Genomic DNA, 65408 nt, shown 5'->3' on the forward strand with positions numbered 1-65408 from the left:
CCCCTTACCTAGCACCCTCTCCAGACACCCACTACCCATCAGGCCCACCCCCTCCCTGCTCTCTTGTCCCTGCTGACATTGGTCCTCATGGCTCAGCTGGGCAGCAGGAGCCTCATCTAGCACAGGTCTCCCCTTTCTGATCCCTTCTGCTCTTGGGCTCCCCTCTGACCCCTCCTCCCTGTACCACAGCATCAACCAGACCGTCCTGTTTTCACTTCCAGAAAGGTGTCATTTCTTTCACCTCCAGCCCTTCCCTCATCCTCTACCCATTCCCCTCAGGCTGCTCCTCAGCCTGGAAAGTCCTCACCCTTCTTCTGGGGCTCTGCCTACTCATTCACCCCCAAGAACCTTGTTCTGATGTCAGCTTCACCTCATAGCGTTCCTGGACCCTCCTCTCTAGGAAGACTGGTACCCCCTCCTTATATGCTTACTGTTTCACTTAATTATAATGGCATTTCACATAGTAGGTCTCAAGAACAAGATGCTGCCTGCGCTGGGCAGCATCCCCATGGCAAACCCAGCAGAAATGTAGTCTTCTTTACAGTTTAACTATCCTCGCCATGGCATACCTCAACGACTCTGCAGATGGCCTACCTCTGGCTCCCTCTCCATCCTTCACTGCTCCTGGAGGCTGCAGAATGCTCCCGACCACCAACTTTTATCTACTGCCAGTGCCACCAGTTCTTCCCTAAGATGCCCCAGAGCCTAAGAAATCTATCCCCAGAGGCCCAACTCGGGGCTTGAGCTCAGAGAATTTTTCCAAGAGCCTCAACAGATGTCTTGGGCCCCTGGCTCAAGGTGTTTTCATCAAGACAGTTGAAAGCATGTCCCCTGCAGGCTGATGACCCTGCACTTTCCCTCACTAGGATGGTAGGCAGTCTTAACTCATAGACATGTGATGGTCACAGGGGTGGGGGTTGTTTCAGCACATGAGCTTGGAGTCATACAGGGTAGGGTGTCAAGGGCTAGGGCATCACTGCTATGTATGAGACATTGCGGGACCCTGTATAGGGCTCCTTTGTTCTCTAAGCCTCAGTTTTCTCATCCATAAAATGGACATGATACAGATGCACTTCCCACTGGATCCACACAGTGTTCACAGAATACAGGGGGTGGGAAGGAAGGAGAGTTGTGTCGAACCACACTGCTGCACAGATCTGATGTCAGTTCTGCAAAAAATGGATTCTGGGGCTCACTGAGTTTCTCTGCAATGGCAGAATAGCAACAGAGAACAGTGACACAGGAGGGAAGGCAACTTTCTGCTCCACAAGAGGATCAAAGATGCCTCCAGTTTCTTCTGTTCCTCCCCTTCCCAACTGTGGAAGCACATCCACAAGAGCCTCCTCAGACCAGGAAGCAGACTGGAGTCTGACCAGAATGCAGGCAGCTGCTATAGGTTTAATTAAGCTATTGCTGAGCATTTGATTTCACTTAATCCCAGCAACACCCTCACCCATTTGACAGATGAGAAAAACTGAAGATCAGAGAGGTTAAGTATGTTGCCCAAGGTCACCTGGCTAGGAGGTAGTATGGAAACATACATTTTCCTGACATAACTGCTCCCGTGGGAATTGACAGCTTTTCTAAATTTGATGAGCATGGGACCAGAGCTGGGGAAATCTTCCAAGTTCTGTTAACCATTGGAATGGACACAAAGAGAAGCATCAGAGAGCTGGCATTCTTTAGGAGCTCCAGGAGCTAGGGTGACCAGGAAGGCTTCCTGGTGGAGGTGAGGGCTGGTGTCAGGCCTTGAAGGATGGCGAGACTATACTTGCCAGGAAGGTCCAAAGAGGTCTTCCAGGAAGAAGTGAAAGCAAAAATAAACATTTAGAAGCAGAAATGAACCAAGCCAGGCTGGTCAAGACTCCTGGAGAAGCCCAACCTGCTGTAGAAAAAGTTTCTGGGAAAGATGTCTTATCCCCCATGTAATGGTTTGCCCATCTCCAGGGAAGAGAGAGTGTTAAGAAGTGGGGACCTGGTCTCTGCTCTTCACTGAGTCATTCCACTCTCTGTGTGCCCCTTCTCCACTGTACCAATGGAGAAAAGCATGCCATGTCTACAGATTGCCTGCTAAGAGCCTTTCAAGGGTTGGCTTCCCTATTAGGTCTCTATAGAAAAGGGGGGAACTTGTCTCCTGGAATACCTAGAGAGGTAAGAGTTAGGTTGTCCCTGGGGAACTACTGTTTCTGAGGAAAAACAATATTATGAGTTGGAGCACATTCTCTTCTGGCAAGAGCAAGCCTCCTCCCATCCACCATACCCCACCATCTTGCAAAATCAGCTCAGGGCTCAGAACCATTCGGCTGATGAATTCCCCCTTCAAGAAAGGGGTGAACGCAGTGTGGGTGACAGCTGGGCTTGTCTGGGTATTAAACATGACAAGGATAAAGGCGAAATACAGTCATCTGACTGCTCTTTGACTTTTGGAATCCTGAAATTTCCAACTCATTGTGATTCAAATAATTAAAGTTCTGACCTAGAATGGAGATATCCCCTGGCTTGTCAGATCCTAAGACAAGGGTGTAGACTAATTAGTTGGGTCAAAATACAGAGGTCCTTGAATCCATGTTGTTCAAGATGGTGGCAGGATGGAGGGGCTAGAATGTGGAGCAAAGCCAGGAAGGAGACAAGACAGATGTGCTTGGGTAGCAGTGACATGGTCGTGGCTGCAGCATGTATGGGTTGGCAGGAGAAGAGGAAGACATGGGTCTGCAGAAGGAGGTTGGACCAGGGTATCAATCACAGGCTGTGTCTGTTCTTTGTTCCTCTGGTTGTGGGAACAACTGGAGGGGGATTTTGAGCATAGAGATAGACCCTCTGTCTGATAACTCATGGCCTCAGTCTTCACTCCTCTTTCCCTTCCCCTTTCCAGATACATCCAAATGCCCTCATCCACACCATCTTCCCTGTGATGTCTCCCTCTCGGCCCAAAACTGATGAGGCTCTGGATGGAGGTATGGGTCACCCGAGACCAGGGATAGGGGAAGGCTGGGGTGATGAAGGCATCTCTTCTTTCTGCTCCTGCTCCTGGAAGGAAGTAGTTCTGCGGGCTTCAGAAAGCCAGCTGCTGGACTGGGGGCTGTGGGTGGGAGCCTCTGCAGAATGGGTCCAGGCTTTGGGCAGCATCAAGATCCAGAAGCAGCAGCATCTCCCAAAGCAGTCAAGGCAATGCAGCCTCTATTTGTACGGGTTTGTGCCAGTGTTTTCACTGCATTTTTGTTTCCCAAGAAACATACGTCAATGTCTGGAAATGTTCTGGGTGTCACAAGTGGGATGTGGGTGCTCCTGGCATCTAGAAGGTAAATCTCAGGGATGCTGCCAAATACCCTACAACGCACAGGACATCCCCTTACAACAAATAGTTCTCTTGCCCCAAATGTGCATCGAACCATGCAGGAGAAGCCCTCCCCAAAGAATCTATTCTCAGGTAACCTAGAGAGGCAGGGGGCCCCAGACCATCTTCCTGGAGCTGACTGGCCAATCCCCCCACCCACCTCCAGGTCATCACCCGCTTCTATAAAGGCAAGTTATGGTGGAAGGCAAGTCACGGTGAGTGAGTTCCTAAAGATGACACTCCCAGCAGGCAAGTGAGTGTGGGAATGAGAATGCAATGTCTGGTGAGGGGCTTCAGCTCCCTGCCCTCCCCAGCCACCCCCATTCAGGTGCTGTCCAGGAGCTTTTGCTGGGATCTGCACCCTCAAAGGACTTAGCCCCAAGGATGGGGTGACGCTGAATAAACCATAGTTCTTACTTCCCCGGTCATCTGGCTCAGCCAGCCTCCCAGCCGTGTGTGTGTGTGTGTATGTGCGCGCGCATGTGCACATGTGTGTGTGAACATGCACACATACAGACAGGACAGGGAAGGACAGGGTTCCCTGCATAAGGAAACTGCCTTGGGAATCACCACCTTTACTGGCTCCATGCTGAGCCCTCTCCAGCCTCCAGTCAGTACAGCTGGAAGCCAGTGACTGCTCCTTTCATTGGCTGCCCAGCGGGCAAGGGGGCGGCAGTGATGCAATGAGGTGACGGCATTGTGAGCCACAGTCAACAGGGAAAGAGTTGCTGAGTCTGAGGTTCAGCTATGTGACCCCAGCTCTATTACTGACTTGCCACTTCACCTGTCCCTTTCCTCATCCTTAGAATGAGGGAACAATGACAGCTACCACTTGAAGACCACTTAAGATGCATCAGGCACTTCACCCACACATCACTGTCGCAGCAGCCTGGTGAGGGTCTGAACTATGCCCATGGCACAGGTGACCAAATGCAGGGGAAGTGGCTTTTCCAAGGGAACAGGGGCAGCAAGTGTAGAACCCAGGCCTGTGCCATAGGGTCTGCCTCCAAGAGGTGGGGGAGCTTCCAGGGGCCATGGTGCAAGGTGGGGTCACTCAGCTCCACAGCGAAGAGGGTCCCAGAGCAAAGGCCTCCAGCGGCATGGTATTTCTTAATGGTGGAAAGTCAAGTTAGGGTCTGGCCCCAGCCGGGTAGGCCCACAGTGCCAAAGGCTACCAAGCAGATGCGCTGTAAACACTCCTGAGTCCCAGAGCCAAAGGCCGGCGGTGCTACTGGCTGGGCAGGCCTGGCCTCGCTAAAAATAGACGGGCCTTCAGGTCCAGCTCCCTGACCGCGGCCCAAGCAGGCTGCTCCCTGCACCCAGCCTCCTCCTCTCCCCCTCCCCTCTGCCAACAGGGCTAGAGCCAGGCTTCTAGAAGGTACAGAGATGTTAAGACTTTCACTTCAGGCCAGAGAGGACGGTTAGGCTGATGTCCAGTGGGCAAGTTCCAAGTTCTTGTGGGGCCATAATGGGGCAGGGGTCCTGACCTCAACATCCTACACATCTCCCTCTAACGGAGGGAGCTGTCAACCTCCAAGCTCACTCGGGGAAAGAGTGGTGCCAAGGGCAAAACTCGGCCAATTTCGCCACATCTTGCAATGGAATCTGAAGCCCCCTTGCCGTTTCTCTTTTACTGCACTGACTCTCCCCGTTGACAGCACTGTGCGGTTTCTGTAATCTGCCGCGGCTTTCTGAGGTCTTCTGCTGACTGTCTCGGGGAGGCCCCCGGGATCGCGGGATGGGGCAGTGGCCTGCCGGCCGGGCCGGGAGGCAAGGGGCGCGGGGAGGGAGGCTCCGGAGCGCGGACAGTCAGGGATTTCCTTTCAAAGGTGACTTAGAGCCGCTTCATAAGGGTAGCGCCCTCCCGGGAGGGCCCTAATGGCGAGTTTGGCAGAGTCAGCGAAACGCAGCGCCGCGGCCGGGCGGCGGGGAGCGCCCTCTCCCGCGCCCTCGCGGTCTCCCGCGCCGGGCAGCGGCGCGCACGGGCCATTTGCAGCGCAGGCAGGCTCGAGAGCGGCCGCCGCGCACCGGCCGGAGCGGGGGGCACCATGGAGCTGAAGAAGGATAGCAACGCTGTGTCCATCGACATGCTGCTGATCGTGCACTCGGAGAAGCGGCGCGCCGCTCAGAGCGCGCACTCGGACCGGCCGGCGGACCCGGGCGCGCCGCAGCAGCGCAGAGGAGGTAACCGCGCTCGGGCCGGCCCCGGCCCCCGGCCTCTCGACCTCCTCACCCCAGGGCCTGCCCGCCGGGGGGCGCCCCAGGCGCCCCCGGAACGAGGCCATTGAGGCCGAACTGCTCCCCAAAGCTGGCTGCGCCTCAGCGCTGCGGCTCTGGCGTCCTGTGGCAACGCGTAGCCCCGTGATTGCCCCGGGTTGACTCCCCGTGCATGCCTGCGGTGCTTCCGTCACCCCGGGAGCCCGTTTCCTCTTGGTCACTCTTTGAAGGGTGCAGATCAGGTTGGAAGATGCCCTGGAGGAAAAGGACCAGAGCTTCAGGCCTGAATGCTGCGTGCCCGAGGCCTGCTCCCCACGGGCCACATTGCAGGGCACAGGGGACCCCGGGGAGTTCGTGTACTGAGTCAGACTTTGAGATGGGCCCCACCCCCCCTTGGTGTCCTCGCACAAATCATGGCCTCACTTCTTGAGCCCTCTCCCAGCTTCCAACAGTAGAAGGCGTGCACGGTGTGAAAGGCACCCAAGCTGGGGTGGCGTTAGGCTGCTGTCCCCACTTTGGCTTACCTGTGATTCTAATTGTCCTGCAGACTTTCCGGGGAAGGTGATACTGGTAAAACAAAGTGATTGTTCCCAGAGTGGTTGTGGAAAGCAGGACCCTGGCCCCTGTACTCTCCTAGAACAGGAAACAATGTGAGAAGAGTAGAGAAGGATATTGTTAGAGGTTAAATTGGCCCCTCAGGCATCTGGGAGCCCCCAGTCCCTGTCTCTGAAGAAGCCCTCAAGAGCGCTTGAGGAGCCTGGTGTGCGGTGCACCAGACAGACTGTGCCCTGGCTCTTTGGGAGTGAAGTTTCACAGCCCTCAAGGTAAAACTTCTGCCTCCCGTCTCCCTTCCAGCTCCAGTGCTCCTCGAAGTCTGTCCCCAACTCTTCTGTCCCCACAGCCCCTGTGCACATTGAATACGTGCCTTTCACCCACCCTGCGGTAGCAGTGGGGCCATGGATGGCTCTTCCCCCTACCCCCACCCTGGGCCATGCAGGCTGCAGCTGCCCCTTAGCTCCTGGTGATGTCCAGGGGAGGCAGGAAGGGGAGAGAAAAGAGATGGTGGAGAGCTGAGAATGTTGACAGGCACCCAGTCTCCAGAGGGATTTGAGGCCTAGCAGTTGTTTGGGTTCGTTGGTTCTGGTGTTCTCAGAGCTGCCCCTGGGAGAAGGGGACATGGCCTGTCTAGGGTATTTGTATTGAGGAAATTGACAGAGGCCACTGGGCCTTCCTTGACAGAAATGTGGCTGCCCACTACTGCACGGACTGTGGTCCAGAGGGCCAGAGGCCCCCCACAAGGCACAGCTCCATGTCAGCCCATGAGTCCCCACCTCCCTCTTCTGCTCTGATCACATTTCTCCAAATGGTTCTGACACTAGAAAGAGGGTGGAGAACACAGAGAAGGCCCTGAGACGCCAGCGATGCGGACTGCTCAGTGAAGTGTCCAACACCGGGCACAAACCCTCCGTGATGCCAAACCAATGCACTTCACACTCATGATCATGACTCAGAGAAAGAAGACCCCTGTTTCCTGAGCCCTCTCTGCTGATATGTCGCTCCAGATATTTTCCTGACGAAAGTTTCTTCCAGACGTTATAGAAGCAGAGAGACCATGTCATTTATTGACAATCAGACAGTTGTGAGCTGGAGCAGAAGGAGAGCACACGGTCTCCAAGACCCGCTGGACAGCAGTGATATCCAGGAGACCCCTAGCTAAGCCAGCACATGGGCCCACTCCTCGGGACAAGCCAAGGAGGAGAAACGCTGAACAAGACCAGCTTGTTCCAAGGCCTCCTGCTGGTGCACAAAAATCTAAAACACACCACTCCCCCTCTTCCAGGTGTGTCTTGTCCTCTAGTCTGCTCCCGCTCCAGGGCCTGCCAGGCAGGGAATCCTCCCGGCTCTACAAAGGAGGGTCTGAGCTCTGTGTCAGGACAGCGAAGCTTGGTTACTTTCATGGGCAGAGGACCGACTGAGGGTGTGAGCAGGTGGCTTTCTGCTGTGTCCTTGTGGCAGAAAAGATTAAGAGGGACCAGTAGGCACGGAGTGTGTGCGCCGGGTATTGGGCTGCAAGGTGGCAGAGATGCCTTTTCCTTTTCTGCAGGGCCCTAGCACTTCCCCAGCTGTTTCCTTAGAGCCATGCTTCTCCAAAACACTCCTGGAAACCCTCAACTCCTGTTGCATATTCGCCATAGAGGAGGTAGCCTAAAGCTACCTGCACTATGTCTGAAAAAGCTTCAGTACCTCAGGATTTCTCCCCAAAGTGCTTTCCACTCCCTGGGTGTCAGTGAGGGTTCCGAGTGGTAGGTCCCAGATGCTGACTATGGAGGGCTCTGCAGAAAAGAAGGATGTCAAGAAAGGATTGGGGGCACTCAGAGTGGTGGAAAGGGCTGGAGATTCATATTGGAAGCTGAGCTTCGAGGAACGTGGCCATAGGCTGCAGAGCAGGACTGGCCTGGTGAGGAGGCCTCTGCTGCCACCAAGGAGCCCTCGATGCTCCTTCCATGCCAGCAACTTGATTTTATCGCAGCTGCTTGCACTGCCAGAATATATGCCAGTTCTGTGCCAGGAACTCGACCTTGCAGCCACCACTTCCAGCTACCGCCAGAAAGAGAGAGAGAGAACCACTTCCATTCCCTTCCCTGTTGCCTCACAGGTCCCAAGATGCAGTGAGACACAGGTGCATCTCAGCCGATGCCTTGGCCACTCAGGGTCCTTGCTCTAGCTGCAAGGGAGGCTGGGAGAGCAGACAACCGTCACTCTCAGTTCCCATAGAGATCTATCACTTTCCGTCTTTGCCCACTCCCCACCCTAGCTTAGGACTCTCAAAGTGGAAGAAGGTTCACCACACACAGAAATAGGCAGGCAAAATGAATGTCATCTAGCAGATGTCTTCACAATAACGCTTCCATACTTATGCAGTGGAAATGTGGGCGTGACAAAGAGGCATCTCCATTGTGAAACTTCTCTCTGAATGATCCTGATAATCAACCACCCCCTGAAAATTACCATGGTAATATTTTTTTAATGTTTTAAATGTAGAGGGTTGTATTCATTCCTCTGAGCTCTTCTCATTGTGGGCAGCCTCTCTCAGATCCCTATAGAGCCACATTCCACCTTTAGCTCAGATCCATTCACAACTGGTGCACTTGGTCTGAGTCTCCTTCCACAGAAGGCCTCATGCTGGTCTTTGTCACTTCACAGGACTTCAAGGCGTCGGGAATGGAATCCGGAGATGGCAGAAACTAGAAGGAAATGACCTACGTGGTAAATTCTCTCATCTTCATTTTATTTTCTTTCCAATCTCTTGAGTTCAACACATTGAAAAATGTCTATGAATGTTGGGTTTCACTTGTTTGATGACTGGCCTAGATGTCTAACCACTCAGACAGTGGCTGCTTGTGACTCAGCCAGGCCTCTGGGGTTACTGTGACCCTGGAAGATTTCTCTTGGCATCAGGTCCCCCAGTTTCCTGGAGGCTGTTGTGGGGGGCAATGCTATCAACTTGAGCACCCACTTGTTCACTGGCTGAGCTATAAAGAAAACCTTGGCATCGTTTGGGATAGTGGATTTGGGTGTGTCCCCAGGGGAGGGGCTTCCCAGGTTATGCTGGGCATCTATCTTTTAAAAATATTTCTAAACAGGGAAGACAGTGGCCTGCCTTGGGTGGTGTTACTCAAGGCCTGGGAAGATGCCAGTCCAGGGTTCTGTGGCTCCTGGCCTGGAACCCAGAATACAATAAGATCTGAGAGAAATCCCAGCTTCCAAAGCCACCTCTTTATGGTGCCAGGCGTCAGTCACCCTGCAAGCCCAGGATTTCTCTGGCAGTGCCATGCATGGACCATTATACTGGGCCTTATTCTGGCCCTCCTGGACTCATAAGCCCAGCCTCCATGGACAAATACTGTGGAACTTCACTGTGGGCCTGTGAGAATTCTAGCAAGAATAAGACCTCCACTCCCAGAGCCCCAGTAGGGGACTCAGTCAGACCCTGACTATCTGAGCCCAGGGTCAGATGACTGACTCATCAAATGCCAGTGGGAAGGACCCACCCCCCCATGACCCTCCACAAATGGAGAAACAAGACCCCAAATGAACAGGACTGAGCACCTATGTTCTGCCATCCTTCTGACAGTAACAGAGGGAGAGGACGAACTTCTAAAAGTGAATTCATTCATTCATTCCCTCAGTAAAGGTGTACAGTGATTGCTTGGTTCTGGGAAGTGTTCCAGTTGGAGATGAAACTAAATGGAATAGTCAGGAATGCCTGCCCTCCTGGGGCCATGTTAGAATGACTGCATCATAATGCCGTTCACCACAGCCAAGTCTCAGCACCCTGGAGGTGAAGAGCTTGCCTGTGTCCCCTGTGCTATGCATGAAGATAACTTATCCTCAAGACACCCTCCCCCAACCAGGGACCATCTTCGGAGTCCTGGCTGATGGGCTTGCATGCATGGGATGTCTTCCTTATCCTTGGGGTGGGACCATCAGATGGGAGACACACCAGTTCTAGCTCTACCTAAACGGACAGCTAAGTTAGCAAAACTGTGCTGTGGGTTCATGAGAATTAGAAAAAGAATCAGACCTCCAAGAGACCCGACAGCCTCAGAAGCACATAGCAGCCCATGCAAGCGGGCATGCCCAGCCAGTGTGCAGGTGGATGGAGGGCAAGTGGGTCATGTAGGAGGAAAAACACACCCCGTCTTTGTTTGTTACATCTCCTACTTCACCTGAGTTGTTGGAAATTCATCTTATGGCTTCTTGGGCATGTTGTTACATTAGGAGAGGATTGAAGTATACTGAATTCATCCCCTTTTTACCATCTTCAGGGGTCCTGGTTTGGGGGAAGATTAGTGGAAAAACATAACAAAACACAAAAAGATATGGTAACTATTACAAGACTCTTCTTAAAGATGTGAAGTGGGAAAAAAAAAAAAAGATGTGAAGTGGGTACTAGGTGCTAGCTAAGAAAGAGAATGCTTAAAGTAGTTCTTGCAAAATCACCCAAGAATTAAGAGTTTTAGGTAAATGCAGGGCTGGGGAGAGACCACATAGAGGCCTTGAGCTTGGGAAAGAGGATTCCACAACTCTGCTAACATATGTAATTTAAAATTAACTTGAAGTAAAATTTTATTTATTTTTTTCAAGTGGCATGCTTGCATGCAAGCAGAAGTTAAATCTACAGCTTCTTTCTGCGTTTTCTGATGGTGAGGTCCGGGGTACATACTTGCCTGGCTGGTGCCCAGGTCACCCAGCCCTGGTGACCAGCATGGTGCCCAGCCTTGGAAACTGGAGGGCTTTCACCTGAGAAGGAAGCAGCTGCTGGCTTGTACTTGGTGGAGGGTGCACAAATGTGGATGAACATGCTGTTGGTCCCCCCTCTTGCTACCCATGCACTCCTCTGGCTGGGGTGCTGGCAGGGTGGGGGGAGCCCAAGTGCTCCACACTTTTCTGAGCAGCAGGTGTTTGGGCTGAGCCATCAGCTTGCCCAGCAACGGGCTTCCCCTGCTGTGATTGGCTGCTTTCCTTGGTCCTGGCTGAAGTCTGCCTAGCAGCACAGGGACTAATGCCCCACAGCCACAGGGAAACCAGTTGTGCAGCCATGACTATAAATACCCTTACAGCAGCTATGCCAGCCAATCATCCTCCTTGAGGATTCCCTTCCCAGATCCTGTTTCCTCCACCCTCCAGCCTCGCGAAGATTACAGCCAGCTGTGCCCACAGGAGGTGGCCTCTTTGTCCTCGCCTGGGTCTGGCCTGGAGCTCTAGCCTAGCACATACTGCTTCACCCTGAGTTGGCACACTCAGGCACCCTGACCCTTGCCCAACTGACCAACCTCAGCCTTCATGGGGCTAACTGACCTGGTTGGGCCTGCTACAGAGAAGCCTAGAGAGAGTGAGCTTCCCCGGGCAAGACCCACCCCCTACAAGGAGGATAGCAATCCAGTTCAGCTCAGTGAGCTGCCCACCCACCGTGACCGGCTTCTGCCTGGCCAAAGGCGTGGAAATGCTGAGTGGCAGCCCTGGTTGGGTATACACGCGATGACATATGAACAGAGCCAAATCGCGCCAGTGCTCCCGAGGCATGCTTGCACCTGTGCCAGTGGTCACTTCCAGGGACAGGCCCAACAGCCTTTTTGCAGCTCAGCAGGAGGCCAGCAGAGAAGACGGCAGGCCGGGGTAGTAGTGGCCCTTCCCTAGCCTCATCCCTGCCCCTCTGAAGCAGAGGTTCAAGGGCAAGACCAGACGACCACAGCAGCCATATATGTGCAGCAGAGATGGAGGGGAGGCAGTGCTTCCCACAGGAGGGGCAGGGGGCACCCTGCCATGGTCTATGGCAGGAGCTGGGCATGTCTCCATAGCAGCCTGACTCCACTAGGCTCTGAGCATGGCTCTGTGTCCCAGGGACACGAATATCACCAATGCATGGCAGGTGCCCTGCAAATGTTGGTGAACCTGAACCAAACTGCAAGCACCCCAACTCTGAGGCTAGAGAAGGAGCAGGGTACCCTCCATTCCTCTCAGAGAGAGGCAGGAGGCTGAGTTCGGACTCAGGAGACTTAGGTTCAAGCCCGGGGTCTCACCTGGCCATGGGGTCTTTGGCAAAACGTTAACCAGTCAAAGCCATGGGCCCATGATTGAGGTAAGAGCCTTCCAGGCTGCTCCGTAGAAAGGTGTGGAGATCAGGGAGGCTTCACACTGTGCTATGGAAACTGGTCTGGCTGCACCAAAGTCAGGAGCGGTGGTCACTTAGCCCGTGGGAGGCATGCCCAGCTTTTAGAAGAGAAACTAACCTCTGCTGGCCCCCACTGGGAGTGAGAGGCTGTGTGTACGCGGGCTCCTAGGCGCTTGCCTCTGTGCTCAGATATAAGATTCTACTGATTCACACGTGTTGATACCCAGCCTGGCAACTCTCTGCTCTGCCCAGGGAAAATTCCATCCTACTCTGGACCCCATGGTCACTGCAGGCCCCTCTTGTCTTCCCTCAACAGGAAACCTGGTGGAGAAGCAGCATGCCCAGCAGACCCAGGTCATCACTTCCTATGACAACCAAGGTAAGGTTCCGCCACTACCTGTCCCCTCTCCCCCAGCTCCTGTGTGCCCAGATCTGCTGTCCTGGCCAGAGAGAATGGGGTCAGAGCACAGACTGTGGAGAGCAGGGCCCTATCTGCCCCGGAGATGCTGGAGCACCCTTCCCTCCCCACATCCCATGGGAAACAGTGAGAGGCTGGCCGTGTCCTGGGATAGAGCAAGGAAGTCCTTGGGCCACAGAATCCGCTGCTGTCATCATCATCACCCTGGTTGTCATCACTTTCGCTGAGTGCTAACCTCACGTCAGGCACCCCGCCAGGCCACGTACATGGTCATTCTCATGTGGGTTATGCTTCACAGCAGTCATGTTTGATCGGTACTCTTACTGTCCTCATTTTACAGATGAGTAAACCAAGGCTTAGCAAGGTGGTCTTCTGTCCAAGATTGCAAGGCCAGCAAGAGTCAGAGCTGGAGTAGTCTGTTCCCAGCACCATCCCCGTCCCCCACCACCCCAACCACCATCAAGACCTCAGCTGTCGCTCCTCTTACAGCTCTGCTTCTACAGCCACCCTGGGACCCGGCTCCCCCAGCCAGGCCCTCCCTCCTTCCGAGTCACGGCGGTTCCCTGGCCTCTCCCCCAGAGATGGAGCCCTCCCGGACAGGGCCCTCCACCCTGGGACAAGTTTAACTCAGCAGTGGGGATTCAGAGGGCCCTTCCTTAGGAATCCTCACTTTGCTGGACGGATCCTCCCAGAGGGGAAGACAGGCAAGGGCGTCCGCTGCTAACTCTGCAGGGGACTAGATCTGAGAGCACCTCAGGGTGGAGGCAGGGTGGCTCACAGCTACAACTGGAGGATAAGCCAGGTTAGAGCCCCACCCAACGTCCACTCCCCCACTCACTCACCTCCCCTCCCTGCAGCCGTGGCTTTCTGCTCTGGATTGACGGGCCTGGGGCCTGAGAGCTCTCATAGACTTGGACCTAAGATGTCACTGCCGGTGCCCTCAGCGCTCATGTTCTAACTTGTAAGGCTATGCCCAGAAGGCGGGGAGGAGGAAGCCCTGGAGGACTCAGAGGTTCTCGGGGAATTGCTCTGTAACACCAGCTAACTCAACATCCCCAAGGAAAGATGCTGGCAGATAGTGAAGAAAGGCCTGCCAGCTCGAGTTCCCAGCAGGAAGTAGCTAGTTCTTCTTGCAGTCTAGGTCAGCATCCATTTAGGGCAGGATTCCTGGGACGATGGCTCCAGGACAAACCCAAGGTCACTCAGCGGGCCCACCTCAACCTGTTACCCCTCTGAGCACTACAGAGACAATCCTGGGCCCCCACTTCTCTGAAATGGACTAGCAGCAAGCAGCTCACCCCAAATAAGAGTGAGTGACATAAGAGTAAGTGACATCTCACTGAAATGAGTGTGGATTCAGTTCAGTTCAGTCGCTCAGTCGTGTCCGACTCTTTGCCACCTGATGGACTGCAGCACTGAGTGTGAATTAGCAACTATTTATCTTACTTAGTTCTGGCCATACCCCCTTGTGGGGTCATGATATTATCCCTGTTTACAGAGGAGGAAGCTGAGGCTGAGGATGCTGTGGTCCCCAAGCAGGGTGCTCCTGCCAGACCTGTAGGATAGGACTAGTGAAATGGGGCCTTCCAGTTACCTTGCCTGTACACCATACCCTGGCTCTTGTGGGCCACTCACATGCCTCCTCCCAGGATCTGAGGCTTTCAGAGGTGGCCTTGGACAAGGTCCACTGAAGATCGGGATGGAATGGGCCCTCCAGGTCTTATGGAAGCCTGGACCACAGTGAGGGAGAGGCTGCCCTGCTCTGGGGCTGCGGCAAAGTCCCCACTCATGCTGATCCATTCATTTCACAAAAAGCACCTCTGGATGATGGCACTGGGGATCCATCAGAGAACACAACAGACAAGGTTCCCTCCCTGTGAAGCTGACACCTGGTGAAAGAAACTGATGAACCTGACTAGAAAAATGCAAGGTGTCAGATAAGGTTGGCGGAGAAAATAAAGCAGGAAGGGGCATGTAGGGGGAAGTCACACAGCTGAGTATTCATTTCTGGTGGCTGCTGTAACACATAATCTCAAACTCGGTGGCTCAACACAAATGTATTTATTCTCTTCAATGGGCTTCTCAGGTGGCTCAGTGGTAAAGAATCCACATGTAATGCAGGAGACCTGGGTTCAATTCCTGGTTCTGGAAGATCCCCTGGAGAAGGAAATGGCAATCCATTCCAGTATTCTTGCCTGGGAAATCCCACAGACAGAGGAGGCTGGCAGGCCACAGTCCATGGGGTCACAAAGAGTCGGACATGACTTAGCAACTACAACGATATTCTCTTCAACAATTCTGAGACTACAAATCCCATAACAGTCTCACTGGGCCAATCAGTCTCTTGGTCAGCATCAGGTTCCTTTTGGAGGTTCTGGGCGATAATCTTTTCCTTGACTCTGCTGGCTTCTAGAGGCTGCTGGCACTTGTGGACTTGTGGCTGCATCACGCCAGTCTCTGCTTCCATCGTCACATTGCATTCTCTCTGTAAAGTAGTTCTATCCCGCTCTGTTTTATAATAATCCTGGTGGTGGCATTGGGCCCACCCAGATGATCAGGATCACCTTTCTATCACGAGATCCTTAACTGAACCACATCTACAGACTCCCCTTTGCCGTAGAAGGTAACATTCACAGGTTCCCGAATTAGGACATGGATATCTTTGAGGGCCATCATGCAGCTACCACAGGGAACAATTTAAAATAGAGTAGTTGAGAAAGGCATCCCTGAGGTGACATTTGAGTAAGGGAGGTGATGAAGGAGCAGGTCACGCGGCCTCTGGGGACGAGCTCCCAGCAGAGGGGGTGGGAACTTTATGCAACAGGTGACAGAATGATCATGGGAATCTTGGATCTTCACACGGAAGAGGTCTTTGCAAGATTCATCTGTGACAGGCCTGATGAGAGGGGAATGATTATAGGAGCCCCAGTGACCTCAGGCCCCAAAAGTTACTCTTTGCAAATCAGATTTCTGTTGAGGCCTCCTTCCTGGTCACCTACCCTCATCCCCAGGCAGACTGTCTGTGCCTTCTTTGATCAGGGCTGCACTAGGCTCCAACTGCCGTGTTTCCAGACCTGGGACATCCCTGGTGAGCTCCATTGTGCAGAAAGAATCATGAATGGGCCTGGGTTTTCAAGAGGCCCATGGAAGCCAGGGTCAGTTAGGCTGCAGGAGACAGCCTTGATCACACCTCCTGGCTGGTGCCCCGTGGCCTTGGCCCTGAGCTCTGGCACACTCGCAGTCACCCCACAGCTAGAGCTGCTGCTCAGGGCTTCCACCCTGAGTCAGACTGTACCTGGTGCGGCATCTGCAGAGCTGGACTGTCGCCGTCATCAGTCAGCTTGCTGTTCCCAGGGTGTCAGAGCTTACACTTCCTGCCCTAATGCTGACTACCACACTCTGGGCAGAAACCTCTGAACACCCAGCCCAGGGCTGTTTAAGAGTTGGGTGTTTTTAGAAACACTTTAGCTGAGATTTTCTAACTCAGCTACTGCAGGAAAAATTCGAAGGCAGAGAATCCAGGTTGTAAAGGTGACAGCCGGTTATGGACAGAGTTAAGGAGCATCTTAAGTCAATGATGACAAATATCTGACATGAATGCCGTACCACCACCCCCTGCCCCAGCACACACACAAATACACCCACGCATGTATGCATACACACACTCACATTCATATACACACGCACACACCTGACAGTCTTTGCTAATTGATAAGCGCTCCAGGCAGCCACTTCCAATCAGTCAGAGTTAATGAACAACACAAAATCTGTTTGCCATCTCTGTATTAGATGTTCAGAGCAAATTAGGTCTTCAGACAAAGCCTGATTCAAACCCGCAGAGACCTGGAGAGAAGCTGTTGGGTGGAAGGACTCTCCTGATGGGGTAGAAGGCTAGGCCTGCCTGTTGCGTTGCCACATCTCTGGGGGTGGGAACAGGGTCTGGCAATCACTTCTCAGGTGTAGCAGAAAATAACCCCTAATATGCTTTTACTAAGATAGCCAAAGTTTCAGCTTCACAAAATGCTGTTTCAGTGATAGCTGGTGGAACTGGGAAGCGGTAACATGAGAAAGTCTGGGGCAGGTGATCCGAAATCCCAGGAAGGCCTCCTTTGGGTATGCTTGTGACTAAGATTAGCGTCATGGTATCTGACTGTACCTAGGGCTTAGATCTCACTTTAAAGTTTGTCCAAATGATATTCCACTTTTTATCATTGGCAAATTAATGTTTTCTTTAAAGTAAGAGTTTTGTTTGGTAAGGAATGTTGTAGTTGGCAAACTCTTAGCACTTCACACCTTTAGGAAGCACGGGGTGATACTGCAGCCCTGCTCACTGGGGATAGTGTGCCCAGGTCCAGGACCGTTTGGAGCAGAGAAGCCTCCCAGAAGTGCCCTTGCACACCTATGAATGAGAGCAAGAATCACACCGATCAGGGAGGCCGGGAGCTTTGCTATTCTCTTCAAGGGAGTGACGATTAATAGCACCACTTGGGGCAGAGCCAGGAGGGGGCCTCAGGAAAATGTCAGATCCCTGGAAGGGGGGCCAGGGAGAGGTGAGGCAGTTCAGGAAGGGAGCGGTGAGAAGGGATGACTGATGCATGAAGGGGTGACTGGCTGGTGAGCTTCCAGCCAGGCAAGTGCCCAGTGGGAGACCACCTCAGCACCCACCTCGGAAAGGGCTTATAGAGTTTTGATTTTCAGCTCACTCATTCTCTGACATAGCAACATGGCTGGATAAGAGTGGTTGGAAGTACCTGGACATTAGGAGAAGTTTGGGAAAGAGGTTTGTTGTTGAGCCCTGGTAGTTCAGCTGGTAAAGAATCCACCTACAATGCAGGAGACCCCAGTTCATATTCCTGGGTCCGGAAGATCCTCTGGAGAAAGGATAGGCTACCCTTTCCAGTATTCTTGGGCTTCCCTGGTGGCTCAGCTGGTAAAGAATCCTCCTGCAATGCAGGAGACCTGAGTTCGATCCCTGGGTTTGGAAGATTCCCCTGGAGAAGGGAACAGCTACTCACTCCAGGATTCTGGGCTGGAGAACTCCATGGACTGTATAGTCCATGGGGTCGCAAAGAGTCAAACACGACTGAGCGATTTTCACTTTCAAACCAATAGTCAGGTCAGCTTTGCAGCTTCTCTGTACTTCTAGAGACTGTTGCAGCCCAGCGTTTTCCAAATTTTGTTTGGCGAAATAATGCTGGGTCAAGTAGACTTCTGCAGAACTTCTCAGATCGTTGTGTGATGCGACCTACAAAAGGGGAGGAAGTGGCCATTTTTCTCAAATCCTTTTTGTTACAAAACATCTAGTGGGCAAGTATAGCTTGGCACCCACTTTGAAGACCAGCTCTGAGTGTTCGGAGGAGAAAGCGGAAAGGCAGTGGTGAGTAGACCCCTGCCCCAGGCATTGTGGGAAGACACAGAGCCGTCATTTGCTGCCCATGGCGATGATAGCAGATCCTCCGACCAGAGCTGAATGATGCTTTGAACTCTGAAACACTTAACATCCTAATTGTCAAGTCACTGGCTGATTTTCTCTGCCAGTGAATGTGCTAGAAACTACAGTCAAAATGAATGTTAACCCCTTCAAAGTAATCCCTTGGAGGCCACTTTGTACCTTTTAAACTTGTTTAAGAATTACTATCCTTAACACGCAGAGCAAGGTTATGAGCTACACAAGAAAGTCAGTATTGTTATTCTGTGAAAACACATTTAGCAGGCAAAGGATTAGTAAATGGAGTTCTTATGAAATCAATAAGGAAAAAAATACCACATCAGTAGGTAAATAAGTGATTCACAAAATAAGTTTAAAACGGCAAATAAAATACTATACTGAAAAAAAATACGATACTGAAAACTTAATAAATACACAAAAACAGTGAGATGTCACTATTCATTGATTTTTAAAAAAACTTAAAGGATTAATGACAATCAAATGTCAAATTTTTGCAATACAAACCACCCCAAAATTCAGTTCCTTAAAACATTTAACAGCTCACAAGTTTACGGGTTGTCTGGATGTTCTTGTCTGAGCCACACCTGGCTGCTTGCAGGTCTTGGCTAGCCTCACCCCTGTGTGTGGTCAGTGGGAGGGCTGGCTGAAGATCAGCTGGTCTAGGGTGGCCTCACCTGCGAAGGCTCTGCTCTGCTCCCTGTGGTCTCTTGCCCTCCGCAGGCTAGGTTAGGCACAGTTACATGGCAGTTGTGGCTGGAATCCCAAGAATGGAAGTGGAAGCAGCAGAGTCTTTTGACATAGGTTCCAAGCCTGCACAGCATCATTTCATGCTAATTGGCCAGACCGCATCATCAGGCCAGCCTAAATGTGGGAAGGAATGAAAGGCCTCTTTTTGGAAGGAAATACAAAGTATTGTAACCAATTTCGCCACTAAACACAGAAAGAGTGAGCAAAATAGACACTCTCTTACACTGTTGAGAGAATCATAAAATCATTCAGGAGATTTTGCCAATATCTAACAAAAGCCTTAAAAAACTCCATACCCTTCAATACATGTTTAAGAATTTATTTGAAGAAACCGATTTGAAGAGTGTGTAAAGCAGTGTGTCAGAATGTTTGGGTTTCCCTGGTGGCTCAGTGGTAAAGAATCTGCCTGCCAACACAGGAGATGCAGGTTCATTTCCTGGGTCAGGAAGATCCCCCGAGGAGGAAATGGCAACCCACTTCAGTAGTCTTGCCAAGATAATCCCATGGACAGAGGAGCCTGGTGGGCTACAGTCCGTGGAGCCACAGAAGAATCAGACACAACTTAGCAACTAGACAACATCAGAATGTTCATCACATCATTGTGTAAATAGCAGAACATTTGGGAACTCTTAAATATCCAACAAAAAGAAATTTCTTCTTATGATTATAAACCATCTGTAGAACAGAGTACTATGCAGCCATTTAAAATGACTTGTGATTATATTCAGTAACATGTAATGTAAAGACAAGTGAAGAAAGCAGGGTACAAAAACATGTTTATTATTATCCTGCTTTGCATTGTCACCTATTTTACGTTGTTCTGTATCACATAAGTTCTGTTTTAATTCTACTTTTACTTCTGCGTTTGATTGGTATTTTTAATTTTTTATTTTAATTTAAATTAGCATACAGTATTGGATTTTCTGGTGTGCAGTTCTATGTGTTTTAACGCATGCTCAGATTCATGATACCACCACCACAATCAGAATACAAAGCAGTTCTGTCACCCCCAAAATTCCCTTGTACAGACTCTTTGTATAGATTCACATCCTCCCGTCACTCCTAAGAGTATTGTTGAGAAGTATCACTTGACATGGCTGCACCAAAAGGTGTTTATCCATTCACCCGCTGAAGGACATTGAGACGTTTCCAGTTTGGGGTAATTATGAATAAAGCTTCTATAAGCATTTGTGTACATGTTTTTGTGTGAATGTAAAGAGTCTCACTTCTCTGGGATAAAAGCACAAAAGTATACTTGTTGAGTCATATGTTAAGTACATGTTTTGTTTTTTTAAGAAACTGCTAAACTATTTTCCAGAACGGCTGCATCATTTTACAATATCACCAGCATCTGTGAGGGATCCAATTTCTCTTCAACCTCATCAGCATATAGCATTATCATTATTTTTTATTATTGCTCTTCTAATAGATGTAGTATCTCATTCTGTTTTCAGTTTGCATTTTCCTAATGGTTAATCATGTTGAACATCCTTAATTTCTTATTTGGTGAGATATCCATTATTTTACCCATTTTCTGATTGGATTGTCTTTGCACTTTTGTAAAAAATCAATTTGCCGTATTTGTGTGGGCCTATTTCTTAATTCTATTATGTTCCATTGAGCTATATATCTATCACTTTGTCAATATCACACTGTGTGATTACTGTAGCTTTATAGAACATCTTAAAATCCATTGGTGTTCTCCTATCTTTTTCTCAAAATTAACTTGATTTTTCTAGTTGCAATATCTTTCTATCTAAATTTTAGAATCATCTGGCCTATATTTACAATCTACAAAGTTCCTCCAAGGAGTTTAATTGAAATCGCATGAAATCTATAGATGAATTGCCAACTTGACAATACTGAGTCTTCCAATCCATGAACATAACATATTTCCCTGTGTATTTAGTCAGTCGGTTCAGTCCCTCAGTAAGGTCTGACTCTTTGTGACCCCATGGACTGCAGCACGCCAGGCTTCCCTGTCCATCACCGACTCCCGGAGCTTGCTCAAACTCATATCCATCAGGTCAGTGATGCCATCCAACCATCTCATCCTCTGTCATCCCCTTCTCCTCCTGCCTTCAATCTTTCCCAGCACCAAGGTCTTTTCCAATGAATTTAAGTCTGCTTTAATTTGTTTGATCATATTTTTCAGTTTTCAGCATAAAATTCCTGCATTTTTTTTTAAGATTTACACTTAACTATTTCATTTTTTGGAGCCTTGGGAAATAATAATTTTAAAATTCAATTTCTAATCATTTATTGTCAACATAAATATAATTGATTTTGAGGTGCTGACCTTGTATCCTGTGACCATTCTTAAACTTAATTTTTAGTTCTAGGAAATTCTTGTATAGGTTATTTGGGATTTTTCCATGTAGACAGACATGTCATCTGTGAATAGGAGAGTTTCACTTCTTTCTTTGTAATCTATATGACTTTTCTTTCTTTCTCTTTTATTTCTATTATTTCACTGGGCAGAACTTCAGTACAGTGTTCATTAGGAACAGTGAGAGTGGCTATCCATGCCTTGTTCCAAATCCCCGGGGGGAAAGATTTACACTTTTCACCATTAAATATGCGGTTAGCTCTAGGTTTTTGGTAGGTGCCTTTTTCCAGATTAAGAAGCTTCCTTCTATTCCTAGTTTCTTGAGAGGTTTGTTGAGTGGATATTAAATTTTGTCAAATGCTTTTTCTGTATCAATTGATATGATCATGTGAGTCTTCTTTAGCCTGCTAATATGATGAATTACAATCACTGATTTTTTCAAATATTGAGCTAACCTTGCTTTCCCAAAATGGTATATTATTCTTTTACTATACTGCTGGATTTAATTTTCTAATATTTTTTGGAGAATTTTTATGTTTATGTTGACAAGGGATATGAATCTATAGTATTCTTTTCTTATACTGTCTTTGTCTGGTTTGGGAATCAGATTGATGATGGCCTCATAAAATACATATGAAGTACTTGCTGCTCTTCTATTTTCTGAAGGATCTTGTGCAAAATTGAAAATTAAAACTACTATGACAGTTTTTTGTTAGAATTTGCCAGTGAAATCTTCTGGACCTGGTTTGGGTTTGCTTTTTGTTTGTTTGTTTTTGAAAAATTTTGAACTACAAGCTTAGTTTTAAAAATACATATGGGAAATTTCAGGTTATTACTCCTTCAGTGAGTTTTGATCATTTATAGCTTTCAAGGAAATGGTCCATTTCAGTGGCATAAATTACCTATATAGAGTTATTTATACTATTCCTCATTATTCTTTTAGTATACATGGGCTCTAGAGTGATAGCCCTCATTTAATTCCTGTATTGGCATCTTGATCCTGATTTGTGTCTTGTCTCTTTTTATTTGGCCACTCTAGTTAGAGGTTTATCAATTTTACTGATTTTTTCAATGAACCAACTCTTGGTTGTGTGGATTATTCTGTCATTATTTCTTCAAATATTTTTCTGCATCACACTGTTTCTTCTCTATTTCTGGGATCTCAGTAACAGGAATGTCAAATCTTCAGGTACCATCCCACAGGTTCTGTTCACTGTTTCCCTCTGTTGTTCCTGTTGAGTAATTCTATTGCTCTCTGTTCAAGTTCACTGACTCTTTTTTTGGTCATCTCTACTTTGCTATTGAGTCTATGCAGGTCTTTTTTAAATAATTGTATTTTTCAGTTCTAAAATTCTTATTTGTTTCTTCTTTTTATCTTCCAAGTTTTGCTAGTACTTTGTGTCTTTTCATTTATTTCAAGACTATTTACCTCACTTTTTAGAGCATGGTCATCATGGCTGTTTTAAAATCTCTGGCTGATAATTCCAAAATCTGTGTCACCATCGGGTTAGCATCTGTTTATTTTCTTTTCCTTTTTAAGTTGATATTTTCCAGGGTCTCTCTATACCGAGTAACAGGATTTTAGCCTTTGCCAGGTCTGCACTGCACAGGCACCACACAGCAGCCAATCAAGCCATTGTTTTATACCGTAGTTTAGTTCTCAAAGACTGTGATATAATGTTTAGGGTGAGCACGTGCACAATGTGAATGAGATCCATTCATGTAGAGGTGACCTCAGGAGTTCATCCATAACTTTATGGAATTGCTCTCTTGATTCCCTCCTCTTTACAACCCACTTGCCAGTCCTCCAACCCTAAATCTTGGGGCTTTAGCTTTCCTACTCTTCTGGGTGCATCTCTGTGTCTGCATCTGGAAACAACCAGTGGAGAACAGAGAGAGGGAAAGAAATCAATGAGTATTTTCCCCTACACTATTGGGAATCACAGCTTCACTGGTAACCACCTCCCTTACAAAGACTTAGGTGTCTGTTGGGCCACCAAACTCACTGCTGCACTGATGCCAGCAGAATTTCCCTGGGGGCTGAGTCAGGAGATGAAAGAAAAAAGGGAAAAAACAAGAGAGGGTTTCCTCCACTATGACTCTTAGAGTTCTCCTTTCTCGCTCCACAAGCCAAAAGAAAGAGCTTCTCTTGGAGCACTTTCTATCTGCATCCACTGTGCCCTTATGCATTTGCGTCTGCCTTTGAGTCCAGTCTAGGTAATGCCATAGGGGAAGGGAATGGTCAACTCTGCCAATTGGATGATGCCTTAAATTCTAATCTTCTTCCCCAGTTTGCCTTCTATCATTTGCTTTGAAGCATCCTCAAATAGTCGGTCTATTCATTCTTTCCAATGCATTGAGTACGAGAGACACGGTGGAAGTTGTTTACTCCATCTTGCCCAGATCTGGAAACTGTCTGCTTATTTCTTGCTTTGGGGTTTTGTAAACAAAAATTATCTGCATATTGAAAAGAAAGGCCTACAACCAATTGTGTGCTGTTGTTCAAACATCCGTCATGAGACATTGCACCCTTTTCTGGCAGCATCTGGCTGAGAATATCACCTATTCCTTTGCAGGAACACAGCTGACTGTGGAGGTCCACCCTCGGGATGCCATGCCCCAGCTCTTCAAGAAGTTCTCCTTAGCTAAACGTACGTGCGTACAGGGCTGCTCGTGTTTGGAGGGGTGGCACGGAGGGCTGGGGCAGCTGGAAGGGCCAGAGCCCAACCCGGGGAACCTTCTGGGGGAAGGAGGAGTGACCTGAGCCTACACACAGGGAACCAGCAGAGCCATGGCAGCTTCACCCTGGGACACTCTCTTCTCCACACTCAATAACCCCTGTTCTTGGGTCACACAAGGCATTTAGCTAAACGCGAATTTCATCACAAGAATTTTGTTGTTCTTAGACGCCGTGTATTGACTGCTTAAAAAGTGGTATGCACTGTCTGTAAACACTGTACACTCAATAGGTTTTTAACTCTTTGTTATTCACCAGTATTAGCCCTACTTTTTAGATCAGCAAAGGCTCAGAAATGTGAGATAACTGCCTGTCTCCTGATTAGGAAGCAGATCAGAACCTAGGTCCAAATGAAGCCCATGCCCTTAGCCACTGTGCTTGGCTGCCTTCCATGCTCTGCACACGGGCCCAGACCCAGGCCTGTGACGTCTCCACTGCTCCCTTCATGGTCCTTACCCTGTATCTGTCCATCTTGGGGCTACACAGGGGCCTGGAGAAACTCCAGCCAAGGAACAGAAGCTGCAGAACAGCCCAGGCTGAGGGGCACTGCCTGTCCACTTGCGGGGTGGGGAGCTGCAGGGCAGGTCCCCTACGGCTGCCTGGTCCTACAGGCCTCAGCAGCCAGGAGATCGGGAGGGCAGGCCCTGGGAGTCAGCTAGCTGGGTCAGATCTCAGCTGTGGGACCTCAGGCAAGTAGCTTAACCTCTCTTTTGTACTCAACTTCCTTATGTACAAAAGGAGGAAAATGATTCAAGGTCCCTCAAAGGATTGCTGTGAAATTACGTGAGACAGTCAATAAAGCACAAGCCAGGCAATAGTAAGTACACAAAAAATCTGGCTACTATTTTGAACCCCTATCACTCTACCGAAAAATGTAGATGGAAACAAAATATGAACGGAAGAAAGACAAGGCCCACTGTTTCTCAGAATGACCTACGTACATTTGCAACCTTCTATTTTTTTATTTACAGCCAACAATGACCTTCAAGAGCAAAGAATAACTTCCCTTGGCACCCCTATCCCCAGCTCCTCTTGGTTCCATCCGGGACCCACATCTTCCTGACCTAGTTTCAAATCAGCAAGAAATTATCTCCTGTTGTTTATGGAGTCTAATGACAATTAGTGACCATTCTGCCTTACTGGGCTTCCCTGGTGGCTCAGATGGTAAAGAATCTGCCTATAATGCAGGGGACCCGGGTTCAATCCCTGGGTCATGAAGATCCCCTGGAGGAGGGAATATATCACTACCTACTCCAGTATTCTTGCCTGGAGAATTCCATGGACAGAGGAGCCTGGTGGGCTACAGTCTGTGGGGTCGCAAAGGGTCGGACATGACTAAGCGACTAACACACACACACACACACACACACACACACACACACTGCCTTAATAGTCCTGCATTTATAGATTTGATTGCCCTTGAACCTTCCTGAGGAATATTTCCCCTCTTTCCCCTTTCATGTCTGCTCATGGTCAGTTCTCCTGAGATCATCTGGCAGTGTGAATTGACTGACCCCTCAAGATCTCCAGCTGTGGTCAAGATGGCAGGAGCATCCAGTGTGGAGGCAGGAACAGGGACTCCAGGCCTGCTGAGTAATCCCAAGCCTCGATGTCCTAGAAAATTCTTTCTCTGCTCACAGTCTGAACTCCTCTTTCTTGTCATCCCCCATTGGCTCTGAGTCCTCCATATCTCACCAGAAAGCCCAGGGCAAGCCTAGCAGTAGTTTGGTGGTGGGTGGGAATGAGAGCAAGAATACTGTGAGAGGGAGAGTGAAGATGAGGGGTCAGAACCACCACACAGAGAATCATCTGTGTTTGCCTTTCTATTTCTTCTGAAGTGTCTCTACTCCTGACCTTTGGGATATTGTAGGTTTACAAGTTGATAAAAATGGAAACACAAGACCCCGGCAGCCTGGAGGGAAAGATACCCATGGTAAGTTGCAAAGCCTTCTTGGGGTTGTTTTCTGAGATTGGGTTAGCCTCATGAGCCAATCTGCAGTCAGTTGGAAATGGCTCCCTGGAGAGGTCCAGCTCCCTTAGAGCTGGGTATCTGGGGCCATCTCGGGGCTCAGGGGACAAGAGTATCATGATTGATTGGCAATGTCTGCTATGGACACAGGTGGAGAAGTGAAAAGCTCACACACCAGATGTGATCCCAAAGCTAAAGCACAAACCCCACCAATAACAAGGCAGCCCATTATGGGAAACATTAGAACAGAATTCAGAATTGAATTAAGTTTTAAAGCAAGTGTCTGTAAGGTAGGAGGCATGTGAATCAGCAGAGTGAGACAGGGGAAGAAATCCTGAAGGGGTGATGGACAGCCTGGGCTCGAATCCTAATTTTCCTCACTCACATTCCCATAAAGAAGGCTGAGCACCAAAGAACTGATGCTTTCAAACTGTGATGTTGGAGAAGACTCTTGAGAGTCCCTTGGACAATGAAGAGATCAAACCAGTCATTCCTAAAGGAAATCAACCCTGACTATTTATTGGAAGGACTGATACTAAAGCTGAAGCTCCAATACTGAAAAAGACTCTGATGCAAGGAAAGATTGAGGGCAGGAGGAGAAGGGAGTGACCAAAGATGAGATAGTTGGATGGCATCACCGACTCAATGGACATTTGAATTTGAGCAAGCTCTGGGAGATAGTGGAGGACAGAGGACAGAGGTCATGGGGTCACAAAGAGTCGGACACAACTGAGCAATAGCAACAACACCTTCCCTGTGCCTCAGTTTCCCCCTCAGTAGACCAGATGGCATCTAAGGCTTAGTACAGTTTGTACTTCTTCCTATTGTTTTGGTTTAAAATGAGAATAATTTAGTTAATGCCACTGGTATTTTAAATGTATTTATGCAAAATCATATTCAAATCTTACATAATCTGCTCAAAAAGTAAATTTAATGAGGCATAAATCATTATGGGTATTTTTAATGTTCAAATATTGTAAAATGGAACCAAGAAAGGGTAAAACTAATAATAGGGTTTTCAGTCCATTTTAGAAATGCCATCCTTCTTCGAAATGGGGGCAGGGAGACCTCATTTGCAGAGCTGAAGCTTGTTAAACGTGTAAGTCCATTTCATATCCACTTAGGTCACCATGACGGCCCTTGTCAGAGGTGCAGGAGCCAGAGTCCATGGGGGGAGAGGACACTGAGATGGGGGGAGCTCAGCAGGGCCTGCTGCTGCATCCCCATCCCTTCTGAAGGCCCAGCTGGGTGAGGGCCCCATGGTGGACCACCCAGGATAGGCTCTGAGGTGATCTGAGTGATCAGAGGGGAGAAATCCCAGCTCTGGCATGAGACAGGTGAGCCGTGATGGCACTGGGTTTCCAGGGAGCCTCTGGGTAAGACTGTGCAAGACAGAAGTCTGGAGGCAATCAGGGGAGGGGAGCCAGGGAAGGTCTTGGTCCTTGTAGAGGAGCAGAAAATGAAGAAAGAAGACGTTGGGTTGCTGAGCAAGGCCGCAGCTCAAGTGGAATTTGCACTGCCTGCCCACCCACCACACACCCTGCCTTCTCTTAGGACAGGAATAGCCTCAGATCCTGGTGTGTCAGAGGCTCCCACCCTGCCCCATGTGAGGGGCTACTGCAGCAGGTTAGCAGGGACTGAGGGGAGCAGACAGACGTGGCCAAAGCCAATCTGAGCTTGAGAAGGAAGTAAAAGGCTTCGGTCCTAACAGGAAGGGGCCCGCATCAGTGGGGACACGCAGAAGGATCCGTGTGGCCTGCTCCTGATGCTGAACTTGACTGGAGCCTGGGATCTCCTCTGTGGCTGGACAATGGCCAGCTCCCTAACCAGCTGGCGGTGCCTCACATGCAGTGCCAGCCCAGGGAGGGTTGCAGAGCAGCTTAGGCGAGAGCTGGTGGTGACACCTTGTCCCCACCAAGGAAGCCACTGCATCCATCTCAGTGGGAACAGCAGCTCTGCCTCCAAAAACTCTCTCCAACTCCTTTACACTCTGACTTACAGCCCCGGTTCTGACTGCTTGCTGCTTTGCTCCTCCTGTAGCTTGTGTACCTACGTAAAAACATTTAATAAATTATTCTTCTGCTTAAACTAAAAATAGAGGGGGCTGTCCTCAAAGGATGTGTGGGTTACAAGCAGGAACAGCTCCACACTGGGCACAGAGGTTTTATATCCCTGTTCTGTGCTTGCCTGCAAAGGACCCCCTCTTTGCACCCTTCCAGGGAGCAGAGCACCTCTAATCTTACCACATGATCCACTATCTCATTCACTCCCCCAGGTACCCCACAGATACATGCTTGAGGCCAGGCTACTGGATTCAGCAACTCCCAGTGAGGGAGACGTCGGCCAGCCATTCCAGGCCATGTGTAGTCCCACCAGGCACTTTCCCCATCGCTCTGCTCCTCCCAGGCTTGCTGTCATGTCCTGTGGCCCCCAAAGCACCCCTCGCTCACCGCCCCCTCCATCATGACATGGCAGAATGAGAGTTGACCCCCTGGAGTTGGGGGATCAGTGCCCCTTTGGCTCCATCCTCCTCTCACTCCCTCCCTGACCTCCCACCCAGGTTGCCTGACTTTGGTCAGCCTGGGCCTTGAATAAGAAAGACCCAGCCAAAGCCCAGGCTCTTCTCTGGGCTGGGGCAGGGGTTTGCTGCCTGTCCATCCTTGGGTTGCTCTGACCATTGATCAATTAGCTCTGCAGTAGCTACCTGAGTCTGCCCTAGGTCTGGACTCCCTCTGAGAAAGGCAGGACATGGGTGAGGGATTCTGAGACCCAGCCTCCCTTGGGGGCCCCCCACCTTACCTTAGGCACCTGTTGCCAGAACTCTTAACTTTCTCATGGTGCATGCAGTCAGTCTCCAGCTGATTACGGGCAAGGGAAGAAGCCTGTCTGGGTGCCAGACGCACCTCACCGCATGGAGGCCCAAGTGGCCAAGAACCACCATGCCCTCCTCCAACACCCAGAGTGCCCTGCAGCACAGCCACCCGGGGCACCAAAGCCAGGGCATCAGGGGCCAGCAGCATTGCCTGGATGCTTCCCACAGAGCACTGTTTCTGGAAAAGCTAGCAGAGAATCTGCAGAAACCTACCTGGTGGGAGAAGGGATTCTATTGCAGTCTGCCTGGGGCTGCTGAGTTCACTGAGGTGCAGTCTCTTTACTGCTGACTTCCCAGGTCTCCTTAGGGTCCCTGTGAATCTCCCAGAGGACTAGAGGAGTTGCGACAGTTCCCAAAGAGGAAGTGTTCTAGGAGATCTAGCTCTTGAGAGCAGTGTTTCAGTCTAGGAGTCATGCTGAAGGTCAGGCAGTCATGGCTTCTCACAAAGACAGGGAGGCCTGCGCCAGGCAGTCCTGTTGGCCAGTCCAGTCACTGACCAGCCTCCCTCTGTTTCCAGCCTACCCCTGGGATCGCTCCAGCCTGAAGTCCATGCCCCTGGACCTGCGGCAGTTTGAGAAGCTGGACACCTATGCCTCACAGGTAGGAGAGCCAGCCCCTCTGCCTGTGTGCCCCCTACTCCTCAAGACAGGTTGGAGTGTCCTAACCCAGGGTGGCAAAGCCTCTGCCTGACCATCGTGAGTGCATCCTGAGTCCCTTGGGTGGTGGTCCTGAGTGCCTTTCCACAGCGTGTGGACAGGGGACAGAAGGCCCAGGACACAGGCCACTTCATTCCCCCACCCTACCTACAGTCCTGATGCTCTCACCCTGGGCCATGCACCTTGACCCATCCCCTTGATAGACGCCTCTGATTAGCCCTGTCTGTCCTCCTTTACCCATTTGGGTATTGCTGTTGCCCAGCCCTGCCAGCCCCAGCCCATGCACGGAGGGAGCGAAAGGATGGGGGAGGACCACGAGTGCCAGCACCCACGTGACTCCAGCTGTCCTCACCCCGGGAGCACGTGGGCAGCTGCGCTTCCATACCTCTGGGCCTGGGGGCATCTGGGGTGGGGCTGGGTCAGGGGCAGCTACAAGAGCTGAAGCATTAAGGATATACTGGGGTCCTGGGAGTCAGGCAGGAGCCTCACCACAGAGAGTCTGATTGGAGCAGCCAAGGAGCTGGACCCATTGCTAAGGTCACAGTGAGCCGCCTAAGCTAGTAAGCCAGGAGCTCATTGTTGCCCTAGAAAAACTGCCCTGGGGTGAGCACACGGAGGGTACTCAGGAACCTTGCTTGTTGAACTGATGAGTGATGATAGGCGCTTGGATCAAGAGAGTCCAATTCGAGGCAGGGACGTCAGTAGGAGGACATCCAGCTGTCCAGGCAGGATGAGGCATCCCTGGATGAGGCAGGGACGTTGAGAACAAAGAGGAGCTGGAGGCAGAGAGGGGGGCCCCCCTCCCCAGTGTGTGTGCAGTGAAGTGAAGATGGGGAGAGGGGCTTGCCTGTCTCTGGGCCGGGTAGTGGAGGACTGGAGGGGCAGGTGCTCAGCACAGGGAGCGAGGAAGCAGGAGCATGTGTCAGGGGATGATGAGTTTGTTGGGATGCAGTGAGCTCTGGTGCCTGCGGAAATGACCACTGGGCAGCTGCATAGCCAAGCCTGGACCCGTATCCAGGCTGGAGAGAAACCCTTGGGCCAGAAACCCTACCTTGGGAGCCGTTAGATTCAGTTAAGAGCTGAAGCCCTAGAGAGGGCATCATCTTGGGAAAGGCAGTCCAGGGATTCAAAGGGCCTGGATCCACCTGAGGTCAGGCAAGATCTGGAAGGATCAGTGTTCTGGAAAGTGCAGGCATGGTCAACAGCATGGGCTGTTCACTCTGGCCAGGCGAGGCTAGCACAGGGTCCTTTCCATTCTTCAACACTGAAGTCCTTCTTACTTTTTGGTAGGGGGAAGCTCAGAGGAAGGCTGGAGGCCTCCAGTAGGCTCCAGCAAGTTGAGGGGAAATGAGGGGGTGAAGGAGGAAGGAGTGGAGAGAAGATCCCACAGGAGCCTGGCAAGGAAGGAAGGCTGGACCTGGGAAGTCCAGGGAGAGAGACTGGGAGGTGTTTTGAAGAGACATGGCAGACAGGAGAGGATGGGAAGGAAGAAGTGAGAACAGAGCGAAGCAAGGGCACTGCCTGAGGAAGGAAGAGCAGGCTCTGTTGAGGCACAGACCTGGACCGGAGGCCTACAGAGAGGCTGGCTGAGCAGGAGGGAAATCTTATTGGTAAGGAAGCTGTGCCTGGGCCTTGCGGAGGCTGAGGCCAGGTCTTCTGCGAATCAGGGAAGGAGAGGGAGAACATCCAGAGTCTGAGCAGGGGGGGTAAGTTGTCACAGCCTCCAGAAGGGATAGACAGACTGCTGGACAGGCCCGGACAGCAGTGTATGAATGGGGACCAAAGGACCAGAATCCACAGAACTGAAGCCAGGGGTTAACTCAAGAGTCAGCCAGACTATCATGTGGGCCTACAATGTGTCGGCTGTGATTCTAGACCCTGGAAGAGGGACAAAGACAAGGACCGTGGGGTTGGAGCAGCTGACCAAGGCGGGACATGGGAGAGGCCTGGAGGTCTCCCTGTGGTCAGAGGGTGGATCCTGGAGATCCCGTGTGAGCAGCGGAAACATGCCAAGACAGAACAGGTCAGGAGAATCTCAGGTGGGGACTGACCGAGGTGTGGACAACCACTGCAGAAGTAAGCCCCCAGGTGCCCCCGCTTCTCTAGAAAGAGTGATCAGGGCTGCCTCTACAGCAATGCCAACCCTGAGGGCCCCTGCTGGAAAACCTAACTTGTTCTTTTTTTCGAAATTATAGTAAATATACGTGACATAAAATCTGCCATTTGAATCATTTTTAAGTGGCATTAGTTACACTCCCAGTGTTGTACAATCATCACTATCGCCTTCTTCCAAAATCAGCCTAAATAGGAACTTTGTACCCATTCACCAATAACTCCCCATTCTCTCTCCTCCCAGCCCCTGGCAACCTCTAATTCTGCTCCTGGGTATAAAGGCCCAAAAAACAAAGACAGATCCTCAGATACTTGTTCACCAATCCTCCTAGGGGCAATATTCACAATAGCCAAAAAGTAGAAACAGTGTCAGTGGCCATCAGAGATGAATGGATAACCAATTTACTATCTCCACGAATGTATCTAGTATTTCATGTAAGTGGAATCATACACTGTGTCTTTTTGCATCTGACTTGTTTCACTTAGCATCATGTTTTCAAGGTTCATCCAAGTTGCAACATGTAGGAGAACTTCATTCCTTTTCATCAGTTCAGTTCAGTTCAGTCGCTCAGTCGTGTCCGACTCTTTGAGACCCCATGAACTGCAGCACGCCAGGCCTCCCTGTCCATCACCAACTCCCATGGATGAGTAATATTTCATTGCATGTATATACCATACTTGGTTATCCATTCATCTCTGGCCACTTACATTATTTCTACCTTCTGGCTATTGTGAATATTGCCCCTAGGAGGATTGGTGAACAAGTATCTGAGGATCTGTCTTTGTTTTTTGGGTGTATATACCTAGGAGTGGAATTGCTGTGTCACATGTTAATTCCATGTTGAAATTTTTGAGGAACTACCAAACTTTCCCATAGCAGCTGCATCACTTTACATTCCCAACCAGCAATGTACAGGGATTCTAATTTCTTCACATTTTTGCCTGTGTGTGTGTGTGTGTGTGTGTGTGTGTGTGTGTGTGTGATTGCCTACCTTTTTTTAAACTACAGTCATCCTAGTGGGTGTGAGGTAGTATCTCACTGTAGTCTTGATTTGCACTTCTCTACTGACTAATGATAGGCTTCCCTGGTGGCTCAGAGGTTAAAGCGTCTAATGATAAACATCTTTTTATATTTTTATTGGCCATCTAAATTTTTGGAGAACTGTATATTCATGTCCTTGGCCCATTTTAAAATTGGGTTTGCTTTTGTTGTTGAAATACAGGAGTTCTTCGTATATTCTGGATATTAAACCTTTATTAGATATATTATTTGCAAATATTTTCTTCCATCTGTAAGTTATCTTTTCACTGTCTTAATATTGTCCTTTGATGCACAGAAGTTTTTATTCTTATGAAGCTCAATTAATCCATTTTTTCTTTTGTATCCCATGCTTTTAGCATCATATCTAAGAATCCATTGCCAAACCCAAAGTCATGGTGATTTACCCCTGTGTTTTCTTCTAGGAGTTTTATGGTTTAAGTTCTTATATTTAGGTCACTGATTATTTTTGAGTTAATTTTTTATACCGTATGACATAAGGGGTCCAACTTCATTCTTTTGCATATGGATATCCAATGTTCAGGCCCTGATGTAGCACACCCCTCCCACTCCCCAGGTGACAGTCAAGAGTGGCCTTGAGGAGCTGGTGAGCGACCTGCTCCAGGAGGCCCACAGTGACCTGGAGATTGTCCGAGCCATCTGGATCTGGATCTGCCACCACATAGGTAGGCCCGCCTCTGGAGCTGCTGGCTCTGGGACACTGTTCCCAGAGGAGCATCTCTGGGCTTAATTCCATCACCAGTGTGTGTGCAATAAGATGGAAGGTGGAGGAGAAGGGCTCCCAGCGTTCGGTAACCAGACTAAGGAAGGTTAACTCATATGCACCCGCTGTCCATGTTTACTCCCCCGAGTCTGTGCTCTCCGTGAAGGGCCAGGGGTAGAGATCCCTGGCCCTTTGCCCACAGCCAGAGCTGAGTCCCATCACCCAACTACAGCCTTCCCTCAGTCCTGCCTTCCTGGTCGACCTGCTCCACAGAGATGAGAACCCAGAGCAGAAGGTCATCTCCAGGAAGGAGGTGGCTGGGGATGAGTCAAGGTTGTTTGAAAAGTTACTGCAGCACCAGAGGTTTCTCAAAGCATCCATGCCAGGAAGGGTGGGCACCCCTCTGCTTGTTCCTTACTGCCACACCAGTGACCTCGCCGCCACTCTCAGCCTGGTCTCCAAGTTCTGAGAGCCAGGGGCCACGCAGCTGCCCTCAGCTCTGCACAGGACCCCCTCAGCTGTCTGACCAGCTCAGGCCAAGCCCCAGGAGGTTGCTAAGGGGAAGCTGGCTGCTGCCTCCTACAGACCATGGAGAAGCCAAGTGGCAGGATGGACTTCTAGAAACTTCCCTGTGGCATAGTGACCAGCGAAGATCCCCTATCTGCTGTCACTGGGCTTTCCTTTTGTCCTCCCAGAGCGGCAGTTAGGGACACAGCTTAGAGGATGAACTCACCTAACACAGGTAGGCCATCTGGCCACAGGACCTGAAGGGCCACCTTCTGCCACGTCAACCTCAGCAGTTCAGCCTGGGCCTAATAAGGGAGCAGGATGGGAATCAGAACATCTGATATGACTTTGCATGCGGCCCCCACTCTCACACACACACAAACACACACCCTCACACACACACACCCTCACACACACACACCCTCACACACACACACCCTCACACACACACCTTCACACACACACACCCACACACACACACACCCTCACACACACACCCTCACACACACACACACACCCTCATACACACCCTCACACACACACACCCTCATACACACACCCTCACACACACTCACACACACACATACCCTCACTCACACACACACACATCCACACACACACACACACCCTCACACACCCTCACACATACCCCCCACACACACACACATCCTCACACACATACACACACCCTCACACACACACCCTCACACACACCGTCACACACACACATCCCGTGGGCACATATGGGCACACACACACCCTTTGTGCCCTCAAAGTCCACAGTGATTTCTGCCTCAAGGCCTCACACAGGTCTTAGGCTCTCTCGTTAGCCAAGTAAAGTGGCCTGTCTTCTCTTTTGGGGACTAGTGTTAACAGTAACTCAGCGTGCTCCATGTGGGTAGCGTGAGGCCTTGGCCTTGGGGCTGCAGCAAGGGTGGGGGAGCAGCCTCACTGGCTCTGCTTACAAAGCTGTGTGCTCGTGGGGACATGTGGGCAGAGCCCCCAACTGCCCAAGTGATGTGTTGGTCCCTCCCCTCCCAGCCCCTCCTCAGAGACCTAAAGAGCCAGGTGGCCCCTTCTGCCAATGCCTTGCGCTTCCTCCCACCACCGAAGGGTACATTTCCCAGATATCACCCAGCCTGGGGCCCTGTTCCCTTCAGTCCACAGCTGCCTCTCCTGGGCCCAAGGGAGGCCAGCCCACATGATGCTGGAAGCAGAGCAGAGGGCAGGGGCAGAGGGGTGGACCCCTCTCTCCTCTGTACCAGCCTGCTCATCTCCAAGGACCTGGTTCCTCACAGCCTCCTCTGCTCTCCAGAATACGACATCGAGGCTGCCCAGGAGAAGGACCGCCAGGCCTTCAAACCCACTGTCATCCTGCAGACCCAGAAGACCAACTGTGACGGCTACGCTGGGCTCTTTGAGAGAATGTGCAGGTACAAAGGGCTCCCAGGCTGACCACCCTGACCCAGCGCCTCCCCCTGCCAACTGCCCTGTGCCTTCACCCACGCACTGGGCCTGAAATGGGAGTTTGCAAACTCTACTCTGAATCCAAGTGAGTCTTGAAAAGGTCAATTTCTCCCTTTTTAACACCAGCATAATTGACTTTGTACCATCTGCAGGGCTTCGTGATACATTAACATAATGGCAGATGAATGCACAGAGATAATTTGGTTATAAAAGGCCCTTTTTCCACCTTCTTCCATCTCTGTGCAGCTGAAGGTTAGAAGAATGGCAGATGTGGGAATGCCAGGACCATGGCTGCAGGCGCCAGGAGGACTATGAAAGGCTGTCCTCGGGGCTGGCGCAGGGGCCTCTTGGGGGAACAAAGTCCCCCCACCTGAAAAAAATGTGTCCGTTGGAAAAGCTGAATCACTAGGGCAGCAGCTCGTCTCTTGGAGCTCTTGGGCTCTGTTTCCATTGCTCTGGGAGCAAGCACCTGGCCAGGATGCCTGGGGCGGGGTGGGGGGAGGAGCGGGGGGCGACGCAGAGGTGGTGAGAGCAGGCGAGTGGCTGGTAGGGAAGGCATTGCTGTTTGGAGACTCACTGCCGGTTCTGTGTGACCTGGAGACGGACTCCAGGCTGGGGGAACCCTGCTGGCCCCACAGTTTCCTGTGCCCACTGTCTAAGTTCTGCCGTGTTCCTCCAGTAACAATCAGCCAGCCCTGGGGGCCACTGCAAAGCCCTTCCCCAGGGGGGTAGACAGACTGCACCCACTGCCTGTGCTGGCCTCTGGGAATGAGTCTTCTCAGGCTCCCAAGCCTCAGCCGACCAGAACTGCAGGGGGCAATTCATCAAACCAAGAGTAGAGACGATAACTAAAGTGTCCACGGGAGGTAATGGAGTGACAGTGTTGTACCACGGCCATACGGTGTCCTGCTCCCAGGGGGACACGCCACCCACTCCGGGCCTGACCCCCAGCCCTCCAGGCTCCCAACCTCATCACCACCACCCATCACAGACACGCTGCTCCATCCCTTCTGTTCTCTCTGCTCTTCCTTCCCCTACCTCCAAGCCCACCCCTGAGACCACAGCCCCCGAGGGGACCCGAGGGTCAGCGGGCAGAGGATGCCAAGCCCTCTGCAACCCACCCCCCCACATTCCCACGCTACCCCAGACCCAGGCACCCCACATACATTCAGGGCTTCTAGGAACCCGGGTCCTCACCAGCCCCCTGCCCTGGCTCCCGGGCCCTAGGTTCTGAACAAGACTAAAAGCTCACACTATTCTCATAACGTCCTCCGAACTGCAGCCCCTCCTCCCTTCCAGGCCTCCCCTGCTTCCACTGCCCGCACTTCCGGCTAATCCTGCTCCATCTGCTCGCCTCGCCTCTCAATGCTCTTCAGGCCCCACCTCTCCCTCCCCAGATGCCATCAACAAACCTATACACCAGCTCAGGTCTTGCTTAGGCTTTTATTTAATCACTTTTCTAAATTAAAAATAAAACTTAACTATAGGTGATTTATAAAGTGCATAGAAGAAAACAGAAGAAAATTAAGCTACCCTGAATCCTACCAGTTAGAGAACACTTAACATTTTGTCCTATCGCTTTCTGGACTTTGTTCTCTCATATAGGCTTTGCCTATGCTCATTTCTTCTTATAGGTTTTACATGTCTTCGTGTCTCCCCCCACCTTCTTCTTTCCCTTTGAACATCCATCTCAGAATCCTACACACAGTAGGCCCTCAGTGACAGGAAATGACAGGACATTCCTCGCAGACTTGTATGAGTTGGACCTTCTTTTTTTAAATAAGGGAATATGAACCTAGCGTCTTTCAGAGTGTAATTATTTTCATCTTAATTTGCAAATTTGAAAACACTTGGGGTTTTAAGTCACAGAGTATATATTTCTTATCCAGTGGAAGTCTTCTTAGCATGGTATGGAAGGAGTGCCAGATTCACAGCCAGAAAGACTCTTTCAGGCCTCAGTTAGTTTCCCAGTCCTTGATCTCCAGTCCTTAACATCACAGCCAGAAAGACTCTTCCAGGCCTCAGTTAGTTTACCAGTCCTTGATCTCCAGTCCTTAACGTCCCACTCATTCGTTTTGCTCCCTTTGGAAGGCACTAAGCTTCTGGGTGCTGGTAGGGATCGGGGGCAGGAGAAGGGGACGACAGAGGATGAGATGGCCGGACGGCATCACTGACTCGATGGACGTGAGTTTGAGTGAACTCCGGGAGTTGGTGATGGACAGGGAGGCCTGGTGTGCTGAGGTTCATGGGGTCACAAAGAGTCGGACATGACTGAGCGACTGAACTGAACTGAACTGAAGCTTCTGGGAGCCTCAGTTTTCTCATCTATACACTGGGGACTCCACTGCCTACTGGTAGGAGTAAAGGAGAACTTGGGGGCTATTATTTTTAACCCTCCCTGTCCTCTCAGTATTGGAGTGTCTTTGCTCTGTAGAACTTTCCTACAGACCACATAGACTCACATAGGCTCAGAAAATTGACATTGGCCTTGAGTGGAACTGTCAACTCTTTGACCTGGTCCAGAGGCTTAACAAGGGCCATTTTCTGGCCTGAAGCTGATCATTAAAAGACCAAAGTTTTGCATTATTTAAAGTTATGTTCCCACCTGGCAGTTACCCTGTGAAATACTCTCCACATAGCCTGGGATATTTAACAATAGCTCACAGTTCTCTGAATTCCTTTAACTTTGGCTTTAAAGATCAGTAACCTCAGCCATGCGTCTTTCCTAAGTCCTCTTCTCTTTAAAATAACTGCTGAAGGTTTGGTAAATTCATTAGCAGATCCCTTAATAACCAAGGACGTGTAATCCACACTTGCTGATTTATCCCTGCTTGGTTGTCAGAGTGGCCTCTCAGCAAGAGTTGTGTCCACATAGCTGGCATTACTTCTACCAGTCCAGTCTGCCTCCTTGCAATGGCCTCATTAAAGACTGATTTAATAAAGTAATTTGGTGGGGAATTCAGATATTTTTGCAACATCATTCATTTCCTCATCGTCTTTCTCAAGTAACCAGTGTGCCTTTTTTGTTAGCGCTGTTGCTTGTAACTGCTGGTCCAATTTCTTTCTGACTTTCTCTCGTCCAGCATTCATGTCTCTCCTTTTGCCTCAGTTCCCCGACAGCCTTCACGAATTCCGCTTCATTTCTTTGCAAGGGTCATGCTTAATTCCCCAGAGTTCTGCCAGCAAGTCAGCCTCCAGTTCAATTTCTTCCCCTGTTACCACGGCTCTAACACCACCAGCTAGCAGATTTTCCAGGGACTTTTGAGAAAGCCAAGAGCTTATTACCAGTTTCAGGCTTTGATGCGGAGGAGACTGGCTGTCACCAATCAGATGTCAGTCTGTTTCCCATGCATCTTCCAGCTGTCACAGTGGTGTGCTTCTGCTCCGCATCATGTCCCAGACAATCCCAGAACATCGCTTGGTTCCAGAGGCCCCGAAGGCTGGATATACAGGATAACCTTAAATTATCTCCATCCTATATGGCCTCTGAAAGGAACATCTAAACCCCACCACCCTTTTAGATACATCGAAGGACAGTGCTCATGAAGACGAATTGCATCACTATGGCAAACCAATCTTTAATTTTACTCTGTATACCACCTGGAAGTTTATGGATTGAAACAAATCTTGCTGTACAAAAAGGCTGGCGCAATGCAGATCCTCCTGAACTGGGCATGGGGACCCACAAGTCCTGGCACTGATGCCCCCAAGCCCTCTGTGTGTCTCTAGGCACGTCAGCTTCCCTCTCTGAACTGCTGACTCCTCACTTGTCACAGAGGAGATCCTGAAGTCAACCTCCAAAAGCTCTAACAGGCCTATGGAGTGAGAATTATTTCCATGATTACAGTTACTGACCTCACTGTAAGCAGGGGAGTGGCATAAGGAAAGGAGAAGAGGACCATATAGCAGAAATATAAACACTGCCAACTTTATAACAAATCAGCTACATAAACTGTGAAACATAAGTCATGGTTATGCATGTCATGCTGCAATGTGGAAACCACAAACTGGGTTTCCCTGGTGGCTCAGTTGGTAAAGAATCTGCCTGCAATGCAGGAGACCCAGATTCAATCTCTGGGTTGGGACGATCCCCTGGAGAAGGGAAAGGCTACCCACTCCAGTATTCTGGCCTGGAGAATTCTATGGACTCTATAGTCCATGGGGTCGGAAAGAGTCGGACAGGACTGAGCAACTTTTGCTTTCACTTTCGTTTTGGAATTTTATATATATTTTTATATATATATATATATATATATATATATACACACACACTTCATTTTTATTGAAATCTAGTTGATTTGCAATGTGGTGTTAGTTTCAGGTATACAGCAAAATGATTCAGTTATACATATATATATATATATTCATTTTTACATTCTCTTCCATTATAGATTATTTTAAGATATTGAATATAATTCCCTGTGCTATACGGTAGGACCTTGTTGGTTATCTGTTTTATGTATAGTAGTGTGTATGTTTTAATCCCAAATTCCTACTTGATTTCCCCCCTCCTCCCCTTTGGGAACCATAAATTTGTTTTCTGTGACCTTCTTGAGGACCATTTTGGGAACTGCAGGCCCTAAAAAACTCTAATTCATGTGTTTGCCCAGTTAAACTGGCCGTTGGGCTTAAAGGTAATGAAACCGTGCTTCCTAATTTTACTATTAGAAATCACAGTGGTTTTCTCAAGACAGGAAAACAGAGCATGCTTCGCTACCTCTCCCACAGCTCTCGTCCTTTCCACCCTCCCTCTTTCCCATGTGGCCCCGACATCCAGGGAGAAGTGGTCAGAGCTAAGGAAGCCCACGGTGGTCAGGGGCTGATGTGTGGGGTGCACCGTCCACCCCAGGCCGCTCAGCCATCCTGCTGCCGGGGCCCGGATCGTCGCTGGTTTTTGTTTTGTTTTTTTTAATTGGAGGCTAATTACTTTACAATATTGTAGTAGTTTTTGCCATACATTCACATGAATCAGCCATGGGTGTACATGTGTTCCCCATCCTGAACTCCCCACCCCCCGCCACCTCCCCATCCCATCCCTCAGGGTCATCCCAGTGCACCAGCCCTGAGCACCCTGCTGTTTAAAGTGACAGTCACAGTCTGGATCCATCATCTCCTCAGCATTACCCCTGGCGCTGAGGTTTTCCAAACTGTCAAAAGTAAAAACCAAGACTCTGTAGCCTGAGGTTATTAGACACATCTCCTTGGCTGATATTTTGGGCTATAGGATGGCTGGTCGGGGTTCTTTAAGAGGTGGAAGTGTTTCTCATCCTCTGCCCCTTCTTCAGTGCTCTCTCAGATCTTCCCAGCAAATTCCTCCCCGTTTGGGTTTCCTGAAAGAGCGATGCTTAGTTGCTCAGTTGTGTCCAGCTCTTTGCGAGCCCGCCAGGTTCCTCTGTCCATGTGGATTCTCCAGGCAAGAATACTGGAGTGGGTTGCCATGCCCTACTCCAGGGAATCTTGCCAACCCAGGGATCAAACCCAGGTCTCCCGCATTGCAGGCGGGTTCTTTACTGTCTGAGCCACCAGGGAAGCCCAAGAGCTGTGCTTATCACTAGCATTTTTGTCATGGTTCACATATTCATTCTCTTCCTACTATGAGAACATCGAGGGTGGCCAGTGAGCTTTATTTTTAGAGCATCATAATTTATTATAGTATTTATTGCATTTCTAAATGAAATGACATGGGATATTATATCATACAGGGGATATGATCTCTTGTACAGTGTTTTGCACAGAGTGTGTACAGTCAGCAATCTTTGGAGGCCTGAGGTGGTTGTGGGTCACCTGACCAGCAACCAGCAGCTAGAATGACTAGTTCCACATTTTTGCATGAGAGTTATGGATTATTAACAATAATGCTCTACATTATGACTGCTTTGTCCAACTCATCTTGCACACTGCTGCCAGGCAATAAAATATCCTCGTATCATAGTCAAGCATGGCAGAAGCTTACCGCTGAGGGGATTTTTTCATCTTTATTCTGCCCCAGGCATTCCCCACAGCCCTCCTAGCTTCTCCTCAGCCTGTCAGTGGAGAATCAACCCCTAGAGATCGTTTAATGCCAACCTTTCGTTTTGCCCGTGATGAGCCTGGCAAGGTTACAATGGAGTGAACGGGTTCTCCTGGCTCAACCCAGGCCAGTCTCACCCCCTCCAGCCCCAAGCCCTCAGAGATCCCTTCCCAGGCACAGGGTGGGGCGTTCACACTTATTCCCCGACTTGGTGCTCAAATCTGACCTCCAGTTTGGCCCTGGGTGGGAGGATACCTCTGCCCAGGGCCACAGCTTCTCCCAGGAGGATACTTAGCTCAAGCCAGCCCTCTACCGGCATCAACACCAGCCCATCTTTATCATAGCTCCCGGAGGCCACGTGGGAACTCAGTGCCTTTCCTGCCTCCCCTGATGTCGGGTGGCTCTGAGTGGAGGACAAGCGTGCTCCTGAGGACCATAGCTCCCTTCCCCTTCCCTTGAAGCGGCCCCTTCCCCATCCTCCATGTGCCGGCCACGAATTTCTCCCTCCTCCAGTCCTAGAAATTCATGGGCACCAATGTTCTGGCCAAGAAAGGAAAATAACTCACTAAAAGTGTCATTTTCAAGTAGCACTTATGATTTTTTTTTCCAATTCGAAAAGCAACACATAATCATCATTGAAAATTTTAAAAATAGAGAGAAGCTTAAAGAAGAAAATTAAAATCACCCCAAATCCCATCACTAACGGATCCCATCACAGAACGGATGACTTCTGCGCTGTCTTCTCACTCTGCCCTCCCCCTCAGTTTCTGGTTCTCCGTGCACGCGCACACACACACACACACACACTCAGGGATTGTGCTGATGATGGGGTTTTGTAGAAGGTTGTCAATTAACAGTGAATGTGTCAGGAGCATCTCTTATCTCGCTAAATATTTTTCACCACATTCCTTCTCCTTATCCACTCTCTGAGTATGTGGAGCCCTACCTCCAATGGAAGGCCCCCCCCCATCCCATCATCTTCATCCCACCCCTCTGGCCTTGCACGCAGCCCTCCCCTCTCAGGGATTCCCTGGTGGCTCTGCAGTGCTGGAGGCTGGAGTTCAATCCCTGGGTTGGGAAGATCCCCTGGAAAAAGAAATGGCACCCCACTCCAGTATCCTTGCCTGGAAAATCCCATGGACAGAGGAGCCTGGCGGGCTACAGTCCATAGGATTGCAAAGGGTCGGACATGACTGAGCAACTGCATTTTCACTGCATTTTCACTTTCTTTCACTTTCTCCCCTCTCTAAGGGGAGGGTCTAAAAGACCTCTAAGTATTAGAGGCCTTTTTTCTCTAAGACTGCAAACTCATTCAGATCCCACCTCCTGAGAACAAATCCCCTGGGCCCGGCATCCCATTGTAGCCACATGAGGAGGGGGCTGTCCGGGTGTGGCTGCTTCTTCCCCCTGCCCCTGCTCCGGGCTTCTGGACCTACCCATGCTGGGCCTCCTGCCTCTGGGGGGCCCTTCTGCTCCTGGAGTCAGTGTTCCCTTTCACCCGCAGAATCCTGACATGGGATCTACTTTCTCTTGCTCTCTGCTCGCACCCCCAAGTGCTTCCGAAATCCTTCCCACGGGCCCAGCTGGTCTGTTCTCATGGGATTTCTTTGACAGCCTGGGGAGCCTGAATCTCCTTTTGTGAAGCGGCAGGCAGAAGGGACGGGGAGGTGGGAGGCATGGGGTGGCTGTAAAACTTCCCAACCCATAAGGAGCCTTGGCAGGGCAGGCCTGCCGCTGAGCAGAAGAGGGGAGTTCAGGCCGTGTGAGGATGTGAGTAGCGCCCTTGGCAGGGTGGAATCTGGTGATTTGCAAGCTCCACATCTTGCCCCACTCGTTCTCTCAACAAGTGTTATGTAAATGCAGATAAGTCATATTTAATCCAATATTCTGCTAATTGTTCGTTAAGCATTCGTTTTTATATGGATAATGTCCAATTTCTGTCCCCATGCCTGTCCTATGGCCATTTCACCCCATTACCCTAAGGCTCCATGACCTCTTGTTTAGAGCAACTGAGGCTGCAGATCTGCTCCTGGAGGGACCCCCACCAGGCATTTCCCTGATAGAGGCCCAGCCACACTAGGAGCGCAGCCCCAGTTCATGTGAGGGGAGGGCGGATTCGGCAGACAGCTCATGCTGAGCCCCATCTGACGGGCTGGTGCAAGCATCCTGCGTATCACCGGTTTGGGTGTTGATTACACCAAGCTTCCACAGTGAAAGGAAAGGGGTCTTGAAAAAGGAGTCCCTTGTTCTAACTCATACAAAGGCCCCAGAAAGGCTAGCACAGAGGGTCCCCTGGGTCAGAAGAGCAGCCCACTCCTTGACTGCCATGAAGGGGGTTAGGGCTGCTGAAGGGCAGGGCCAGCTGCCCTTGGCAGGATTCTCAGGGTGCTTGCTGTAGCTGTGGGGTGATGCCCACAGCTCGGGTCTGAGCCTCAGGGTCTCAGCTACACGTGCCCAGTGTGTGTATAATTTGCCCATGTTGTCTCCAGAGGTGACCAGCGCCCACCTGCCACTGTCCAGGCCAGCTTGTTGCGAGCACTGGGGGAATGCATTGTCAAAGGGGTCTTGATAAAAGCTTGGCTGACCGGTCATCACTTCCACTCCCGGAATGACAGCCATCAGGAACTCTGAAATCATGGCCAGGCCATTTAGTCAGAAAATAGCCTTAATACACCATGGTGGTCCTGGCAGTGGGCCAGTCCTCTCCAGGTCCAGGCAGGGACCCCAGCTAGCCTGCCCCAGGGGTCCTCCCACAGCTGTCTGTGGGCTGGACGTGGAGGGGAGGTGGGCTCAGCTTCCTCCTGCACCCTCATATCCAGCACCCCCCCGCCCCCGACACCTAGGTGTCACCTAGACCCAGCTCCCCAGCCATGTGTCTAGAGTCACTCTGGTTTTTCCGGCACATTGTCCTGCCCCTGGTTTCCATGTTCACCGGGTGGAACTCGCTGTTGCACCGGTGTCCTCCTACAGCTGCCAGCAGAACCCCCAGGTCAACTCAGGGGAGAGACAGTCCCAAGGGCTGTGTACAGACTGGAGGAGCCTGCAGCCAGTCTGTCTGTGCCGGAGGTGGCGGGGGACCAGCCAGCCCATGTCGCCTCCAGCCCCCACCTCTGCAGATAAAAGCCCTCAGGCTGTGTGTGTGTGACTGTGTGAAAGGCAGGAAATAGGAGAGGTATGGAGGGACTGACAGCAGACAGGCCTGAGGCAGGGCCACAGACAGACAGACTTGCGGGGGCGGAGGGACCCCCGGCAGGAGCCGCTTCTCAGAGCCTGTGTCCCGCCCCAGGATTGCTGGAGTGCAGTGCGTGACCGTGCCTGGCTACTCCAAAGGCTTTGGCTACCAGCTGGGGCAGAGCTTCTCTGGGGAGTTTGACCACGCCTGGAATGCCGTGTTCCTGGAGGGGAGATGGCACCTGGTGGACAGCACCTGGGGCAGTGGCCTGGTGGATTCCTCTACGTCCAAATTCACCTTCCTGTGAGTACCTCAGCTCTGCGGGGGTCTGGTCAATGGAGACAGGGGAGGCAGGAGCCTGAAGGAGGCGGCAGCGGAGAAGGCCAGTGGAAGGGGAAGGAGAGCTGGGGGCCTCTGTGTGCTGCGGACCCTCACCCCCTTCCTCTGGCTTCAGGGGTGAGCTAGCTCCAGGCTGGTGACAGGAGCCCAGACCTTTCTGTCACCTCACCCTTCACTGTCTCAGTTCCCCCTCTGGCTCCCCAGCACTCCTTTTCCACCCAAGGGCTAAAAGCACAGAGTCTGCCCACAGGGCAAGTGCCAAGAAAGGCAGGGTTGAGAACCTCCTTTGTCTGGAGGTTCCCATCAGGCTTTTAAAAAGGCCTAGTCGCTCAGTCGTGTCCGACTTTTTGCCACCCCACGGACTGTAGCCCACCAGGCTCCTCTGTCCATAGAATTCTCCAGGCAAGAATACTGGAGTAGGTTGCCATTTCCTTCTCCAGGGGATCTTCCCAACCCAGGGATCGAACCAGGGTCTCCTACATTGCAGGCAGATTCTTTACCTTCTGAGCCACCAGAGACTCATAGTCGGGCCTTTGGCCATTGACTATGTTATTATTTGAGATGCCAGGATTCTCTCCTACTGCTTCTCCCAGGTACCAGGGCTTCTCCTCCTCCTCTCCAGTGTAAATGCAGCCATATCCCACCTCTGAGGGAGGGGGTCTGGCTTGTGGGAAGGGGTGTCAGGGTGCCCAGCATCCCTGTGGGCATTGCAGGGCAGGGTGGCTGGGGGGCAGGTCTGGAGCACGTCTGTCCTCCAAGGCTCTGGCCTTAGCCTTATCAGCAGCTCAAATGCCTTTTCATCCAGAAAAATGAGAGTACCGCCCCACTTGTGCAGTTTAAATCCTGACAGCCCTGCATGCGTGGCAGACACCGTGGGTACACACAGCCCATACTGGGAGGAGGTGTCAGTCACACCCTCCTTTGCTCCGTCAGCTCTGAGTGCTGCCTGCCTTGGGCTGAGTGAAGGCTCTCCCATCTCGGAGGAGTCCCCCCTTCTCCTGATCCTCATCACTGACCTCTAGAGAGCTGCGTCTAGCCAGCCCCGGGGACTATATCAGGGCCTCCCCCCTGCACAGCTGCCCACAACAGGTCACAGAGAGCATGGAGCTGGCTCCCCAGTCTCCCTGCCTGCCCTCCCTTCACGCCGCTGGCACCTGTCCCTGGGTCCTGGCTTTGGTCCCTTCAGATCCCTTGGTTTTTGAGAGCAGGGGAACCCATTCTCTGCCTGGACTCGCACTGCCAGGCAGTGGCCGTCTCTTAAAAGGGGGTCTCAGATCCTGCTTTGTCTCCTATCTCTGGAAGCAGCTGCTGAGGGGGCATCTGCCACACCCACATCAGGGTTGGAGATGGTGCCTCTTCCCGTTGGGTTGTGGGTAGGACCCCCCATGTGTTACCTTCAAGAAGGCCCCAAAGACCCTCTGTGGGCCCTGCCTGCCCCTCTGCATGGCCAGGGCCTGTGCCTCCAGCATGGCTTCTGACCAGCTGTCCCTCCTCCAGCTACAACGAATTCTACTTCCTCACCCACCCTGCACTGTTCATCGAGGACCATTTCCCAGACAACAAGAACTGGCAACTGCTCAAACCCCCTCAATCCCTGAGGCAGTTTGAGAACAACATGTATCACAAGAGTGAGTTCTACAACAAGGGGATGCTGAGCGCCCAGCCGCAGACTTCCATCATCAAAACAGGTAACTGGGTTCATGGGCTGCCCTGCCAGTGCCCAGCTCAGTGGAAGCGGTATGTGGGGGCTGTTCAGGGGCGACTGAGGCTGCCTAGGCCATCAGGCCATCAGGGCAAGACGCAGCCGCAGGTCACATTTGCAAGGACAGAAGCCCATCCCACCAGCATAAACCAAGACAGGGGCATGCAGCTCCGGAGGGCTGAGCTTTCGGCCAGGCATGCTGGGGAGACAGGGCTAGTGGCCCCGTGCTGGGGGAGCCTCTCTCAGCTCACACAGCGGGGAAAGGACTGCTTCAGCCTGGCTTCCAACGCCTTCCAGCTCAGGTGCGCAACAGAAGCTCCTAAACTCCTGGTGTGTGCATGCTAAGTTGTTTCGGTCATGTCTGACTCTGAGACCCTGTGGACTGTAGCCCTCCAGGCTTCTCTGTCCATGGGGCTCTCCAGGCAAGAATATTGGAGTGGTTACCGTGCCCTCCTACAGGGGATCTTCCCGACCCAGGGATGAAACCTGCGTCTCCTCCATTGCAGGCAGGTTCTTTACTACTAATGCCATTTGGGAGGCCCCAAACCCCTCCCAACAGGCCCCACAGGCCTCCCAACAGCCCCAGATGAGCTCTGGCCTTCTCGCCTGAGCACACAGGCAGCCCTTGGTGGGAGTGTGGGGCTGCACTGACCCCGCTGGGCTGAGCCCTAACTGTGGTGCTGCCCCCCCTTGGGACCCGGCGCCCAAATGCCTCCCAGTCCACATCCAGCTGCCCGTGGCCCCTGTGGAGAGATGGGGAGCGAATGCCAGCCCAGGCCAGCCTTGTGGACAGCTAGGGGTCCTGTACATCCAGCCCAGGAGAAGTTGCCTGGAAAAGGCTGGCTCTGCCTGCAGGCAGGAAGGAGGCAGATGAACAGGCATCCAGGTGGTGAGGGGAGCCCTCAGAGGCCGGGCTGCATCCCTGGAGCCCAGCCTTCATCTGGGGCACCTGAGCTCACATGTGGGAGACCTGCTGGGTCCTCCCTGAAACATGTTCGTCCCTGTCTCCCGTGATGCCTGCTCTCCGCCAGTTCCCAACACTCTGCTGCTCAGCAGCCCCCTTCCTGATAAAGCCCCCAGCACTCTCTCCTGGGAGACCCCCACTGCTCCCCCACTAGGTCTTTAGGCCACTGGCATGCAGAACCCGGCCCAGCTTGGCCAACGCATGCCCACACTCAGGTGACGGGGCACCCATGTTAGTCCTAGCCGATTCTTCCCTTCAACCTCACAACGGTCTCCATAACCAGGCTGCCGAGCTCTGGGATAATTTTTAAGACGATGAATGCCTCCTGCTGCTAAAATAACAGCGTGAGGCTGCTGTCTCAGAGTGTGCCTGTGCCCCCTGGATGCCTGTCAGACAGGGGCTGCTCCAGCCAGCAGGGGCCACAGGGAGGACTGCGCCGGGTCACACATACGTCAAAACAGTGCCACCAAGGAGCTTGCCTCTTTAAGAGACAGAGAAATGTAAACACTGGGTTTCTGAATATACAGTAAACCTAAAATTTGATTGCATATTCATGAAGCATATTTAAAGAATAGCTCTTTGCCGGAGCTAGTTTTGTTAAGAGTGGAGATGTAAAGAAAGCAGAGAGGGAAACAGGTAGGCTAAATGAGGGTGACGGAGGGGTGAGGGGAGGAGGTCACAGGCTCTAACAGAGTCCCAGGGGTCTCTGATCCTTTATTTCCAGCCTTCCCAGCCATTCAGCTCACCTTCACCAGGAACCCCCTGAGGTGGGCATCCCAGCCAGGCCCAAGACAAGGCAAGAAAGGAGACAGGCGGGCCCTTCCCTGTGGCACCCACACCCAGCAGGGAGGATCCACATTACCCATCACTGATACATTACTATACTGCTAAGTTCCCTGGAGGAGAGGGAGGGCCAGGAGGGCAGCTTCCAGGTCACTCAGCCGCCTGCCCTACCCCAGGGCATCAGAAAAGACTTCTTTGTGGTCAGAATATTGCCTTGAGGTCTTAGCCAGGTTTGGGGGACACTGAGCATATGTGAGGGCCCTGGAACATGAAGGGGTATCCCCCTGGAGCAGGTACAGGAATACCATGTGGGCCTGAGGATGGGCTGACTTGGGCAAGGCAGAGGGGACAAGCCTCTCCTCTGGCCTCCAGTTTGATTGTGACACATGGAAGGGAGCCCCAGGGTGACTGGGTAGATATTTTCAGGAGCCCTTGAGCTACCATGTGGAGATGCCAGGAGCCCTCCATGCATCAAAGGTGAATTGCACGGGGACCTCTAGGGCGCGACTTGGAGCAGGACAGGGTCCATAGGGCTGAGGGAGCTTCTGCCCCCTGAAGAGGGATTCAACTGAGAGAAGTTGATAGTGATCTGCTGTTCTTGGTCACTCTCCTCTGGAGGTCACCGTGTCTCATGGTGGCTGATAGCCGTGGAGAAGGAGCATACACAAAGAAAACAGCACAAAAGCACAAAGAATACCACCATTCGTGTAATGGAAAGGAAAAGGAATCAGAGGCGGTGGGGAGGCCAGGCTGGGGAGGGTGGCAGATGCAAGACGAGCAGCAAGGTGGCTGTATGATCGGTGACCCAGATCCTCCAAGGAAGTCACTGAAGACCTGGAGGATGGGGGCCAAAGCCAGGTTTCAGAGAGCTGAATGAGTGGGAGGGAGCTGCAGCAGGTAGGGGCATGGGAGGAGAGGCAGGTGAGGCGTTGGCAGCGCCTGAGAAGGCAGGGAACGTCTTCTGGTTGGAAGAGCCTTAAAGAAGGCGGTGGGGGCAGGGGGCGGGGAGGCCAGTGGAGCCCCCTTCCCCGTGTGGGGATTCTCACTCCCAAGATGGGAGGTAGCACTGAATGCAGCAACTGAGCAGCCTGGAGTTGGGCCTCGTGGCTGATTAGATGGGAAGTCTCAGGGACACTCATCCTACAGCATCCTTGAGCATGGCTTTCTGCCTCCAGAGCAGGAACTCTGGACCCCGATGGGGGAGAGGCGAGTGTGAATGAGACACTGGGAGGAGGGGCAGGTGATCAGCTTCTGAGGGAGGGGAAGGAAAGGCTCTCAGAGAAGTCCTGCCCCTCCCTGTGGTCCTGCAAAGCAGCGGGGACCAGGGAGGGGAGTGCCCGTGGGCTGTAAAGACAGAGAACTGACCCCCCATACCCCACAGCAATGACCAGGACAGAGGAAGACAGCACTGGAGGGCAAGGGGCGAGGCGTGTGTGGGATGCACACGATCCTCTTGTGCACTCGACTCCATTCAGGAAGCATGGCCTGGAGTGGAGGGTGGAGGTGGGGGTACGGGGAGGACCCGCAAGGAAGCAGTTCTGACTCTGGAGCACAGTCTCTAGGAGGGAAGCATCCAGCAAGTTTTTAAGGTGATTGTTGACATGCCAGCTGTGAAGGGAGCAGGGTGAAGCAGGACTTGAGACTTGGAGGCAAAGTCAGAGATGGCTCTCCAACCAGGGTCTTGGCCCTCCGTGCCCCTCAGCCCTCTCCCCTGCCCTGGAATCAGGTTAAGCCCCCTGGCAACATTCACCTGATGTGAATCAAATGGGCAAGGCAAGCACGTATGACTGGGGGCAGATTTTTCTTGAGACCCACTACCCCCAGCTTGCAGTTCTCGAAGAGAACCACCCAGAGGGGTGAGAACCCTTCCAGAGGTGTGCTGCCACTGGCTTATATGATGTTCAGTGAGGTCATGCTGGTGGCTTAAAATAATTGGGTGAAGGTGTTTCCACCAGGGAAATGGGCAGACGCTGTAAGTCAGGGTTCCCCGCCCAGAGATCCTATTGTTACACGATTACCAGCATGTCAGCACAGGTCAGACTCCTCTCACCTGATCCTGGCTCTCCCCACAGTGAATGGAAAGGCCACAGTGACCATCGAGAGCTGTTCTCCGACGCTGTTCATGTTCATGCTCAATGGCAAGCAGGAGCACGGGCTGCTGAGCCTCCGGAAGAATGGAATGAAGCTGGATGTGTACCCCCCGACCGCGGGCACCCACAAGCTGCAGATCTTCGCCAAAGGCACCTCAGAGATCTACAGCTCCGTGCTGGAGTACACGCTCAAGTGCCACTGTGCAGACATGGACGTCCGGCTGCCAGCTGAGTTGCACCAGCCCGTGGGCCCCAGCTGGTTCTCGGAGCAGATGGGCATCACCAAGCCATCCCACCCTGAGCCCGTCATCTACACCAGCGATGGGCGCTGCTCCGTCAGCTTCGGTGTGGAGGAGGGCATCAGCGTCCTGGCTTCGCTGCATGGAGACGATGGCCCCATCACCGAGGAGACCCAGCGACGCTACATCTTCCAGCTGCACCGGGAGAAGCGGACGGAGCTGAAGGTACAGCTGCCCCACGCCGGCAAGTTTGCACTCAAGATCTTCGTCAAGAAGAGGCAGGAACCGGGCAACTACCTCTTCGTCTTCAATTACCTCATCTGCTGTACCAACACCAAGGTGAACTGGCCCGTGTTCCCCGAGAGCTTTGGCAACTGGGGGGTGGACAATGAGCTGCTGGAGCCACTGTCGGGAGTGCTGCCCGCCAACCGCAATGTCCCGTTCAAACTGAAGCTGCACGGCGTCGCCAAAGCCCTGGTGAAGGGGCAGGACACGTGGCCGCTGACCCTGAGCCCCGAGGGCTACTGGGAGGGCAGCTGCAGCACCGCAGGCTGCCGGGAGGTGTACGTCATGGTGCTGGAGAACGCCAACCACAGCTTCTACTCCTACATCCTCAAGTACCAGGTCAACGCCCAGTGAGGGCCACCTGCCACCCCCACCCCTGCCGGGCCACGCACAGAGCCCGGACACCACTGAGTCTGCATGGAATCCCTTCTGGACCTCTGCCTCGTGTTCCTGTTCTGCCGGAGGCTGCGATGTCAGTGGCCAAGGGGACAGAGGCAAAGGCCCTTTAGACGACAAAGGTGCTATGTAAATCCAAGGTATTGTAACTGTATTCACTGCCCAGACACCCCCCTTCTCGTGCTAATGCTGTCCTTGTTGTTCTCGGGCTGGTGTGGGGAAGCAGGACTGCCGCCCAGGGCCAAACACCTTTCCGTGATGGGGAGAGAGAAGCAGGCGTGATCCGTGAGGCTGAGTCATCCTGAATTCTCAAGCCCCTTCCCAGGAGCTGCACAGAACTTCTCACCAACTCTCGGACCCCAGGGGAGGTCAGACTGTCATCTTTCCAGACCTGACCACCTCCTGCATTCCCGATGCTGCTTCTTATTCTTCCAAGTCCTGAGAAGGAAGGTGTGGAGAGGAAGCTAACTGCCCCCCAACTAGCCCGGCAGCCGAGGGCCTCCACAATCCCTGTATGTGCCTGAAATGTGGCACCAGAAACGTCATGGGAGACTGCAGCCTGCTCGTGTTCTGGGTGGGGGCCAGAGAGGCAGGGATGCATGGCAGTCCCGCCACCCTAGTCTCAGGATGTAAGACCCCTGACTCTGCTCTCAGAGGGATTAATACCATCTACTCGGTCTATCAGCAGTTCACTCAGCTCCTGTAAGCCCTCTCAGAGCCTGTGCCTCAGGTCCCAACCTGAAACCCACACTGGGAACCCCAGGAGGCTTCTGGGCCCTTAGGGACCCCTGGCAATAACCCTCAAAAAGACTTCAGGTGAAGTAGTAAGAACGGTGCAGTCCTGGGGGCCCCCACAATATCAGAGTCCCACCAGCCTCAAGATCTCTATCACCAAGGCCACACCTGGGGGACCTCGACCTGCCCTGGGAGCAGTTTCTATCCCATGTCCCTTCCTTCCTCTCAAGAGAGACCCCCAGGCTCTGCCTTCTGTAGGGACTGTCCAGAGCTCCTTGTTTGCTCAGGCCTGAGAAGTCTCGCCTGCCCAGCCGGCCCTTAGCAGCACCTCAGGCCAGTGTTGCCATGGCAACAGCAGAAAGACTGGCTCCAATGAGGGCAGCAGGAGGGAAGGATGGAGAGGCCCTGAGAGGCCCTGCATGGCCGCTGCAGCACCATCCCAGCACATGGAGAGGTTGGAGGTGGTCTCACCTGCCCTCCTGGCTCCTTCGGCTCTGCAGCCCCACCTACCAGGGCCTGGGCCTGGAAGAGCCAGCACTGCCCAGTACTCCCCTCCCTGCACTGCTGTTCTGGATGCCCCGGGCTAGCTACAGCCAAAGCTGCTGGGGATCCTCACGCCTCCTTGCCTTCATCCTGACATTTGTGTATTCAGCGAATGTTCGTGGAGCACTTAACCAGGCACTGTGTAAGCCAATCCTCCGTGCTGGGGCTGCAGCCCTGCCCCAGCCGTCCCAGAGCAAGGGTGGCAGCTGCCACCCTTGCCCAAGCCTGTTTCAAGTTCCAGGCTCCCAAACACTCCAGTCCATCATCTCCCTAAGGTCCCACCCCACAAAGATCCCCACCAGCCCCAGCATGGACCCGGTCCAGAGGAATGTCTCAGGGGGCCCATCCTCCACCAGGCGGGGGGCCCTGGAACACGAGGGCAGTACACCACGGTGGGCTGAGCTGCCCTGGCCTGTGTCCAGCATCCTCTGGCAGGCTCTGCCACCCAGGCATTCAGCACTGTGTCACTCACGCCTGGAAAATGCACAAAGGCTGCAGAGGCGGAACTGCTGTGCACCACGACAGGGGAACAAGAGGAGTTTTTACACCCTGGAAACAGCCTTTTCTCACCCCTTTGATTTTATGGGCTGAAAGAAATGCGCTGTGTTTCATCAAAATAGTAAGTGCCTTCTATGACTCATGTCACTCACTGGACCCAGAGCTGGCTGCTAGTCCTGCTGGGAAAAACTTGCATCCTCTACAAAACAATATAATTAGTCTATACATTCTGGAGCACACAAAGGATGCCACCCAGCAAAACAGGAGCTGTCCCAAGCAGGAGACGGTGGCCCAGCCTCGCCAAGCGCCTGGGAGCATCAGCAACCCCTCCCTGTTCATTTAACTAGGCGCCCCCCGCTCCTTGTAAAGACAGCTGTAGGCACAGACAACACCTGCATTTCTTTCCACTGAAGTAAAAATACATGAAATTAAATCCAGTCTTCATGAATTTTTACACGCATGCTGCTCAGGGTAGAATTCGGGGTTGCATTTTGAAGTCTTTTATTCAAATCCCCGTCTTTGTTTCCCGACCGAGGCGTTCTAGCGGCCAGTGGAATGGCACGGGCGTCCCCTGCTGTTCGAAATGCGGAGCTGCAGGTGCTGCAAACTCCCGTGAGGCTGGGGTTTTTTGCAGCATTTGAAAAAATGCGGCTGGGATGTTTATATTAAATTTCCTGAGTGCCTTCTCGTGGCTTCTCGGAGTTGTCTCATGTATCCGTGGAGCACGCCGTTCCCACACACGTTGTGAAGCGAGGCAAGGAACTGCCTGGCATGGTGCGAAGACGAGAACGTGATAACGGTTTGGGAATATTTTACCCGGAAATCGGGTGGAAGCGGATGGGACAGTCTGACCACATTCATTCGTAAGTCAGTGAAAAATTGGAACTGATGGAACTCAGAAAGCTTTTGCTGCAAGTCCTAGGATGGCAGCCCTGAAGCCACAGAAGGGCGTAGAGGGTCGGGGAGGGTGGGAGAGCGGGAGGAGGCAAACGGGCAAAAACCCCAACTGCAATTAACTTCTGTTCAACTTGTTTTGCAAGCGCCACCAGCACAGCTGGACTCTGCCTCCAATCTGATTGTGATCATTGTGTGTTCCCCATATGTTACATTGTCCCACCAGGACAAACCCTGACAGCCTGCTGAGATTAAGAGGAAATAAATAGATTAACTGAAGCATGAAGGATTTAGGCTAGACATAAAGAAGTATTTCCTGTTGTTAAGCAGGAGGGACAAGTTGCCAAGAAAGTTTGTGAAATCCTCTTCTCAAAGGACTGGAAAAGTAGAAAAAATTTCTCTGTGGTCTTGGGTCTTTGCTGCCATGCTAACCAGTTCTTTCCAAACCAGTTTAATTCTTGAAATTCACTGGATCACCCACAGCAAACGGGGGACCGAATAGCATGGTAGCGTCCTTTGCTGTTGGCAAAGCTTTCCGAGGTGAGAGGTGGTGTGCATCTGCGTCCCCCGTCAGTTTATCTGAGGTCGATCATTTCTTTTCATTTGGATGCATAGCTGGAGCTTTGAAGAGGTGATTACTTTTCATAACGTGTGCATTGAGTTGTGTGGGCCACTGGCTGTTAGGTATGATTTCCCCTCATTGTTGCTGGTGTTGTTTTTCAATAAAATTTATATTCATTTTTACCCAACAATGTAATTATCGATCCATTCTTATCACTGTTCTCACAAGCAGGAGAAAAAAAACACTTTCATGTTCAAAGGGAACGTTAGGGAAAAAAATCAATGTCCCAGCTATTTGAATGTGATGGTGAGATGCAAATAGAATGTCAGGCAAATAGCTATTTCACATTAAAGGAAACATAATTAGGTTAGCTCCAGCCCCTCTCCAGCTCACATGCCTTTGAAGAACATGAAGGCAGTGAATCTTGTTTAATTTGAAAATTTTTAAGTTGATCCTAATTTCTATTTTTAATGGGAGAAAAAAAATGTTCCAAAAATGCCCATCAGCCTACTTTTTGTTGTTGTGAATATATATATAAATATATATTCCTTGATATTCATATACTTGTAGAAACTTTCCAGCAGGTTACCTAAACAGATTATTCATAAATTAGACATTTAGGGCAATATAGCAAATGAAAATCTAGACACCTCTGAGAAGCTGCTGTAACCATGGAGACCATTCTTGTAGCTGTCGTGTGAAGGACAAAAAGAATTCATGTTCCCAAATTTGGCCTTGTTGCGCTCCTCGCCGCTAGACCCACAAACACGAGCCCGCACACGCTTCTCCTTACCCAGGCTTCCACGACTGACCCATATCTTTAACAGCATGTTAAAGGGAAGTCCAAAGAAACAGTCTCCGAATAATAGAAGGAAGAACTCTCAAGTTGTTAGAACAGTCTGAAAGTGCCAGCCCTGAGGCTGCCGTGGATGACCTCTAAAGTCCCTTCCAGTCCGGAGAGTTTGTGATGCTGTGTCTCCGTGAACAGATGCTGGCAGGCGGTAGGCCTGAGATTGTCAGTGGCGGAGCATCTGAAGGGCCCTGCTGTGTTAAGAGCCTGCCCTGCAGCCCGCACCAGACTGCGCTGCTGGCTCTTTTCTTGCCCGAGGGCAAGGGGCTGTAGAAAACCCAGCAGAGGGACCAAAGGGGAAGCCGCCGCCTCTGACAGGATGTTGCTTCTCTCTGATTCTGCGAACAGAACTAAAGAAAACCAAAAGTCAGGCAGCAACTGGGATGCCCCCTCTTGGATGTCCTGCCGGCCTCCCTGAGTCAAAAGACTCTTAACCCAGGTCACTTCTCTCCCCCAGATTGCCTCCTCCTGGACTGCCAACACAGTACATGTATCCCCAAGCCCAAAGTCAGACTCATGGTGGCCACTACCGACTCCTGCATCCCTTTCAGTGAGAAATCTGCTCCATTCCGCCGGGTTCCATATTTGACCTGCTCCTCCAACTCCATGTCCACTCCACTCCAAAACCTTTGTCATCGTTCAGGCCCTCCTCATCTCCCAGGGATACATGTGATTGCTTCCTATAATGACAAAAAGAATAAACACTTTTACTGGCAAAGTCTGAATATTTTCAGGGCTGTCTTCAGGAGGGTTGATGTCTCAGAAAACAATAGTCCAGTGAACATCAGAGCTCCTGGTTCTTTAAGCATCATTGTCCCCAAGGCTAATCCTCTCAAGAGAAGTGCCTGCAGGATGAGACATAAAAGAGACAAAATGCCCTCAAGATCCTTGTGTATCCAGTGGCAAAACTGAGACATGAGGTTTTGAGAACGAATGAGAAGGAAACGTGGACTTAAAACAGCTCTCCAGATGCTTGGTCATTGCTACCTGGCACACTGGCTTAAGGATTCTGAGGTCACAGTGGGCTCAGTAGGAAAGTGGACTGTGATTAGCTGGTGATCCTTAGACACTGGATTGAAGGGTGAGGTGTGCCATGCATTTGCCGAGTCTGACTAAAAGGAAGGCAAACCCAAGCTAAGACCAAATGACACAGGAGATTATTCAGACCAGTGGGTGAGTGCTGGCTTCCCAGCAAACTCACCCACTGACAACCAGTCAACTCCCACCATAGGCGCAAGGATGCTCTGGACGTATCCTGACAGCCTCTGGGCTCCAAGAGGAGCCCACCCAACCCACCGCATGGAGCACCCAAACGCATAGCGCTCCAGGAAGAATGAGGCACCCTGAACTTGTGCGCTTTTTCATCTCATGATGAAAGGGTACTTTGCATTTAGGCTAAACGACCACTGTGTGTTCAAAGTGAACATCAGTTCTTTCAAAAACAAAATTCTAGACCATTGGCTTTATTTACAGCATTGTTGACCCAAGAGGTTTCCTTTTCCAACTAACTAAAAAGTATACGCAACGAGCACCTTTGCCTCTGTGGGAAATGTGGGTTTACAGGAAGACAAAGATTGCCACTTGGCTGTGTGCACTCCTGGTGTTCACCTCCAGGAAGCAGTCAGGGAACTGATTGATCCGAGGAGTGCCCTGCTTCCTGGGGGGCTGCCGCCCTCAGCTTGTGCTGGGATTGCTTTGTTTCCATCAGGGGGATGGCTGACTGCCTCCACGACACAAGGAATCAGCCATCATTTCACCCTGGCTGTGCGGGGACCAGGTAGGGACTCCCCACTCCAGACCGGTGGGGAGGGCGGTGGGGAGGTTTGTGCCATGAGGGCAGAGGGGCAGCCACACCGTGAATGGCCGAGAAGAACTGGTGCACATGATTACTGGAGAACAGATGTCAGGAGTGAGGGGCCTCTGGCAGCTCCCATATGGACAGAGTGCTGATGGAGGAGGAAAGTGTACATAGAAGAAATGACTGCGGGATGACAAATTGTCCAGTGAACAAACGGTCTGCCAATATGTATTAATATATGTATTAGTGTGTATGTAAACACCAAGCGGAATCTGAAAGTTAACATTGATCATTTCATCATATTACAAAAAATTAAATGTAGCCAAGATACCGCAGGCATTTGGAGGCTGCCCCCGACTCCATCCTGTGTGGTCATCCCGCCCTCAGGACTGGGGTGAATGTGGATACCGTGAACTTTTCACGTCCGTTTCATCTGCACTAGACCCCTTCCCCACCTCCCAGGAGAAACAACAGAGAGAATCTGATCCCATGAGGAAATCGCCTCTGTTAAAGCTTCACTTGACATTTTTAGAGCTCAGCAATAGTGTTCAAAGTCCATTTTAAAAAGAAGCCAATGGGCTTCTTCCTGGAAAGGTGACCTCTTAGCCTATGGTTGCTGATGACTGTAAGCTGTCATGTGGGGTCAAAAGCCACAAATGCAGGATTGGAGCCTTGGTTTCTCTCTGTAAACCCTGGCTTGACTGGGGGCTCCCCAGAGACCCCTTCCAGCAAAGCTCCCAAGGCTGGGGGAGCCCTGCAGCCCAGACCCATGGATGACATCTGAATGGTACAAGAGTTAAAGGCACCAGCTCTGCAGTCAGCCACCGGGATTCCATCCCTGCTCGGCCCCCTACCGCTGCTGTTGGCAAGTTAGCGAGCCTCCCATCTCAGTGTCCTCAGCAGTAAAATGGGGGTAATCATAACACCCACCACGGAAGCTTCTTACAGGGTTTGAATGAATGAACAAGGGCACAGTAAACAAAGTCCCCGGAGAAGGCAATGGCACCCCACTCCAGTACTCTTGCCTGGAAAATCCCATGGATGGAGGATCACAGTGGGCTGCAGTCCATAAGGTCGCGAAGAGTCGGACACGACTGAGCGACTTCCCTTTCACTTTTCACTTTCATGCATTGGAGAAGGAAATGGCAACTCACTCCAGTGTTCTTGCCTGGAGAATCCCAGGGACGGTGGAGCCTGGTGGGCTGCCGTCTATGGGGTCGCACAGAGTCGAACACGACTGAAGCGACTTAGCAGCAGCAGCAGCAGCAAACAAAGTCCCAGCACTAGGGCGCTCAGTGAGGCTCAGCTGTCATCAGCACCACACCAGATTTCCGCAGCCCGGGCGAAGATACTGATGTGTTGCGTGTTGTTTCCTGAAGAATCTGAAGGTCTAGGCCCCTCATAAAATCATACCAGCCCCTGACCTAATAAGAAGAAACCCTGTCTCCAACTGTTGGCCACTCTGTCTCTCCTAGAATCTTCCAGAGACCAGGAGCACAGCTAAGCAGCTATTACATTATTAGCACCCCTTTGAAAGGAGCCTTGAGAACAGTCGGCCAGTCTGCACACTGGCTGGGGAACATATCTGTTACATTCCAGGACCACCGTGTGGCAGGAGCCCTGAGCCCCCAGTGCAAGACCCATCTGAGGCACCCAACCCCACTCTCCCTTCCCCACCTCCTGCTTCAGACAAAAGGGTGGAAATTCTTACTTTCTCTCAGTAATATTTAGTAAACTTTTGTAGACCCCTGAGCATCTTTTATCAGATGTATTTCTAGATATGTATGGATGTATTTTTCATGATGCAGTAAATGGTATCAATTTTTAAGTTCATTTTCTACTGTTTTTTCCTAGTGTATAGAAACACTACCTGAAATCATGCAGTGTGTTCTTTGTGGATGCGTACAAATACAAAGATATGGTTGTGAAATTAGAAGGGCCACAGAAGTTTTCAGCAATCTGTTATGTTAAGTTTTAAAGCATATATGATGAAATGCTGGCATTTGTTCAATACAGGGGGAAATGAACCATCCATATCACCATCTAAGAAAAAGAATCTTTGCCAAACCCAGATCATGAAGATTTTCTCCTGTTTTCTTCTAGAGGTTTTATCTCTTAATGAAAGTCACTCTGTTCTATGATCTCTGTTCTCTCAGGGGGATGGAAGGAACATGTGGCAGCCAGCCAGCTGCCATGGCGTCAGTGTCCCTCGGAGCCCTGCAGACAAGGGAAGGTGGCCTGTCCTCCTGTGGTCCTACCCACCCCCTGTCCTGGGGGCCTTGGCTGTGGTGACGGACACTGGCCCCAGGTCAGCCTTATCACCCCCATACTTGGTGCAGGCAGAGTTTGCAAACCTTACTGATCAGCCTGTACAGTGTTAGTTGATTCCAACATTTAAAAATCAATGGACTTCCCTGGGGGGGTCCAGTGGCTAAGACTTCACTTTCCAAAGCAGGGGGGTGCCAGTTCCATCCCTGGTCAAGGAGCTAGGATCCCACATGCCTCATAACCAAAAAAATCAAAACATAAAACAGAAGCAATGTTGTTACAAAATTCAGTAAAGACTTTAAAATGGTCCACATCAAAAAAATCTTTAAAATTCTTAAAAAATAAAATAGCATTTAAAGGACTTCTCTGGTGGTCCCGTGGCTAAGACTCTGAGCTCCCAATGCAGGGACCCAGGTTAATTCCTGGTCAGGGAACTAGATCCCACATGCTGCAACTAGAGACCCTGCATGCCACAGCAAAGATCCTGACTCCCACTACTAACACTCAACACAGCCAAATAAATAAATATCTAAAAAATAAGATAGTATTTTAAATAAATAAACAGAAGTGAAAAATCCCATCAAAATCTGATTGACAACCTTTCCTGAGAAGCCTGTGAAAACCTCCACAAGGAAGAGAGCTGCAGCGTCCCCTTTGGACAGGCCAGCTGCCCAGGTGCCCCCACACCTCTGCCTCTGATTGTCTCCCAGACCCTAAGGCCACCCGCCCCTGAATGGATGCTTTCCTACAGCTGCCCTCTATAGTGGTGGGTATTACCTGTGAGGTCCCAGCTACAGATTTTGGTTCTCTTCCCTATTCAGCATCTCACCTGGCCTCACGAAAGCTCACGACAGCCTCGCTGAGTGAGTATCAGAGTCTACATTCTGCATATGAAGAAACTGCCCAAGGGTGTACAGCTGCTAAGTGGAGAGCTGGCTTTGAGGCTTCCCTCTGTGCACTCAGACTCATTTCACTCAGCCCATTGCCCTGGGCACTGGGGCCGTCTTTACGCATTGACGATGCAAATTGCTAAGGGCGCAGGTGTGTTACTAGACCCTCTGAGCACACTTGTCAGAGGTTCTGGGAGCAAGAAGGGAGCTGGGGTCTGTGTCACCAGCATCCTCAGGGAATTGCAGGAGCTCACGCTGCAAAGATGAGAAGTTTGCTTGATTAAATATTTGACGAATGAATTAATAAATGGATGAACTGTCATCTGAGTAGCCCACATATATTTAACCATTAATCAAAACACATTTTAGCTGCAGAAATATTTTAGCTCAGGCATAAAGGAAGGGGAGGGAGGGTTGCCTAACCCGCTCCAGACCCTCCCTCACCACCGAGGTCCTTTCTGCTCATTTAAGGGAGGACTTTCCAGGAAAAGCATAGACAATAATCTGTGCACAACCCTCTGGGGTAAACTGGAAAGGATTTAAGGGTGTCTATTGGAGACAAAACTCATTAGATTTTCCCTGCAATATGTAATTAAGATGATAAAAATAAAATGCAAGTATTAGGAAAGACATTGAACTTATATAAAACTTCTAATATGATCATTTCAAAATTTTTAATGAAAGCCCTGAGCTTTCTTTCATGATCTTAACATTTTTATTGAAATATAGTTGATTTATAATATTGTATTAGTTTCAGGTGTAAGCAGAGTAATTCAGTTATATAGTTTACAGATTATGTTTCATTATGTTAATATAAAATATTGAATACTGGTCCCTGTATTACACAGTAAGTTCTTGTTTCTTATCTATTTTACACGTAATAGTTTGTATCTGTTAATTCTATACTCTTAATTTATCCCTCCTATAAGTTTGCTTTCTATTTCTTTGAGTCTGTTTGTTTTATAGATAAATTCATTTTTCAGATGCCACATATAAGTGATATTGTATGATATTTGCCTTTCTCTGTCTGACTTGCCTCGCTTAGTATGATAATCTCTGGGTCCATCCATGTTACTGCAAATGGCAATATTTCATTTTTAAGGGTTGAGTAGTATTCCATTGTGTATATGTACCACCTCTTCTTTATCCCTTCCTCTGTCGATGGACACTTAGGTTGCCTCCACGTCCTGGCGATTGTAAATAGTGCCGCGATGAACACTGGGTGCACTGGTCTTTTGGAGCTAGAGTTTTTGTTTCTTCCAGGGATGTGCCCAAAAGTAGGACTGCTGGAACATATGGTACTTCTAATTTTAGTTTTTAATGAACCTTCAGACATTCTCCACAGTGGTCAACCCAGCTTACATTCCCACCAGCAGTATTTGCGGGATCCCTTTTCTCCACACCCTCTTCAGTATTTATTATTTGTATTCTTTCTGATGATAGCCATCTGACCAAAATGGGATATTGTGGTTTTGATTTTCATTTCTCTAATGATTAGCAACATTGAGCATCTTTTCACATGCCTGCTGGCCATCTGTATGTCTTAAGAGAAATGTCTCTTTTGGTCTTTGCCCATTTTTTGATTGGGTTGTTAGTTTTTTTGATATTGAATTGTATGAGTTATTTGTATATTTTGGAAGTTAACTCCTTGTTGGTCACATCACTTAAAAGTATTTTCTCCCTTTCTGTAAGTCGACTTTTCAGCTGGTTGATGGTTTCCTTTGCTGTGCAAAAGCTTTTGTTGATTAATGACCTTAACTTTTTATATCAGGACTTATGCTGGAATTTGTTAAAAACAATTCCTAAGATGTTTTTAGCTAACAGTGTCTTTAAATTCTTTCTAGTCCACTTTGATGAGAAACTTATTATTTTCACTACAAAAGAGTGATAATTTTCTTTACAACATTAATTTGAAGATTGCTGCTGCTACTGCTGCTAAGTCGCTTCAGTCATGTCTGACTCTGTGCGACCCCATAGACGGCAGCCCACCAGGCTCCCCCCGTCCCTGGGATTCTCCAGGCAAGAACACTGGCATGGGTTGTCATTTCCTTCTCCAATTTGAAGATTACAACACCACAAAATGTATTTAAAAACTAATTGCAATTCCTGTTCTTTAACTGACAGATTTATTGTTGAAGTTTCTAGTAATATTATGGAGAGATTTTGAATCCAATCAAACGTTTTTAGATCAACTGTTAAATTATGAGAAACACTAATTTAGGGAACTTCTGTTTCTTGTTGGAGCAGTCATCTTGCTGCTGGCTTGGGATGACAGGCAACAGACACAGCAGAGAGGTACAAGTATCTGACCATTGCTGGATAAAACGTTTGCTTTGTCTATAGGATTTAATTTTAGGCCAGGGGTCCAAAATGAATGTCTGGAAATTCAGAGACAACTGGATTATTTTGTGAAGACAGATTCAGGCCTGCCATCTAGAGTAGGACCCACAGGAACACCAACTGGCTTCTCTGTTACCAACCAGAGCTCTTGGCCTCATTAATCAGTAGAAATTGATCAGAGGCCAGAGGAGACATTCAGGCAAGGCTTTACTGTGGCCCCTGCTGCAGGAGAGTGGAGCGAGAATAAGTCCCCTTGCTTGTTGGGGCGGGGATGGGTGCCCAGGGTGGGGGTTAGGGCCAGCTGGATCTTATATCCTTGTGTTGGGTGAGGGTAGGGCCAGATGCGTGGTTTAGGTGGCCTGCCTATCCGTTGGTGGTGCTCTGTGGGGTTTTGGTCTTTCTGTATTTTGCCGTTAGTAATTTGCCCCAACTGAGCATGCACACTCTTAGTTTTAGTCCTTTACAGCTTCTTTGTATTTTGGTGTTTGAGGAGACTTTTGTCCAGGTGCAAGCCCTGCAGCAAAGGGTCCCAGGTGTCTCACCTGCACCAACCCTCCCCTTGTCCCTTGCCCCACAGTCCCCAGGTGGCTGCCTTTGGGCCACACAATTCTCCTTGCATGCACAGAGCCCCAGCTCCCCCGTGTGTCATGGCTCCTTGTCCACGGCAGACAGTGGCATCCTCTGCTGCTCTGTTGGAGGAGACATCTGAGTGGTCCAGCTTCTCCCTGATCTCCCATTGGGCTTGTCACCTATAGGGAGCATGGGCTGCTTGACCAAGCCTAGTTTTCCCCCAAGTAGCCCCAGGTCAGGCGCTCTGACCCTCCCAGGCTTGACCTGGCTATCCTAAATTCTGACGGCAGCCAAGGGCCCAGGGTCCCCCATAACTCGGGTGGAATGATCTGACCTGTTGAGTGCATGACACTAGCTCTCCAAGATTCCCAAAAAGGGCACCCCTTGCACAAGTCAGTGTGTGATCTCATCCAGTTAAAGACTGAGTTCTTAGAATCACAGGTGACGCTAAGCACAAATATTGCCGCCACCACACAAATGAATGTTCACAGACAACCAGACTGACCAGGGACAAGGTGAAGCATGAGTGAACTCTAAGCCTCTAAATGCTTAACCTGGAGTCCATGGACTCCCAGCCAAGGGATCCAAGGAGAGAATTGAAGTTTCTATGAACTTGGATGGAAAAGCTTGATGTCCTTCTTCTCAACTGAAGCTCTAATTGAAAGTTAGTTTCCATTCTATTAGGAATCTTAGCAACAAACTACAGCAGTGTTAACAGTACCTGCAGTTTTATTCCAAGAGAAATTAAGATACTTTCACGTCTGACAGCGATTGTTGCACTCAGAATAGTGTGTTCATGCATCATTGCTTCAAAACCTAGTGGGCAGTGGACCTGACACTCAATCTCGTTATTTAATGAGTTAATAAAGAGGTCTATGTCATACCTTATCACAAATTTACTTCTTAGTAGATTTTGAGAACTGAATGTCAATGTAATTGGTTTTCTTTTTAACACTATATATCTTATTTTGTGGACTTGGTCACTGTTTTGAGGGATCCATAGGCTTCATCACTCTGCCAGAGAAGTCCCTGGCACGCAAAGGCTAAGGACCTTAAGTGTCTAAGGCCCCAGCCCCAGTGGCCTGGGAAGTAGAGGGGGACCATCAGGGGAAGGGAGAGCCGGTAGGAAGAAGAGAGGCCACTCCCTCACTCCATCCCGGCACTGAGCGGATGCTATGCAGCCTTTCCTATTCTGCTTTGGTACATGTCTAAGGAACACTTATTAACACTTTGAGGACTTTCAGATCTCTAGAAAACAGTTTGAGAAATGTAAATTTAAGGAATGACTTAACCTGGGAACACATGGAAATTGAGTGGTAGTGTTAAACCATGTGTTGGAGTTACACCTTTTGGGAATAAAATAAAGAGCTCCATGATGCCTTCTTCGTTCACAAACAGTAGCTCTTGCAGGAGGCAGCAGTTGAATACATCATCCATCTAGAACTTTCTCTACCCTTTGCTGTCGGTCCAACACTTCCTAATATGAACAGGCTGCTGCCGTGTCTCCACGCTGGGTTGAGGGGCCTGTCATCCCAGAGGGGCATCACTGAGGAAGCCACAGGGCTCCTGCCCCAGCCACCGCTGTCAGGTACACAGGGACCTGCACAGCTGAGGACACGCTCCTGCTGGGCTTGAGGGCTGTGCTCAATCATGGCTGAAGGGATTAACTGGTAGAAAACACTTGCTGCCTTGTTTATGGCTTTTACTTCAAGGGTGAGGATCTGAAATGCAGGCCCTACACTGCAGAAAGATTCAGACTGGTGAGTTGTGTATATTATACATCAGGGTCAAGACAGATCCAAGAGACGGTCCAGTGAGCGGCCCTCATGGCTTCCTCAACCAGGACAGCTCTGGGGGCTGGATGCCAGCTCATCTACACTGGCTACCTCCCAGAGCGCAGCCAGTCCCTAAGAGCAAAGTCCTGTTGTACAGCGTTTGCCTGATCTGCTTCCCACAGCTGAAGATATGAGCGGCTGTATGTTGTGTGGCTGGCTTTTCTTCCTCTGGCCACCACACTTGTAGAGGCACCGGGGACTGGCCAAGCAGGCTTGGGGCACAGTCCTGTACTCCCACACTTCCCGTCAGTGGTCAGGAACCACAGATGTTGTCAGGGCCCTCAGCTATTCTGGAAACCAGCACCATGGTGGACAGCATGAGCCCGCGCTCCGCTGCCAGGAGAGGAGCCCTGGGTGCCCCGGCTCCTGGCGAAGCCCATACCCATGGAGCC

At 50.7% G+C, this 65408-nt stretch overlaps 1 protein-coding gene across 1 annotated transcript; it reads left to right on the forward strand.

Moving 5' to 3' along the window:
* Positions 1 to 5292: 5292 nt before the first annotated feature.
* Positions 5293 to 53963, forward strand: KY (kyphoscoliosis peptidase). Its single transcript, XM_055569621.1, has 11 exons — positions 5293 to 5518; positions 8756 to 8818; positions 12544 to 12606; positions 23747 to 23821; positions 25778 to 25840; positions 29266 to 29348; positions 33133 to 33241; positions 35102 to 35219; positions 44550 to 44738; positions 46272 to 46462; positions 50296 to 53963. The coding sequence occupies exons 1-11, from the start codon at positions 5383 to 5385 to the stop codon at positions 51189 to 51191; spliced, it is 1986 nt and encodes a 661-aa protein (XP_055425596.1). The 5' UTR covers positions 5293 to 5382; the 3' UTR covers positions 51192 to 53963.
* Positions 53964 to 65408: the final 11445 nt, after the last annotated feature.

This window comes from Bubalus kerabau, chromosome 2 (genome assembly GCF_029407905.1).
Source record: "Bubalus kerabau isolate K-KA32 ecotype Philippines breed swamp buffalo chromosome 2, PCC_UOA_SB_1v2, whole genome shotgun sequence".
NCBI lineage: Eukaryota > Metazoa > Chordata > Mammalia > Artiodactyla > Bovidae > Bubalus > Bubalus kerabau.

Excerpts from the sequence above, each read along its gene's own strand:
- KY (XM_055569621.1), top strand. The coding sequence starts at position 5,383 with ATGGAGCTGAAGAAGGATAGCAACGCTGTGTCCATCGACATGCTGCTG. Across the intron at positions 25,841-29,265 it reads TGGAGGGAAAGATACCCATG|CCTACCCCTGGGATCGCTCC; the intron begins GTAAGTTGCAAA and ends CTCTGTTTCCAG. Across the intron at positions 29,349-33,132 it reads TGGACACCTATGCCTCACAG|GTGACAGTCAAGAGTGGCCT; the intron begins GTAGGAGAGCCA and ends CCCACTCCCCAG.